The sequence below is a fragment of the Nomascus leucogenys genome, chromosome 16, assembly GCF_006542625.1.
Source record: "Nomascus leucogenys isolate Asia chromosome 16, Asia_NLE_v1, whole genome shotgun sequence".
Classification (NCBI taxonomy): domain Eukaryota; kingdom Metazoa; phylum Chordata; class Mammalia; order Primates; family Hylobatidae; genus Nomascus; species Nomascus leucogenys.
The window spans coordinates 27099256-27171344 of record NC_044396.1 but is presented as its reverse complement, the minus strand read 5'-3'; the positions used below and the strand labels follow the sequence as shown (position 1 = coordinate 27171344).

At 39.0% G+C, this 72089-nt stretch overlaps 1 protein-coding gene across 2 annotated transcripts; it reads left to right on the top strand.

The window, feature by feature from the left end:
• Positions 1 to 22748: 22748 nt before the first annotated feature.
• Positions 22749 to 64755, top strand: ZBTB10 (zinc finger and BTB domain containing 10). 2 transcript variants are annotated; one of them, XM_012496043.2, is made up of 6 exons: positions 22749 to 24316; positions 37873 to 38761; positions 52440 to 52538; positions 56912 to 57088; positions 57286 to 57458; positions 57733 to 64755. In XM_012496043.2, exons 1-6 carry the CDS (start codon positions 24221 to 24223, stop codon positions 58036 to 58038), a joined length of 1740 nt encoding a protein of 579 aa, XP_012351497.1. In that variant the 5' UTR covers positions 22749 to 24220; the 3' UTR covers positions 58039 to 64755. The 2 variants fall into 2 exon arrangements, with proteins under 2 accessions (XP_012351497.1, XP_003269530.2); XM_003269482.4 differs by lacking the exon at positions 22749 to 24316 and adding an exon at positions 24595 to 26213.
• The last annotated feature ends 7334 nt before the right edge of the window (positions 64756 to 72089 follow it).

Sequence of the window (72089 nt, the reverse complement as noted above, 5' to 3'; positions counted from 1 at the left end):
CATCCTAGCTAACATGGTGAAATCCCGTCTCTACTAAAAATACAAAAAAATTAACCAGGCATGGTGGCGGGCGCCTGTAGTCCCAGCTACTCCGGAGGTTGAGGCAGGAGAATGGCGTGAACCCAGGAGGCGGAGCTTGCAGTGAGCCAAGATTGTGCCATTGCACTCCAGCCTGGGCAGCAGAGCAAGACTCTGTCTCAAAAAAAAAAAAAAATCCAAACAAATAAAATATGGAAACAAAATTAAAATATATAGATAAGGGCAGACCAGAGATTAGAAGAGACTAGTTGGCCAGGCGTGGTGGCTCACGCCTGTAATCCCAGCAATTTGAGAGGCCAAGGCAGGCAGATCACGAGGTCAAGAAATCGAGACCATCCTAGCCAACATGGTGAAACCCCGTCTCTACCAAAAATACGAAAATTAGCTGGGCGTGGTGGAGTATGCCTGTAGTCCCAGCTACTTGGGAGGCTGAGGCAGGAGAATCCCTTGAACCCAGGAGGCGGAGGTTGCAGTGAGCCAAGATTGCACCACTGCACTCCAGCCTGGGTGACAGAAAGAGACTCCGTCTTAAAAAAAAAAAAAAAGAGAGAGACTAGTTAATAGGTTTGCTGCAGTATTTGGGATAGGAGAGGATGATAGGCCAAACCAGGGCAGTAACAGCAGAGGCAGAGAGTAAGAAAAGGATTCAAGAGCTAATTAGGAGGTATAATTGGCAGGACTTGGTGGTTGGATGAATGTGGGAAATAAGGAAAATGGAAGAGTGCAAGACTATTGTGAGGCATAGCATCAACACCAAGTACAATAGAGAATACCAGAAAAGGCGTAGGTTTGAAGGGAAGTGGTAACTTCAGTGATTTTAGGCTTGTTGAGTTTAAGAGGTAGGTGGAGGATACATGTAGCAGACAGCAGCTATTGAGAAAGGTTTGGGGTGCAGCTGTAGATTTGGTGTCATTACCGTATTTGTGATAATTAAAATCAATGGGTCAAGTAACTCAGAAAGAATGTAGGCTGAGAGAATTTTCTCTCAACCCACAGTGAAGTTGTACTTTTACAGAGCTTCTCTCTGCCATTCACCGTGGACTTTAGATGCAGTACCCATCATGAAAGGGTCCACCTACTAGATTTATCACTGATTTATGTATCTCTGAAGTTGTTCTCCAAAGCCTAGACATGGAGGCTCATGTTAAGTGAAGAAGCACAGAACAGCAACAGAAAACAAGCAAATACACAAAAGTATCTAAGATTGAATATATTGACAGTTCTTCAGTACTATTTCTTATATTCCATGGGTTCAACAATACCCCCAACATACTAATTCTTCAGTTTGTTCTACTTCTTAGTTCAGCTTTTATGCCAAACTCTACCTGTCTCGCAAAGATGTCATGATATTTTTAGTGTTCTAGTTGTTTCTCTTTTTCTTTTTTTTTTTTTCTTTTGAGACAGAGTCTTACTCTGTGGCCTAGGCAAGAGTGCAGTGGCATGATCTTGGCTCACTGCAACCTCCACTTCCCAGGTTCAAGCGATTCTCCTGTCTTAGCCTCCCGGGTAGCTGGGATAACAGGCACACGCCACCATGTCAGGCTAATTTTTCTATTTTTAGTAGAGACGGAGTTTCACCATGTTGGCCAGGCTGGTCTCGAACTCCTGACCTCAGGTGATCCACCCGCCTCGGCCTCCCAAAGTGCTAGGATTACAGGCGTGAGCCACCGCACCTGGCCTGTTTCTTTATTAATATATCATTTGACAATATGCTGTCAAGATAACAATTTACCAATATTACCAGATCTCTTGTGGAACTTTTAAAGTGGCAGCTGAATTCTTTGATTAATTTCCAAAAGAAATCCCAAACAAACAAACAAAAAACTCTTATGATTTTTGTTTACTTTTAAGTCAAATTGAAACTATTTTCTGAGGAGCTTCAAGAAAGAACCATCAACATAACTCTTACAGTAACATTTCAGAACCATGTGTGACAACCATGCAGATTAGTACTCACCCAAATTCCAAGAGCTACTAAAAATAGACCTTGTGTAATTGGGCAAATGAGTGGGTGGGTGGATATTTTAGTAGGGCCGTGACCTCTAAGATTTTCTGTTGCCTTTGCTATGGTCTATAAACTGAACAAAGTGCTGTTTCCTTTCTCATCAGGGTAGCCTGTAACTAGCCTGGTACCAATGCATCTTTTAGGAATGAAGATATAATTCCTGTTGTTGTTGTTGTTGTTTATGACAAATATGGGCTACTTACACCTTCTCTCTTATAATCCTTGTCCACAGTAAACAATTTGCCACCGCAATTCACAATTCCAATTCCCAACAATGCCAATTTGCCATAGCGTTTTTTGGATGAGCCAGTAATCTGCTTCAGAATCCTTAACATCACGTTACTCAGCAATAACTAAGTTAGTACTATTCAATTGGAGCCAACAAGCAAGATGAAATTCTAGTGCCATTGCTGGTCAAGACCTTCCTTTTCACACTTAAGACAGGCATCCCATGTGACTCTCCTTGAGATAAAAAGTGGACTAGAAATATAAGACAACCAGGATTGTGCTCCTTCTTCAAGAAGCTCAAAGTGGAATAAGAGACAGACATGTGAGCAGCCAATGAGCAATAACATGAGGTACATGAAATAAGGGAGGTTACTTCACATTTACACTTGAATCTGATTTTCAGGTTAAACAAGAACAGGAGAAGAAAAATACTATAGTCTATGTCATCTATGCACATACCTGGAGTCCATGCAAAGCTCTTATGTCCTACCCCAAGTGACATCCATGAGAACAGGATCAGACCAACTTATTTCATTCAACCACATAAGCGTATTGAAAATTATCTCTTTGAAATGTCACAACAGAGATTTAAAGTTAACAATAAATACAAAAACTTACTTTAGCCAGTTAGACATAAATAACCAAAATAAACTGGTTCATGAAAAATCCTAGTAAACATGGAGCAGTCCAAGCATAGCAATGGGATACATTAGGTTATTACATAAGAAATTTAAGAAAATCCTCCCATGAGTCTCATAGTGAATCTTGAAATTTCAGTGTCCAGCAACAGACTCCACAACTTAAAGAGGGATATGGAGAAAGTGGAAGGGATTCAACAGACAGTCACAGAGATGATTAAGGGGTTGGAAAAATAGGAGCTAGAAATTATTTAGCCCAATTTAGATCAGACTACTAGGTTTCTTAATAACAGTATTTAAGCACAGGAAGGGTTGTTATATACAAGATGATGAACAGCTGCTTTCTATCTCAACTGGAGAGTGAACAGAAGAAACAGACTTTGATTAAAGCATGAAAGACCTAAGATGGATATATAAAAAGGAACTTTTGAAAATGAAGATTGTTAGATGTGAGATCTCCTCAGGATCCCCTTCTTGTACCTGTTCCTTAAATGATGCTGTCTCACAGAATTCTTTTTCTTTTTCTTTCTTTCTTTCTTTCTTTTTTTTTTTTTTTTAGACAGAGTCTTGCTCTGTTGCCCAGCTGGAGTGCAGTGACGCAATCTCAACTCCCTGCAACCTCCGCCTCCCAGGTTTAAGCAATTCTCGTACCTCAGCCTCCCAAGTATCTGGGATTACAGGCATGTGCCACCATGCCTGGCTAATTTTTGTATTTTTAGTATAGATGAGGTTTCACCATGTTGGCCAGGCTGGTGTCGAACTCCTGGGCTCAAGTGATCTGCCTGCCTCAGTCTCCCAAAGTGCTAGGACTACAGGCATGAGCCACTGCATCTGGCCGTCACAAAATTCTAAGTTCTCTATCTCTTCTCATGTTGCATGGTCTCCATAGTTCACTTTACTTACTCTGATTTTACTTAACCTCTTATAAACTGATAATTCCCAAATATATATCTAAATATCTCCAATCTAGACTATTCTCTAAATGCCTGCTGGACTTTAAGCTTTCATCTCTTCCTGTTCTATTGCAATAACATTGTAACTGATACCCCTGTCTCTCTAGTCTTCAATTCCATTCTCTGGCTTATATCATGGCGGGAACCTTTCTATCTAAAAAGAAGTCTAATCATGTCATTCCCTTGCTTAAAATCTTTCAATGGGTTCCCACCACTTACTTGTTCTCCATCATTTGGCCCCACTTATCCAATATCATCTGTCACTCCCCAAATGTTAATTCCAAGATGATTTCACTTTGCACTCATGTGTTTATGTCTCTGTGATTTTTATGGTCTCTGTACTCTTCACTTCTCCTAGAAAACACTCCCACTTTTTTCTTGTGGTCATCTTCTACTCTCTAGTTCCAGGAATTTTTTTCTGATCTTACCAAGCTAGACTAATGATCCTCAATAGATGTTCATAAATTTCCACGAAAACTTCTCTTGAATAATGCTGTAGTTAGTATCGATAAAAGCCTTTCCAGGCTGGGAGTGGTGGCTCATGCCTGTAACCCTAGTACTTTGGGAGGCCGAGGTGGGCAGATCACCTGAGGTCAGGAGTTTGAGACCACCCTGGTCAACATGGTGAAACCCCATCTCTACTAAAAATACAAAAATTAGCTGGGCGTGGTAGCACGTGCCTGTAATCCCAACTACTCGGGAAGCTGAGGCAGGAGAATCGCTTGAACCCGTGAGGTGGAGGTTGCAGTGAGCCAAGATTATGCCACTACACTCCAGCCTAGGTGACAGAGCGAGACTTTGTCTCAGGAAAAAAAAAAAAAAAAGCCTTTCCAGTCCTCAGATTCAGTAACTACTCATCTAGAAAACACCTGCATTAAGTGGCTAACAGAATATACAAATCAATCCTCAAAAGCAATATATACCAAACTAGTTTATTTATCACACTTGATTCAGGCTGCTGCTCATCTGACAGCACTGTCTCAAGCATTTCCATATTCCTCTTTCACTACTGGGTTTTTCTTTTCCTTGCTCTTAGCCCAGCACAGTTACTCATATAGACTTAATATGTTATGTACTCATCTCCACTCAATTCTTACATCGCTATGAAACAGGGTCAACATCTCCATCTTATAGTTGAGTAACTCACCAACTATACGCAGATGACATAGATGTATGTGTGAGTATATATTCATATATGTGTGCTTATGATATATACACATCCTATGAGCTCCAGCTTATTTAATGTGCTCTCATATGTCTTAAAATAACCTCAAAATCAGATTTTGAAAAGTGAATTCATAATTTACTTCTCAAACATTCTTCTTCTGATGTCACCTGTCTCAGTGTATTGTGTCAGAAATCTAGACGTTATCCTTAACATTTTGTTCTTTTTAAATCCCCCATCCAACCCATCACCAATTTCTATCAATTCTCCCTCCTAAATATCTCTCAGATATGTTCAGTTCTCTCCACCTTTACCATTATCGATCTAGTCCAAGCTTTCACTGTCTCTTGTAATAGCCTCTATATCCTCTCATCTTCTTCTTATCCATTCTCTGCAGCTAAGATGACGTCACTCCTGCTCCTGCTCTCACCAGGTGCTGTGCTGGCTCCCCTTCACCTTCCGCCATGATTTGGAAGCTTCCTGGGGCCCTCACCAGAAGCAGATATCAGCACTATGCTTCATGTACAGCCTGAAGAACCATGAGCCAATTAAACCTCTTTATAAATTAAAAAATATATATCAAAATTCAAATTTGATCCTGTTACTTGATACTGTCCCTTCCCCCTACTTCATTCAAGCCCTTCAGCTGCTTCCCATTGTTCTTATCAAAATTATAACCTCACCACTGCCACAGGGCCCTGCCCCCTGGATCCCACCCATCACATCTCACACCCACCTCATCTCACGTCCTGTTCTCCTCAACTGTTCCAGCCATTTGGGCTTGTTTTCCACCCTTCAAACCTGTGATGACCCCTTCACCTGTGGGTCTTTGCACAGGATGGAAAGCCATCCTTCTTCTCCACTTCACCTAGTTCACTCCTAATCATCCTTGACCTCAAGAGTCACTTTCCCAGGGAAGTCTCTGATCACTCTAAAGAACTCGGTCCCCAGCACTTTGGGAGGCTGAGGAGGGCGGATCATGGGGTCAGGAGATCGAGACCATCCTGGCTAACACAGTGAAACCCCGTCTCTACTAAAAATACAAAAAATTAGCCGGGCATGGTGGCAGGCACCTGTAGTCCCAGCTACTCGGGAGGTTGAGGCAGGAAAATGGTGTAAACCTAGGAGGCAGAGCTTGCAGTGAGCCAAGATCCAGCCACTACACTCCAGCCTGGGCAACAGAGTGAGACTCCATATCGGAAAAAAAAAAAAAAAAGAACTGGGTCACATCTTTCTATTACAGGTTAAAAATACTTGGGACCAAAAGCATTTTGCATTTCAGATTTTTTCGGATTTGGGAATATTTGCATTATGCTTTATTTAAAATTTTTTTTAATTTTATTTTTTTCAAGACAGGGTCTCACTATGTTGCCTAGGCTGGTCTCCAACTCCTAGGCTCAAGCAATTCCTGCCTCAGCTTCCCAAAGTGCTGGGATTACAGGCATGGGCCATAGCACCAGGCATTTGCATTATACTTACCAGTTAAGCATTCCAAATCAGAAAATCTGACATCCAAAATGCTCCAAAGAGCATTTCTTTTGAACTTCATGTCGATGCTCAAAAAGTTTTAGATTTTAGGGCGGGCACAGTGGCTCACACCTGTAATCCTAGCACTTTGGGAGGCTGAGGCGGGTGGATCACCTGAGGTCAGGAGTTCCTGACCAGCCTGACCAACATGATGAAACCCCGTCTCTACTAAAAATACAAAAATTAGCCAGGCGTGGTGGCGTACACCTGTAGTCCCAGCTACTCAGGAGGCTGAGACAGGAAAATTGCTTCAACGCAGGCGGCGGAGGTTGCAGTGATCTGAGATCTCGCCATTGCACTCCAGCCTGGACGACAGAGTGAGACTCCGTCTCAAAAAAAAAAAAATGTAGATTTTATACCCTTTCGGATTTTGGATTTGGGATGCTCAACCTGTACAAGCTCCAAAGGGCCATGTCCTTTCCATTTCCCCTTCTTCCCTTCTTTCTTTTCCCTACCCACTCCTCTTCACAGGTGTTTTTGTGATTATTAGATAATTGATCTCCCCCATTAGATTGCAAGCTTCATGAAAGGAGGGACTGTACCTATTTTTGCTCACAATATTGACTCCTGTACCTAGTATATCATCTGGCAGGTAGAAAGTATTTAAATATGATGAAGAAATTAACTTGTTGGTTTATATTTATCAGGCACTGAGCTAAGTGCTTTACATAGATTATCTCATTAAATCTTCACAACAAACCTATGAGATTACTACAATTCTGTATTAGCTCCATTATACAAATGAGAAAACCAGGATAATAGAGATATTAAATAATTTTCTAAGGACTCACAACACAAATACTGAAATCCTCTATGGTAAAATTATGTGTGACTGGTGCCCATCATTTGTGGATGTCTATGGAGATGTCAATCTATTAACCAAAGTAACATGGAGCATGTGAGAAGGAAGAGATCTCTGAATCACAAATTGATCATTTACGTCTCTTGAGCAAACCTGAAAATCCTGAATTTAAGAATCAACAACAGAATCCCATGGCTGTTAGGTCAGGTTACTTAAATACAAGAAAAAAATAGGCTGTACCTGAATTGTACTTGTTCAATGAGCCTAACTGTTCTACTGACCAGTGAGGCATGATAACTTTGCAATGTGAAACACTGAATGTGACTGGCCTGGGCAAATATTCCTCAGTCAAAAAACTTACCAAGCCAAAATAATGACCTGATTCTCATTTCACGAACGGGAGAACAACTTGCCTATCTCATTTGTGTGGACCATCTTCCTATGTGCAGATAATATTACTGACCCTCAGAACAAGGATCTCTAAGGAAAAGGGTTTTTTTAAAAAAGGAGAAAATAAAAAGAAAAAAAGAAATAAAAAATATTACTGACCCACTGTAAGTAGTGCAACTACTTTGAGTAGTTTATCCAAAGGAACTTGTACATTTTTCCTTCTCCAGCCACACTATCTGACCCACCCCTTTTGTGAACAGAGAACAGCAGCACAGTCATTCTTATGGCTCTCGCTGCAAGAGTAATATTTCAGAGTTTGAGGGAAATTTTATGTTGGTTGATCACAAATGTTTGGAAGAGCTTCATCTTCATTTCTGGAAGTTTTTGTTAAGGATGTTTAAAGTATCACTGCCATCTTTTATGAAACTGCTATCATGACTATGGAATTCCCAGTGTGCCTGAGGGGTGTCAAGTTGATGAATATGTAATCTAGTGGATACAAGAAAATTGTTAGAAATTCTAGTAATTTCTTGAAACACTAGTAGAAGTTATTGAAGCAGGACCTCAAGAGGTGAAAATAACTGCTACATCTCCCTAAATCTCAACTAAGTATTAGCATACCAAAACTAGGCTTCATTACTATATTTAAAATATATTAGATTCTTAGACATTACCTTAAATCAGCAGAATTCAGACGAGACTGCCTTTTTTTTTGAGACAGGGTCTCACTCTGTCACCCAGGCTGGGTGCAGTGGTGCGATCATAGCTCACTCTAACCTCAAACTCCTAGACTCAAGAGATCCTCCTATCTCAGCCTCCCAAGTAGCTGGTACTACAGATATGCACTACCACTCCAGTCTAATTATAAATAAAAATTTTTTTTGTAGAGACGGGGTCTCACTATGTTGCCAAGGCTGGTCTCAAACTCTTAACCTTAAGTGAGCCTCTGGCCTTGGCCTCCCAAAGCACTGGGAATCCAGGTGTGAGCCACCATACCTGATCCAATTCATTTTTCAATAGAACATGTATCTGGCAAGGTAACCTACCTTGTTTATTAAGGGAATTCCTTCCTAGTGGATAATCTATATGGGAGGCCAAATTAAAGATGAGATTGTTTGATGAGTATATAACTAGAACAAAGGAAATTGCTATTATTAACAAATATCTGATTCAGTCACTTCCTTGCATAAAAATCTTTCGGTCTTCCTGCAGCTTTGGGGATAAAGCCAAGAATCTCGCTTTGTTGCCCAGGATGGAGTGCAGCAGCGTGATCTCAACTCACTGCAACCTCCGCCTCCTGGGTTCTCACCCCTCAGCCTCCCGAGCAGCTGGGAGAGTGCCACCACACCTGGCTAATTTTTTGTATTTTTAGTAAAGATGGGGTTTCGCCATGTTGGCCAGGCTGGTCTAAAACTCCTGACCTTAGGTGATCCACTAGCCTCGGCCTCCCAAAGTGCTGGGATTACAGGCGTGAGCCACCACGCCTGGCCCCCCTCCTTTCTTTACAAACTTCACCTCAAGCATTGGTCCTGTAGCCCCAACAAACTGAGCTAATTACTATTTCCTTACTTTTGAAATAAATTTCCTTTTATTTTGGTGAAATTCACACTTGTATCTCAAAACTGCTCAAGGATCTATCTTCCCTAGCAACTCAATTGGATTTTTCAAACGAGCAACAGTCATTCTATTCTCCATGTTTCCATAGCTATTTGTACATACCTCTATCAACACTTAACCATTATAGTTACCAATGTATAAGTTCTCCCTGAGTGAAAGGTGAGTTTCTTGAAAGTTGGGACAATCCTATTTATTAAATACTAATTTTGGGCAAACAGTAGAAATTCAAAAAATGCCCTCCAATTGCTTGGTATGTCCACAAACTAAGTGGTAACCTGGCTGTCTCCATTCTTCAATAATTGCACAATGTTTTGTTTTTTGTTTGTTTGTTTGTTTGTTTTTGAGACGGAGTCTCGCTCTGTCTCTGTTACCTACGCTGGAGTGCAGTGGCATGATCTCTGTTCACTGCAACCTCTGCCTCCCGGGTTCAAGCGATTCTCCTACCTCAGCCTCCCAAGTAGCTGGGATTACAGGCATGCGCCACTGTGCCTGGCCAATTTTTGTATTTTTAGTAGAAACGGGGTTTCGCCATGTTGGCCAAGCTGGTGTTGAGCTCCTGACCTCGGGTGATCTGCCTGCCTCGGGCTCCCAAAGTGCTGGGATTACAGGTGTGAGCCACAGTGCCTGGCCACAACATTCTGTATTATAAAATATTCCCCTATATATTCCATTAGATCAGTGGTTCTTTCACAGTTTTGAATTTTGTGACTTAGAAGAATTTTAAAACATTTTGGAGAGCAACAAAGAAAGAACATTAAAACTACAATCCATTAACATAATTTCAAAAATATACATGAAGTCTAAATATATCAGAGAGTATGTAACTTCAGAATAAGGGCAGCCTTTTTTTTAATTTTTATTTTCGTTTTTTATATTTTTTTATTATACTTTAAGTTCCAGGGTACATGTGCACAACGTGCAGATTTGTTACATATGTATACATGTGCCATGTTGCTGTGCTGCACCCATTAACTCATCATTTACATTAGGTATATCTCCTAATGCTATCCCTCCCCCCTCCCCCCCACCTCACAACAGGCCCCGGTGTGTGATGTTCCCCTTCCTGTGTCCAAGTGTTCTCATTGTTCAATTCCCACCTATGAGTGAGAATATGCGGTGTTTGGTTGTTTGTCCTTGTGATAGTTTGCTGAGAATGATGCTTTCCAGCTTCATCCATGTCCCTACAAAGGACATGAACTCATCCTTTTTTATGGCTGCATAGTATTCCATGGTGTATATGTGCCACATTTTCTTAATCCAGTCTATCATTGATGGACATTTGGGTTGGTTCCAAGTCTTTGCTATTGTGAATAGTGCTGCAATAAACATACATGTGCATGTGTCTTTATAGCAGCATGATTTATAATCCTTTGGGTATATACCCAGTAATGGGATGGCTGAGTCAAATGGTATTTCTAGTTCTAGATCCTTGAGGAATCACCACACTGTCTTCCAAAATGGTTGAACCAGTTTACAGTCCCACCAACAGTGTAAAAGTGTTCCTATTTCTCCACATCCTCTCCAGCACCCGTTGTTTCCTGACTTTTTAATGATGGCCATTCTAACTGGTGTGATATGGTATCTCATTGTGGTTTTGGTTTGCATTTCTCTGATGGCCAGTGATCATGAGCATTTTTTGTGTCTGTTGGCTGCATAAATGTCTTCTTTTGAGAAGTGTCTGTTCATATCCTTTGCCCACTTTTTGATGGGGTTGTTTTTTTCTTGTAAATTTGTTTGAGTTCTTTGTAGATTCTGGATATTAGCCCTTTGTCAGATGAGTAGATTGCAAAAATTTTCTCCCATTCTGTAGGTTGCCTGTTCACTCTGATGGTAGTTTCTTTTGCTGTGAAGAAGCTCTTTAGTTTAATTAGATCCCATTTGTCAATTCTGGCTTTTGTTGCCATTGCTTTTGGTGTTTTAGACATGAAGTCCTTGCCCATACCTATGTCCTGAATGGTATTGCCTAGGTTTTCTTCTAGGGTTTTTATGGTTTTAGGTCTAACATGTAAGTCTTTAATCCATCTTGAATTAATTTTTGTATAAGGTGTAAGGAAGGGATCCAGTTGCAGCTTTCTACATATGGCTAGCCAGTTTTCCCAGCACCATTTATTAAATATGGAATCCTTTCCCCATTTCTTGTTTTTGTCAGGTTTGTCAAAGATCAGATGGTTGTAGATGTGTGGTATTATTTCTGAGGGCTCTGTTCTGTTCTTTTGGTCTATATCTCTGTTTTGGTACCAGTACCATGCTGTTTTGGTTACTGTAGCCTTGTAGTATAGTTTGAAGTCAGGTAGTGTGATGCCTCCAGCTTTGTCCTTTTGGCTTAGGATTGTCTTGGCAATGCAGGCTCTTTTTTGGTTCCATATGAACTTTAAAGTAGTTTTTTCCAATTCTGTGAAGAAAGTCATTGGTAGCTTGATGGGGATGGCATTGAATCTATAAATTACCTTAGGCAGTATGGCCATTTTCACAATATTGATTCTTCCTATCCATGAGCATGGAATGTTCTTCCATTTGTTTGTGTCCTCTTTTATTTCGTTGAGCAGTGGTTTGTAGTTCTCCTTCAAGAGGTCCTTCACGTCCCTTGTAAGCTGGATTCCTAGGTATTTTATTCTCCTTAAAGCAATTGTCAATGGGAGTTCACTCATGATTTGGCTCTCTGTTATTGGTGTATAAGAATGCTTGTGATTTTCGCACATTGATTTTGTATCCTGAGACTTTGCTGAAGTTGCTTATCAGCTTAAGGAGATTTTGGGCTGAGACTATGGGGTTTTCTAGATATAAAATCATGTCATCTGTAAACAGGGACAATTTGACTTCCTCTTTTTCTAATTGAATACCCTTTATTTCTTTCTCCTGCCTGATTGCCCTGGCCAGAACTTCCAACACTATGTTGAACAGGAGTGGTGAGAGAGGGCATCCCTGTCTTGTGCCAGTTTTCAAAGGGAATGCTTCCAGTTTTTGCCCATTCAGTATGATATTGGCTGTGGGTTTGTCATAAATAGCTCTTATTATTTTGAGATATGTCCCATCAATACCTAATTTATTGAGAGTTTTTAGCATGAAGGGCTGTTGAATTTTGTCAAAGGCCTTTTCTGCATCTATTGCGATAATCATGTGGTTTTTGTCTTTGGTTCTGTTTATATGCTGGATTATGTTTATTGATTTGTGTATGTTGAACCAGCCTTGCATCCCAGGGATGAGGAAGGGCAGCCTTTTAAATTGTACAAATTTACATTTTTAAAAAAATTATCTAGATTGTCTTTATTTTTCATTTCACCACCAATTAGTGAAAGATAGTATTTGGAAAACTCTGAACTAGATTAGCATTTTCCCTGAAATAATTTTGAAAAACTGTATGTTTTGTATACATTCTTAAGTTAGCATCTGCGATATTTCACGGTATGTTCAAATTGTTGTAATGAATGTCATTTCAGGCAGGTTATAAACACTACAAAATAAAACTATGTCATCTTAGAAAATACACTCAACAGAATCTCTATATTATAATCATTTGATAGCAATCACCAATAATTTAAAAATATACTAACAATTGGAAAACTTACATTTTTCTTTGACTTCCATTCTACTTCCCCACAACATTTCATAATATATTTCTACTCAGAAGTCTATTATCAATGTACTTAATTTAAAAAATTTCTGGGCTGGGAAGGGTGGCTCACACCTGTAATCCCAGCACTTTGGGAGGCCGAGGCAGGCAGATCATCTCAGGTCAGGAGTTTGAGACCAGCCTGGCCAGCATGGTGAAACCCTGTCTCTACTAAAAATACAAGAATTAGCCGGGTGTGGTGGTGAGCACCTATAATCCCTATTTGGGAGGCTGAGACAGGAGAATCGCTAGAACCTGGGAGGCGGAGTTTGCAGTGAGCCAAGATCATGCCACTGTACTCCAGCTGGGCAACAAAGAGCACAACTCTGTCTCAAAAAAAAAAAAAAAAAAAAAAAATTTCTGGCCAGGTGTGTGGCTCAAGCCTATAATCCCAACACTTTGGCAGGCTGAGGCAGGAGGATCCCTTGAGCCCAAGAGTTTGAGAACAGCCTGAGCAACATACTGACACCTTGTCTCCTCAAAAACATTTAAAAAAATTAGCCAGCCTTGGTGGCACCCACCTGTAGTCCCAGCCACTTGGCAGGGTGAGGTAGGAGGATTGTTTGAGCCTGGGAATTGAGGCTGCAGTGAGCCATGATTGTGCCACTGCACTCCAGCCTGGGTGACATAGAGATCTTGTCAAAAAAAAAGAAAAAGAAAATTGTGACTATAAATGTTAAAAAAAAACTTGAACTGAGTTATCATTATAATTGTTAGGGCATGTTTGATCAAAACAACATAAATATATGAATAAATATTGATATTAAACATGAGATATACACATTTATCAGAATGCATTTCACAGCTGATTTTTTTTCCAACTAATGATTATGCCAAAGATGTGTTTGCTAGAGTAAAACAGGTCTTGTCATGTATTTTATTCCCTTCTTTTCTTTTGCATATGTGTTAACATTTGTTCACAAAAAATTATGCGCGACAGGAATAGAAGGGGTTTTGCTTGAGCTATGTCACAAAATTGTTTAAACTCCTTTCAAGCTATGTGCAAATAAAACCCTTCGAAATCATTTTTAATGATCCACTGACACTTCAATAAGGTCCTTCTTCAGTTAGTTGAAAGTAAAAGCTGGAAACCATAAGAGTTGCAAAAGTGTTGCTACCAAGTGATTACGGATATTTAGTTTCTCTATTTGTGCCTGGTGTTCCTTTTCCATCCTGGGACAATGTATCACAGTAAGACTAGAGATGGCATGCCTATATGGTGAAAGCATGACTTTTTTGGTGAAATGGGAGAAGAGTGATTGTGAAAGGCGAGGTGGAAAAGAAAAAACAGCTTGACAGGAGCATTTTCCAACAGTTTAGTTTTAGGGGAAAAAGGCCATTTGCAAGTGGAAAGCCTGAGAATCAATTCTCTTAAAAACAGTTCATGTGCTCACACACTCTTTGGAAATTTTTTGTGTACCTCCAGGGCTAAGCGTACCCCAGTTTGAAGAACACTGGACTAGACCTGAAAGTATTAGAGCTTTCTTTGAAGAAGTTACATTCCAATTCTGGGATGTGCTCTCAGTCTTAAACAGATGACTGTCACCCCAATCACATCTTTGGGATGGCAGATTTCTTTTGTAAAGACTGATCTCATTATTTATGCTGATTCTATTATCACTAGCTTTCAAAGTGTGGTATTTTCTCATCTGGACATTATCTCCAAGTTCTGGGGAATTGAAGTCACCCTATTTGAACCTAAAGCCTCCTATGAAGTTTTTGCATAAAGTTGTGTAGCAAGCCCTGTTTACAGTATTTCTTCATAGCACTATACCATTATGGCCTTGGCATCTTTCTCTCTTCCACATTTTCTCACTTGATCCTTCTGAAGGCAACTGGTTTGCACTGTAAACTTGTAAGAAGTGGATTAGTGTGAAATCTGTGGCTACCGAACAGAGTCAAGTTAATTGATTTACCAGAGAAATGAGTCTGTGAAACAAATAGCGTCTGTGAAGTAAACATTTAGGATACGTCTCCTAATGAACAGAAATCAGTAATGTGGTTTTATTAATAATAATTACTTTCAAATAATAAATATCTACCTGTATTCTATTGTTCCCATTATTTGCAGCCCATAACAAAATTAAATTTAAATCAAAATAGATCGTAAAAAGAATCTATTTTGGCCAGGCGCAGTGACTGGTGCCTATAATCCCAGCACTTTGCGAGGCCAAGGTGGGTGGACCTCTTGAGGTCAGGAGTTCAAGACCAGCCAGACCAACATGGTGAAAACCCATCTCTACTAAAAACACAAAAACTACCCGGAGGTCGAGGCACACACCTGTAATCCCAGCTACTTGGAAGGCTGAGGCAGGAGACTTGTTTGAACCCAGGAGGCAGAGGTTGCCGTGAGCCAAGACTGAGCCACTGCACTCCAGCCTGGGTGACAGAGCGAGACTCTATCTCAAAATAAATAAATAAAAATAAAAATACAATGCAAATATTATCAACATTTAAAATTTACTATGTTTCTGTTCTATTGGCTTATTCAGCAAAATTCTGATCTATGTTTTAGTCTTTTATTGGAAGTTCAAGGTTCTTGGTACCTATAGTGCCCACAAATTTGCAGATTTATATATTTATTCATTCAACAAATCTTATACTGATTGTCCACTATGTCACAGTCACTGTTTCCAACTTCTGAAAACACAATATTGAGCAAAACCAGCAGTGGACCCTGCCCTCACAGAATTTTCAGTTTAATACAATAATCAATGCCCTAAGGAAATAATTATAAAAGTTTAAAAATGGCAATTGTGACAAGGGCTGGGAGGGAGAGTTAGAAGAATGCTAGGATAATCTGTATTAGGATATTTGAATATCTCGGGCTGTGGGTGGTCAAAGAAAGCTGCCCTAAGAAAGTGACCTAAGGATGAATGTGTGTCAATTAGGAGTAGGGAGGGAAGAGTTTTACAGCAGGGAACAACGGCTTGTGCAAAGCCAGACAGTTCTCAAAGCAAATGTGAAGGAGGCAAGGAGGAGAGTGTTGGAGAGATGAGGCTGGAGCAGTACATGGCCACCAAACCTTGCTGGGCTTGGTAGCCATTTTAGAAGTGTTTTGATATGTGTAATAGACTAACAGAAAATAACTGAAACTTTGAAGGGTTTTAGGCATGAACGGATCAAGAATCATGAGTGTGGGTAGGGTGATAGGATCAGATTTGCATTTTGAAAAGATTAGTGACTTCTGTAGAGAATGGATAGGAGGGCACGGCCAGAATGTATGAGTTACTGTGACAGATGTTTCTCTGAAAATATGCATGTAAATTTAAGCTCTTGTAAAATAAATAATGTTTTAAAGAGATTGAAATTTTCTAAGAAAAGAAATGCCATGGTTTTTAATCTTTTGTGTTTATTTTGGGGGGCAGGCCAAAATTGGTTCATAAGTGGAGACAAAGAAGAATGAACAGTACTTATCCTTCAAAATGCTAGGGAAAACCATGGCATTGATTTTGTTTGAGACAAGGTCTTGCTCTGTTGCCCAGGCTGGAGGGCAGCCATGTGACCATAGCTCGCTGCAGCCTCAAACTCCTGGGTTCAAGGGATCCTCCCATCTCTACCTCCCAAGTAGCTGGGACTTGTGAGCCACCACACCCAGCTGATTTTTTTATTTTTTGCAACCTCCACCTCCCAGGTTCCAGTGATTCTTGTGCCTCAGCCTCCTGAGTAGCTGGGCTTATAGGCATGTGCCACCACGCCTAATTTTTTTTTTTTTTTTTTAACTGGTCTATTGTGCTTTTATTTATCACGTTACAGAAACTTTTTATATACAGGGAAAATGAGTATGTTATCTAGGATATGAGTTACAAATATTTTTTCCAACTTATTTATCTTTTGGTTATGATGGTTCATGTTCTGCCAAAAGAAATTTTTTGTGTTCTTGTCTTTTTTTTTTATTTTTTTAATTTTTATTATTATACTTTAGGTTTTAGGGTACATGTGCACAATGTGCAGGTTTGTTACATATGTATCCATGTGTCACGTGCCTAATTTTTGTATTTTTAATAGAGACAGGGTTTCGCCATGTTGGTCGGGATGGTCTGGAACTCCTGACCTCAGGTAATCTGTCCACCTCAGCCTCCCAAAGTGCTAGGATTACAGGCGTGAGCCACCACACCCAGACAAGCTTGATCTTTTCAGTCAAAAGACTGATCTTTTGGCTGCGCGTGGTGGCTCACGCCTGTAATCCCAGCACTTTGGGAGACTGAGGCGGGCAGATCACGAGGTCAGGAGATCGAGACCACGATGAAACCCCGTCTCTGCTAAAAATACAAAAAAAAAAAATTAGCCAGGCATGGTGGCAGGTGCCTGTAGTCCCAGCTACTCTGGAGGCTGAGGCAGGAGAATGGCATGAACCCGGGAGGCGGAGCTTTCAGTGAGCCGAGATTACGCCACTGCACTCCAGCCTGGGTGACAGAAAAGATTGATCTTTTGGCTGGGTGCGGTGACTCACATCTGTAATCCCAGCACTTTGGGAGGCTGAGGCGGGCGGATCACCCAAGGTCAGGAGTTCAAGGCCAGCCTCGCCAACATGGTAAAAGCCGATCTCTACCAACATACAAAAATTAGCTGGGCATGGCAGCACGCGCTTGTAATCCCAGCTACTCGGGAGGCTGAGGTAGGAGGATTACTTGAACCTGGGAGGTGGAGGTTGCAGTGAGCCGAGATTGTGCCATTGCACTCTGACCTGGGTGACAAAGCGAGACTCTTTAAGATTAATCTTCTAATGGTTGGTCAATAATTTATTATAGGAATGTACCATAATGCATATAAATAGTATAGAATGGAATAGAATAAATGGAAGGTCAAGGGATCTTCTTCATCCTGTTTTTTAGGCTTGTAAACAGTGCTGCAATAAACATGTTTACATGGACATCTTAATACATCTCTCTAGGATAAATTCTTGGTGCTGAAATTGCTGGGTAAAAAGTTATATACACATTTTATATGTTGATACATACAAGCAACCTAGCAGAAAACTTGTTCCTATCTATATTCCCACTATGCTCATTTTACTATACCTTGGATGAGTTAAAAAAAAAAACTACTTATCAATGGTGACTTTTATGCAGATTTCTGATTACTGGCCAAGACTACACATCTTTTTGAATGTTTTCTAGTCACTTGTCTTAAATCTGTTCAGACTGCTATAACAAAATACCACAAACAGTAGTTTAAAAACAACAGAAATGTATTTCTCAGTTCTGGAAGCTGGGAAGTCCAAGATTAAGGCACAAGCAGATTCAGTGTCTGGAAGAGGCCTGTTCCTCATAGACGGCACCTTGTCACTGCACATAGTGGAAGGACAAACAAGCTCTTCCACAAGCATCTTTTATAAGGGCTCTACTCCCATTCCCGTGGACTCTGTCCTCATGACCTAATCACCTCAAAGGCCCCACATTTTTTTTTTTTTTTTTTTTTTTTTGAGACAGAGTCTCGCTCTGTCTCCCAGGCTGGAGTGCAGTGGTGTGATCTCGACTCACTGCAAGCTCTGCCTCCCAGGTTCAAGTGATTCTTTTGTCTCAGCTTCCTGAGTAGCTGGAATTACAGGTCTGCGCCACCATGCCTGGCTAATTTTTGTATTTTTAGTAGAGATGGGGTTTCACCTCTCGAACTCCTGACCCTCTGATCGGCCCACCTTGGCCTCGCAAAGTGCTGGGATTACAGGAATGAACCACTGCACCCGGCCCGGCCCCACTTCTTAATACCATTACCATGGGGCTTAGGTTTCAGCATATAAATTCTGGGGAGAACACAAATGTTCAGGCCATGGCACTTGTGTTTCAGACGGTAGCACTTTGTATACGATTTTTTAATACATGTCCTCCTCACATTTTTTCTTCCACTATACTTATGTTTTTAAAATTGATTAGGCCTCTGTGTATATCAGTGATATTAAGCCTTTGTCTATCACATATATCACAGATTTCTTTTTCCTAGTTCACTTTAAAAATCCTTTGTTTATAAAATGTTCATTCCCTTTGCCACAGATTCCCCTTTTTAGAATTCACCCTAACGAAATAGTATTTACAAAGTTTTACTTTCAAGGATGTTCACTGAAGAATTGTTTATAATGGTAAAAAAAAGAAAAACCCACAAAGCCCACCTGTAAACAATGAAATGTTTAACAGTGGAACACTGGTTAAATCACTTTTTTTTTTTTTTGAGACGGAGTCTCCCTCTGTTGCCCAGGCTGGAGTGTAGTGGCACAATCTCCGCTCACTGCAAGCTCCGCCTCCCGGGTTCAGGCCATTCTCCTGCCTCAGCCTCCCGAGTAGCTGGGACTACAGGCACCCGCCACCACGCCCGGCTAATTTTTTGTATTTTTAGTAGAGACGGGGTTTCACCGTGTTAGCCAGGATGGTCTCGATCTCCTGACCTTGTGATCCACTCGCCTCTGCCTCCCAAAGTGCTGGGATTACAGGCGTGAGCCACCGTGCCTGGCCTAAATCACTTTTAAATTTTTATTTTTTATTTTTTGAGACAAGAGTCTTGCTCTGTTGCCCAAGCTGGAGTGCAGTGGTGCTGATCTCAGCTCACTGCAACCTCCCCATCCCAGGTTCAAGTGATTCTCCTGCCTCAGCCTCCCAAGTAGCTAGAACTACAGGTGCACACCACCACACCCAGCTAATTTTTGTATTTTTAGTAAAGACAGGGTTTTGCCATGTTGCCCAGGCTGGTCTGAAACTCCTGACCTCAGGTGATATGCCCGCCTCGGCCTCCCAAGGTGGGATTACAGGGATGAGCCACTATGCCCGGCTAGTTAAATCAATTATGATATATCCATAGTCATTGAAATGATACAAAAAATATTTCATTATATTAAAACATATTAACTAAAAGCACAAATATCTAGGATCTATAACTTATAAACACCAAAAAATTTTTTTTTTTTAGCTAGGCACAGAGAAAAAGGAGACTGTATACAACAGTGGTTAGTTCTGGGTACTGGAAATAAGGGATGATCCTTTTTTTCTTTTCCTCAATGAGACAATTGAACAAGAAAAGTTAAAATTTATTGTAGCTCACAGTTATGCAGATATATAGTAGCCAACAGTGCCTTAGACTGCAGGGCATTACTCCTGTCTGCAATCTTACAAACTTAACTTCTGCCTCATTCAATAACCTTAAGCAAGTTGTTTAGCCTTTTCGCACATGGGTCTCCTCATCTGTTAAATGATGGTAATAATACCTATCATGAATTAACTCAGGGAGGTTCTGTAAACCCAATGTTTGTAATTCACTATAAACTACATAGAAAATGGCACTAATAATATTTATATCTAACTATGATTATTCCTATTTTTAATGTAAAGGCAATGGCAACATTAACTCACTACCTTTATTTTTTATTATTTTTCTGAAACAGAGTTTCACTCATCACCCAGGCTGGATTACAATGGTGCAGTCTCAGCTCACTGCAACCTCCATCTCCCGGATTCAAGTGATTCTCCTGCCTCAGCCTCCCAAGTAGCTAGGATTACAGGCACCTGCCACCATGCCTGGTTAATTTTTGTATTTTTAGGAGAGATGAGTTTTCTTTTTTTTTTTTTTTGAGACGGAGTTTCACTCTTGTTGCCCAGGCTGGAGTGCAATGGCTCGATCTTGGCTCACTGCAACCTCTGCTTCCCAGGTTCAAGTGAGTCTCCTGCCTCAGCCTCCCAAGTAGATGAGATTACAGGCATGTGCCACCATGCCCGGCTAATTTTGTATTTTTAGTAGAGATGGGGTTTCACCATGTTGGCCAGGCTGGTCTTGAACTCCCGACCTCAGGTGATGCCACCCACCTCGGCCTCCCGAAGTGCTGGGATTACAGATGTGAGCCACCATGCCTGGTCACTCAGAACCTTTAAGAAGAATATTTTTGTACTAAGCCCCCCCCCTCCCCCCCAAAAAAAGGAAAAGGAAACAGAAGAAAAAGTTGCCTAACAAAATTGACTGCAAGGGAAGATACAATAAATTATTCAACAAACACTTACTACTTGCCTACTATGTACTGGTGGGGGTGGGATGGAGGTATAAGACAGTCCCTGCTCTCATGTGCTTCATTTTGGTGGATAACTCATGTCAATCCCACAGACAGAAAGGCTACTGTCCCTAGAGCCTAAAGAGGCAAAGTACCTCTCTACCAAGGCAGTGAATGACAGTCAAGTTTGACCCTCAAAGATCAGCTGGGCCAGGTATAGAAGCTAAGCCCCATCACAGAGATATGGTGAGCCAGTAACAAGTATAATCTACAGCAGTTTTACGTGGGGTAAGGTGAAATTAGGGGACAAATTGGTTGGGGATGCCCCATTCTTAAGGGGTTCCCCTGGTTAAGCATAACGGGGAATTCCCTTGAATATGGTAGTACCCTAACAATAAGTATAGGGGTTAGAGGGGAGAACACATCCCTGCTTGCTAGCAGGAGACTGGAAGGGCTTGGGGAATTCCTAAAAACTCCATTTACAGTGTAGGAGATCCCCTTCTGTTACTCAAAGTTCCCTTCTTACAGAGTATTCTGAGACATCTGTGATTAGTATCCCCTTGAGCTTTGTTTCTGATTTCCACCTTCCTCCAGGGCTTAGAGGAAGAAAACTGAATACATATACATATATACATATATATATATACACACATATATATAATGATAAATATATAAATACACAGGCATGCATACTCAATCGCACACAAACACACACACGCATCACCCTGATACTGTTAGTTCAGTGGTCCTAGAATTTAAGTCATTTATTTGTACCACTCGAATCTAGTGTCATTCATTCCTAATTAGTCCATGTTTAAACATAACTTCAGATAGAAGACAATGAGGATTTTATAAAACATAAGGTAAGATATTATGTCTGAGAAAAAGGCAGTTCTGACACAACACAATTATGGATTTAAACGTTTTCGGTTGACTCTGGCACTATTAGCAAAAATAATAGTAACATAAACTTATATAGTGCCTACTATGTACTAGGATATGAGATGAGAAGTAGCAAAGATTTGAATTTAACAGTTTTGGAATGAAAACAAGCTTTAGAGTTGAAATAAAAATTCATTTTTTTTTTTTTTTTTTTTTTTTTTTGAGGCAGAATCTCGTTCTGTCGCCCAGGCTGGAGTGCAATGGCATGATCTCAGCTCACTGCAAACTCCACCTCTTGGGTTCAAGCGATTCTTCTACCTCAGCCTCCTGAGTAGCTGGGATTACAGGCGAGCACCACCACGCCTGGCTAATTTTTTGAATTTTTAGTAGAGATGGGGTTGCACCCTGTTGGTCAGGCTGGTCTTGAACTCCAGACCTCATGATCCGCCCGCCTCGGCCCCCAAAGTGCTGGGATTACAGGCATGAGCCACTGTGCCCAGCAAAATAAAAATTTTTAAGTCCATTTTCATTTCCCATCACCTTGATCCTAGATAAATAATTAGCTTCAGTAACTCTTCCCTCTTTTTATGGGGGTGGAGGCTGTGGTGATTAAAATATAATAAATGTATTTATTTTCAAAATGCCTAGAATGAAAAAAAAAACATGCATTAAAAACAGAGCACAAGTATTATTATGGCATTCTTCCATATGTGGCACATATTATATACAGCCTCACTAGGCAGAGTTCTCTTATTTCTTAAGGGTACAAATTAGGTCAAGATCACAGACTCCAGTGTCTTAAACTTCCCGGCAACTAAAACAAAGCAGGACAAAACAAACAAACAAACAAAAACACCCTACAACTATACCCACCTGAGGAACTATATCAGAATTTCAAGCTCTTGATCATTGGTGGCCAGGTGACAATAGGTTTATTACTGGAAAAATAACTCAAAGCCAAAATCCTCTTGTGGCAGGGTAGTACTGTCATTCTTTATATTAAAATTACATGTAATCAGTAAGATAAAACCAATGTTTTTTGTTTGATATACAACACTGCTCATCAACACAGGTACTAAAAATTACAGTAAATCAAGTGAATGTTGCTTTGAATAAATCTATACAATTAATATGAGTCTGGATGTGGATTCATGTTAGTCCATTTAAAAAATATTAAGAAAAACAGTCTTTTATAATATGTTTGAGAAGACTTGTTTATTTAAATATTTATTTATTTTTAAAAGACTAGTCAAGTGGAAGTGGGGAAAGAGTGGCACAACGGGCAACCAACTGTGAATAACCAATTGAGACAATTCACTACCTTGGGATCAGCCAAAGCTTGCTTTTTAAAGTAACCTTGAAATACATACCATATTCCATATTATACAAAGCTTTACATATTGCTCTTAGTTTTGAAATAGAAAAAGAACTTTTGAAGAAAGAATCATAAAACTAGAGGATCTAAAAATCGTAACACCTGCTCTTCATAAAACATATATAACTTTATTTACATTAATATATTATTTACGAGGTTCAAGCCTTTAACATAACCCTTCCCATTAATCTATAACTGTAGAGTTCATGTATATTTCTCATTTTCTGCACATGTTAATGTAAAAAATTTGTCCTGCCACATTCTTTTTTTAGTCAACAATTATCTTGAGCATTTTATCAGTTCGTGATTCAACTTCTAATACATATGTCGCTTAAGAGTAAAAAGCCCCTCCATAACTTGAAAACAGCTTTTTTTTCTTAACCTGAAATAGGCTTAAATTCTCACGTTGTCAGATGAGTCTTAACACTTTAGTGTTTGCTAAATTTAGCATATTAAAATTAAAAAAAAACTCTACTACGATCATAATTGTGGGATTTCATTTCCAGTTCATTCTGTCGGAATCAATCTAAAGTCCATGTAATGTAAACAGTTCGAAAAAAGTGTTAAAAATGAATTGTTGACTTTAAACACACAATCTTCGGAGCCGCTCACAACGTCTGTAGAAGCAGACTCCTCCCCGCTCCTGGGGAAAACCCTGCCTAATATTTATAACGTTATAACATACTGTAATACTCACAAGGTGGTTGTAGAAGTATAAACACGACTGGAGTTATCTGATTGGCTGCTGGTGATGTAACACCCATGTCAATACTTCCCAGTGAACGCACGTGTTCGACCTTTTATTTAAATTTCCATTTCATCACAGCAATAAGACACTCGGGGCGGTGCATTTTCTGTGAAATGATTATTGCCCTGGGCCCGAGGTGCTGCCTCGCACAATGCATCAAAGGAGGTTGTGTCCGTGGTCGTAACCTCTTCGCGTGAAAGGCACCGCCTGGTCCAGTCTTTGTGAAGGAACAAAATAAGTTCACTTCCTTGGGCACCGCCACCCACCCTCAGCAAATGACAAGGCTGGAGCGCAGCTCCCACCGCACAGTTATTTGCAAAGTCCCAGGTGAACTCGTGGCGAGAGAAGGAAAATGCGCGTCCCGGGCGCGGGTAGGTGCGTGTGGGCAGCGGGGAGGCGGCCAGACCCTGACACTCGCCAGCTGTTTGTCCTCCGCGTAGCCCGGCCCCGGCCGCACACGCCCGCCCCCTCCCTGAGACCCCCAGCCCGCCGCCCGGCCTTTTGTCCCCCGCCCCTCGGCCGACTTCCTTCCCTGCGGCCCCACCCCCGCCCCCAGGCCAGAGGCGCGGCCCAGCCCCTTTCCCGGTCCCCTGGCGCCCCCACCCCACCCCAGCCCAGCCCCAAGCCCAGCCCCCCTCCCCCAGCCCGGCCCCCACCCTTTCCCCCTCCAGCGGTTACTGCTACCCCGGTGCATTGTGGGCGCACGGTCCGTTGTTCATTTGCCATTCGACCTCCGCCAGGGCCTGGTCGGACGGAAACGCTCCGCCGGCTTTATTGTCGCTTCGTTATGTGGCGGAGCCGAGCAATTTAGCGTGCCTCTCACCCTCAGCGCCTGCGAAGCCGGCGGCGGCGTCGGGACTCCTCGGCGCGCGGAGGAAGGATATCTGTGTGGAGGGTCGGTGTGTGCGCGCGGCTTTAAAGAGGGGGCAGCGGAGGGTCTCCCCGCACTCCGCTGCTCAACTTCGAAGGCCTCTCTCGTCCCCGGCTCGCTCCTCACCTCTCCGCCGCCCGCCCCCTTCTCCGCGCGGGACGCTGCCCGGAGCGCGGCGGGGCGGGGGTGGAGGACGAGAGAGCGGCCGGAGGCGTCGGCCCGGCAGCGGCAGCGGACGCGTGCAACAGCCCCGGGAGCGAGCGCGAGCCGGGCTGCCGGGCGAGAGGGCGAGGCCGAGCCCCGCGAGACCGGAACGCCGGGGGCGGGGGCGGGGGCGAGACAGAGGGGGAGCGCGCGGGACGCGGCTGGAGGCCGTGCGCGAGCCGGGGCACCGGGCGGCGGCGGCGGCGGCGGCGCGCGCCATGTCGTTCAGTGAAATGAACCGCAGGACGCTGGCGTTCCGAGGAGGCGGGTTGGTCACCGCTAGCGGCGGCGGCTCCACGAACAATAACGCTGGCGGGGAGGCCTCAGCTTGGCCTCCGCAGCCGCAGCCGAGACAGCCCCCGCCGCCAGCGCCGCCCGCGCTTCAGCCGCCTAATGGGCGGGGGGCCGACGAGGAAGTGGAATTGGAGGGCCTGGAGCCCCAAGACCTGGAGGCCTCCGCTGGGGCGGCCGCCGGCGCCACCGAGGAAACCAAGGAGTTGCTGCTCCCCCAAGACGCGGGCGGCCCCACCTCGCTTGGCGGCGGTGGCGCGGGGGGCCCCCTGTTAGCGGAAAGGAACCGTCGGACTCTGGCCTTCCGAGGCGGCGGCGGCGGGGGTCTCGGCAACAATGGCAGTAGCCGCGGCCGCCCCGAGACCTCGGCGTGGCCCTTGAGGCATTTCAATGGGCGAGGGCCGGCTACTGTGGATCTGGAGCTGGACGCGCTGGAGGGGAAGGAGTTGATGCAGGACGGCGCGTCCCTGAGCGACAGCACCGAGGACGAGGAGGAGGGGGCGAGCCTGGGCGACGGCAGCGGGGCGGAAGGCGGCAGCTGCAGCAGCAGCAGGCGGTCGGGCGGCGATGGCGGGGACGAAGTGGAGGGCAGCGGTGTGGGAGCTGGCGAAGGAGAGACTGTCCAGCACTTCCCGCTCGCGCGGCCCAAGTCTCTAATGCAGAAGCTCCAATGCTCCTTCCAGACCTCCTGGCTCAAGGACTTTCCCTGGCTGCGCTATTCCAAGGATACTGGTCTTATGTCTTGCGGCTGGTGCCAAAAGACCCCTGCAGATGGGGGAAGCGTGGACCTTCCCCAAGTGGGGCATGATGAGCTTTCGCGAGGGACCCGCAACTACAAGAAAACCCTCCTCCTGAGACACCACGTCTCTACCGAGCACAAACTCCACGAAGCCAACGCCCAGGTACAGTATATCCTGCTCCTACTTTTTTGAGATCTTTTAGGGAAAGGTTTATCAGCACTCCCTTCACCCCCCCCCCCAAAAAAAAAAAACTCAAAACCATTTTCCTGGGTGAAGACATCGTTCCAGTTGAGAGGTGCGGGAAGCTTATGCGTGGGGGTTTAGAAAGCCTGGGAACAAGTTTTGAAAAGTTACGTATGTGTTGTGGGGGGAAGGGGATGGAATGACAATTGTCTTGTCGTAGCGCTGGATTTTTTTTTTTTATGACTCAGATTTCTTATCAGATTGAATCAAAAAGAAAGTGAGGTTGAAGGTTTTAACTTAAAAGGCTGACTTTGCGGTAAAAAAATTTTATTAGCTGTGATTTTAGAGAAGCTGGTCTATGTTCACAGACGTTTAGTGTGCTGGTCGAAGTCAAATCGGGCAACTCTTTGAATAATGTATTAAACAGTTTACCTTTAAGGCGACCCCTTTCAGGAAAACGTCCAGCCGAAAAAATTCTTTATAAGAAATCAAGATAATGTGAAGTATGAGAGCAGTATGTAAATGTAGAGAATGCTATTTGGAACTCTCCGCTCTTGTGAATAATTTTACTAAATTAATCTGTGTTGAACTTTCTTACCACGGCCTGGTTTTGGTAAATTATTGTAGTTTTTACTTGTTTACTTTTACTTAGATTTTTGTGCTGAGATTTTTTTTGTACTGTTGCTTTGCAGAAGGATTTTTAAACGCAGTTTGCAATTAAGTACTTTAAACTTAGCATTAGAAATGTTTAATGTGTAGCTATTTGTATCAAGTAGTGGATTTGGATTGATAGGGAATTTATTTACCAAACACCGTGAAAGTGCTTACAAAACAAGTAAGCTGTACTTTAGTTCTTAGTCCTTGTTTTAACATTTCCAGTCTAAAGATAGTAAGCTTTACTATTTTGATAATCTGTATTCAAGCGAAACAGATGTTGATCAGTCCTCCCTTTTTGACTTTAAGGCAATCTGTGGTGGTGGATGGAATTCATTCTTTCGTATTGGTCGTTGGTTTTATAAAGTTAGCTCTTGGATAGTAGTCTGTTTATTGGAATGATTTTGCCGTTCAGCACACTTACCTTGGGGTTAATTAGGCGCACCAGTAACCCCACAGACACAGCACCCATGTTTCTCAGAAGTTAGGGCTTTAACTTTAAAGCACAGGGTGATCCCCCGCCCCCGCCCCGGTGGACAGTGTAGTAGGGTTTTTGTTGTTGTTTTGCACACATTTTAGTTGCCTAAGCCCTAGAAGGAAGGTCATTTAAAGATACAAGGCCGAGAAAGGTTAAGTAAATTGTCCTAAGAGTCTGGGGAGACCCAACTGAGACTAGAGCCTGTAAGGAATGTCGTAATGGAAAAAGAATGGATTTGGAGTAAATCTGGGTTCAGATCTCAGCTTTCTGCAATTAACTAGCTTTGTGAGCTTGGGCAATACAGTGAAATGGAACTAACAGTTCCTTGTCTTCCGTGCATATTTATTCTGCAAAGTATTTAATTTTTGTTCCCATTTTACACAAGAGGAATCTAAAGCCTTAAAGGGTTAAGTAACATTCCTGAAGTTATGTAGTAAGATGATGGAGTTGCAGGGGACTTGTGAAAATGAAAGTTTAATTTTCCAAATAGGGCTAGGTTGGTTACTTAGAAAATTTTAAATGGGATGAATTTTCTTAATCTGCTATGGACCAATTCCTCTATCAGCATAGTCTCTTCCTGTAGACAAATCTGAATGGGAATGCAAATTATAATTAGCTCCTTTAGTGAACCTGAAATCAGAAGAAGGGGCATTAATTGGATAACCTTAACGTAGCCTCAGCTTGGGTGTATTCTTCTCCTCTGGGTTTGTATCTGCGTCTTGGAATTCCTAGGAAAAGCCTTTCTAAACTTGAGCTGAAGTACGACTCTCTTCCTCTTCACTCCTTTGAATTCCCCCATCAATGCAATCTGCAGGCCATCTTCTTTCTTTGGGACATTCTATACAATATACATATATTAAGGGCTACAGTTTTAGTAAGTCGTGTGTGTCCTAAGGTTATATATTGGTCTCCTTGATTGGATTTTGGGTGTTTTCAATTTGAATTGATCCTAATCGTTTCTTAGTTTCATTATAACTAATCTTGAGGGGATATCTTGTTATCAACCCCAGGTACCACCTATATAAATATCTGTTTGTCTCAACATGAGTGACAGGTTCCTGATCTGTTTTACTCTTTTGGGCAGACCCAGTCATTTTTTTTTCTTTCTTCTGCAGTCTCCAGTTACCTGTAGGAGGCAGTATAACACAACACGTAATGTAAGCGTCTACTTGGGCTTAAGGTCAGAGGACTTTGCTCCTAAATCTCTACTTTTTGGGCAGGCAAATTAGTTAACTTCTAGTTTCCTTATGTATGCAAAGTATATGTGCCAGCACAAAACCACTTAGTGCCGTTATTTATTATCATTATTACCTTTTTGTTTTGTTTTTTTGAGACAGTGACTCTTGCCTAGGCTGGAGTGCAGTGGTGAGATCAAGGCTCACTGCAGCCTCCTGGGCTCAGGCATCCTCCCGAGTAGCTAGAACTACAGGTGTGTGCCACCATTCCTGGCTAATTTTTAAGTTTTTTGTTGAAACGGGAGTCTTACTATGTTGCCTAGGCTGGTCTCAACCTCCTGGACTCAAGCAATTCTCCCACCTTGACCTCCCCAAAATGCTGGGATTACAGGTGTGAGCCACTGAGCCAGGCCATTATTACTCATTTTGATCACCAATCAGTTCTTCTTTTTATACCTTCAGAGACTTTGTGGCCATCAGGTTCTTTGAACATACTGAGCCTATTTCTCATACATGCAATATTTCTCAGCTTCACAAAGACACTCTTAATGTCTTGTCTTAAAAACATGGAAATGAGAGTTTTAGAATTCTTCAGGCAAGAAATCAGTTTGAGTCTAGGAGTACTAAACTCCTATTTTCCCAATTATTTCTCAGAGTCCCGTTTCTGAGAGAGATTTGGCCACATCTTAACACAGTCATGTACTGCATGATGTTCTCAAGGATGGACTGCATATATGATAATGGTCCCATAAGATGATAGTGGAGCCGAAAAATTACTATCACCTGGTGATACCGTAAAGTTGTAGTGCACTTTGTTTTGTAATCCCAGCACTTCAGGAGGCCGAGGTGGGTGGATCACTTGAGGTCAGGAGTTCGAGACCAGCCTGACCAACATGGTGAAACCCTGTCTGTACTTAGTGTAGCCTAAGTGTATGGTGCTCTTAAAATCTACAGCAGTGTATAGTAATGTCCTAGGCCTTTCATTCAGTCACCACTCACTGACATACCCAGAGCAGCTTCCAGGCATGACCGCTCTGTTCATGGTGAGTGCCCTATAAGGTGTGCCATATTTTTACTGTATCTTTTTCATGTTTAGATAGATTAGATACACAAATACTATCGTGTTACAATTGCCTAAAGTATTCCTTACGGTAACATAGTGTACAGGTTTGTAGTTTGGGAGCAATAGGCCCGGCCGTATAGCCTAGGTGTGTAGTAGGTTACTAGGTTTGTGTACGCTAAGGCACAGTGACAAAATCGATGCATCTCTCAGATCATATCCCTCTCGTTAAGTGATGCATAACCGTATGTCATGAAAGGTTACTTTCCTTTAAGTAAGAAAAGTATCTTTTTGTTAATCCCTTGGTAGTGACCAAAAAGTTAACCCTTCTGTTAATTGGACCTTGGTTATTGTGGACTGTTCATGGGAGAGTCTTTTAAAACATGCTTTCTGAGTCTGTGTTTTAAGACTTCTGTTTCTGAGGTGTCCCCCTGTATTTATAAGGATATGAGGGACAATTAATAGTTTAATTTTGACTAACAATGTAACAATTGACTACATCGTCAGAGTCAGGTTTAATGATTAGCTCGTTCAGTATCTGACCATTTGGCCCAGAAGACTTTAAAATTCCTTAATAACAGTGATTACCACTTATTCTTGGTTTAGACCACTTTCTACCTAATTGTGAAATTTTCATAGCCTAAATCACACATCCTGTCAACTCTTCCTAGGAGAAATATGCACCCAAATATATTATTGTTGTAAATTTAGTTAACCTTTACAGAAACTAAGTAATGAATTCAGACTAGCGATCTGATTGAAATTTCCACTTGGAATATATTGATGTCAGTAGCTGAGCAAACAAAGAATGTAAGGCAGATCTATCAGCCTAATTTGTTTTTGGCAGAAATAAGGGCGGAAGGTTGGTTGGTTGGTTGGTTAGTTGGTTGGTTTTTAACACTTTAGGAAGAAAGTCTGAAAGACCTTTCACTGAGGAAAAATCGATTAGAGTTGAGCCTGTAGCCCATTAAATTCTATTGTTTCTTATTTATATATTTTACATATAATTTATTGTTTGTGTTTTATTCAGTAACAGCTAGTTCATAGCCCTTACGCTTTTCAAACTTGTTAGCAGTGTCTGACTGTATACCTTACTGTATTCCTAGGGTTAGCTTCCTTCTCCATCTTAAATTTAGCTGTATTAGGTTGATGCAAAGCACTGGAGATAAAAATCTATAAATAAAACAATCATTCTCTCTGCCCTCAAGGAACTTGTAGTTTAGTAAGGAGAGAGAGACATGACTGAAAAAAGACGCAGATACCATGGTAGCAGTATATAATCAGAGTACATTGAATTTTTTTTTTTTTTTTTTTTTTTTTTTTGAGACAGGGTCTCACTCTTGTCACCCAGGCTGGAGTGCAGTGGTGTGATCTCGGCTCACTGCAACCTCCGCCTCCTGGGTTCAAGCGTTTCTTCTGCCTCAACCTCCTGATTAGCTGGGACTGCAGTCACACGCCACCATGCTAGGCAGATTTTTGTATTTCTAGTAGAGACGGGGTTTCAGTATGTTGGCCAGGATAGTCTCTATCTCCTGACCTTGTGATCTGCCCACCTCAGCCTCCCAAAGTGCTGGGATTACAGGCGTGAGCCACATGCCTGGCCTGAAGATTCTTAAGGGAGTGATCAGTTCTACCTGCAAAGGTTGGAAGAAGCTTGTACAACTGACTCTTGAATTTTAATTGCATTTAATAGGTGTTGACCAGGGTGGGTAGGGCATTTAGGCAATGCTGTTAGAAACAGCCTGAGGAGGAGCCAGGCGCAGTGGTTCACGCCTGTAATCCCAGCACTTTGGGAGGCCGAGGCGGGTGGATCACTTGAGGTCAGGACTTCGAGACCAGCCTGACCAACATGGTGAAACCCTGTCTCTACTGAAAATACAAAAATAAGCCAGGCGTGGTGGCCAGTGCCGGTAATCCCAGCTACTTGGGAGGCTGAGGCAGGAGAATCACTTGAACCTAGGAGGCACCCCACTGCACTCCAGCTGGGGCGACAAGCGAGACTGTGCCTCAGAAAACACACACACACACACACACACACACACAGCCTGAGGAAAGTGAAGAATGGTATTTTAGAGAAGGGAGAGTTTGGTTGCTGTGCAGGATGAAAAATCAAGTTTGAATAGGTAAACTCGAGGTCATGGAGGATCTCCTGTCATGCTGAAAACATTAACTTTTATTCTCTTAACAAATGGGCAACAATAACAGTTTTAAGCAGGGGAGAATCATTATCAAATGTGTATGTGTTGCAATCTAGAGGCACCTGCGTAGTGTGTAATGTGGGTTTAGAGTTTGAGGAGAGAACTGGTTGGCAGGATGTTATAACCTGAATAGGCTGGGCGCGGTGGCTCAAGCCTGTAATCCCAGCACTTTGGGAGGCCGAGGGGGGTGGATCACCTGAGATCGGGAGTTCAAGACCAACCTGACCAACATGGAGAAACCCCATCTCTGGAAAAAAAAAAAAAAAAAATTAGCCGGGCGTGGTGGTGCATGCCTATAATCCCAGCTACTCAGGAGGCTGAGGCAGGAGAATCACTTGAACGCAGGAGGCAGAGGTTGCGGTGAGCCGAGATCACACCCTTGCACTCCAGCTTGGGCAACAAGAGCGAAACTCCGTCTCAAAAATAAAAAATAAAAAGTAACCTGAATAACCATCGTCTGTCTGCTCCCTAACACTTACAGGATTAGAATTTCTGGGGATAGTACTTAAGCTACCAGAGAGGGATGCCATCACTCAAAGATATAGAGGTGATCAGAAAACTGCAAAAGAGACCTTCTTGTCTTTTTCTCTACCAACTATTATAATTTGTCATTGCCACTAGCATGTATTTGTTTGGCATCACACTTGCTATGGCCTTGTTTGTCTTCCTTCTATAAAATGAATTTGTTCTAAAATTTGGAAATAGAAATTGCTGTTTTTGTTCTTCCAGTATATTCCAGTGGGTTGCTGCAGAGTGATAAAGATTTTTATGTTTTCAATGCTTTTAGTTTACACTTAAATGTTTGTGTTGGAAATGTCTTTTCTGCTAATTCAGTTATTGGAAAAGGGCTAACTGAGTAAGGTAGTAAATACTAATTGCTTGTTTCTTTAACTGAATAACATTTTCCTATCATTAATGGATTGACTGCAGGTGTGCTGTTTGACGTTCTATTACTTGTAACTGAAGTTAGCCTCTCTTCCTCTACCGCCGCGAAAGTGTAGGAGACTGGGTGATGGTCTTGTATTCTCTACAAGTTGGCTGTGTTGTTTAGGCCCCAAGCTAGAATGCTGATGACCCTATTCTCTTCCTCCACCCCTTACATCTGTTTTATCATGCAAGTTCTGATGATTTTTAGGCTATTTTTCTAGGCTCTGCTTCACACCTCATTGACATCTATCTTCCCTAATTAAGGTCTTTTTTTCTTGCATGTATGTTGCCCTATTAACAGTAGCTTTCCAGAGGGTACGTGGCTCACACCTGTAAACTTAGCACTTTGGGAGGCCAAAGCAGGAGGATTGCTTGAGCCCAGGAGTTTGAGACCAGCCTGGGCAACACAGGGAGACTCTTATCTCTACAAAAGTTTTAAAAAATAAAATAACTGGGCATGGTGGCACACACCTTTTAGTCCCAGCTACTTGGGAGGCTGAGACAGGAGGATCCCTTGAACCCAGGAGGTTGAGGGTACAATGAGCCATGATCTAACCACTGCACTCCAGCCTGGGTGACAGAGTGACACTGTCTCAAAAAAAAAAAAAAAGGAAAAATAGCTTTCCAACTGGTCGCAGTATCTGCAGTCTTCATTCCTTGATAATAAATCTCTACCTTGCTGCCATAGTCATCTCTCCTCTTTGCTATTTCAATTATATCACTGCTTCTGAAAACTCTGTAAGGTGCCTATAGCAATGGTTCTAATATTTGGGAGGGGGAAGGGGGTTCAAATCTCTTTTTTTTTTTTAAGAGATAGGGTTTTGCTATGTTGACTGGGCTGGTCTTGAACTCCTGGCTACCAGCCATCCTGTCGCCTTCCAAAGTGCTGAGATTACATGGCCCTCTTTTTTAATCTGGTCAAAATGGATGGACATTTATGTCTGAAATGTGCCCAAGTGCATATTTGCATTCCATAGGGCTTTTTAGAAAATCACACTGAAGTTCTTTTACAAATCTTAACTTTTGAGGATGCTATAGACCATCTTATGTTTTTTTTAAAATGCTGGGTTTTTTTTTTTGTTTTTTTTTAAATGCTGTCTCATTTACTTGAAGTGCTCATCCACCCATCCCACTCTTGGATCCTTTAAAGCTCTGCTCAGGTCTTGTTTCTTCCAAAAAGCATCCCTACACTTTAAAAACAAAAAACAAAACAAAACAAAAAACTGGATTAGATACACCTGCTTTCTGCTGTTATAACACCTTAAGAGTCTTACCCACTAACAGAAACTTCAAATTAGCAACTGAATCATTTTGGTTCTCAGTGTAGACCCTGGCCAATGTAGGTATTCATTTAATGCTTATTAAATAAATATGTAAAGTTAGGACTTTTCAAGCGTTTTCCTTTGAGTAAAATATTTACTGTTTTGTAGCCTATGTTCTGGAAATATTGAACATCTAGATAATAGGTTATAAGGATTTTAACTAACTGGACACTTATCTATGTCTTCTAAATTTTGGAAGACTTGATAATTGACGTCTCATCCGGACTAAAGTTGTACTAAAGGGCATCTTTACAAATAAAAAAATTCAAGGTTTCATATTTAGCTCTGAATGTCTGTTTCTTTAAAATCTCCTTGTTTAGCCAGTTTAGACTAATGTCTGAACTAATCGTGTTTTCCTGTTTGGGAGAGAGGTTAGAAAAGGTTACTACATTTGAAAAGACCAGTTGTGGAAATAGTAATTTTTTTTAACTTATCAGTGATATCTGATGTTATCGGTATACTAAAAGTGGACATAGAACGTTGAAGGAACCAAAGAGGCAAAGATACCTGGAGTTATTAGGGACCTACTTTAAGATATTGTCTCTGGCACTAAGAACTTATTAATTTATTGAGTTTAGCAAATAATATTGGCAGTTTATTTTAGTGCTTTGTGCTTATTTAGCTCTTTTACCCAAATCCTCTAATAATAATCTCCTTAGAGAGTACACATACTGTTGGAAATAATTCATTTTTTTTGAAGGGCATATTTATGTGGTTTCTTTTTTTTTTTTTTTGAAGGGCATATTTAATAGCTGCTGCAGACATGGAATAGTGCCTTAATCAGTGGTGAACAAGAAATTGCTATTGTTGGTTATAAAAGCAAGGGACATTAATGTTCTTGTTCTTGTACCATAGTAATGAGAAAAAATAGTGGTTGAATAGTGTTTAATTTGTACAGTTTGTGTCAAAGTAGAATGGGCAGATATTTTGGTGGATAGGCTTTTGTCTTAGTTATACAAATTAGGACATTTGGTATGATAAAGGCAGAGAATCTTAACAATTGGCACTGGCCCAGAAAATTCAGGATGCAGTGACCATAGCGTGTTATGACTGCTACAGTAGGCATAGCCACCTCCTGAAGTGTTTTCAGCTGCTTGATATACAGACTTTAGGCAGTTCTTGACTTGTACATGCTAATTCACTGCTTCCACAAACACTTCATAGATCTATGCTGCCAGATATTCAGTGTTGAAAACTTTTGCTTCTTCCAAATATTCATACAGTATTCATACTTTTACTATAATATGTGGTAGATAGAACATTGAACCAAATGAGCTTGGGTTCAGGTACAGCTTGTGTAACAAAGTTTAGTGTTGAGCCTGCATCAAAGCAAGATTCTTCCCCCTTATTTGTAATTTCTGTAGAGAGCATAGGCAAATTAATAAAATTTACTCAGTCTCAAAAGGGAAACCAAGTAAACAGAATGATGCTTTTGTAGAAGGTTACACTGTCCAAGTAATTGTTATAGGTGTTTTTAGTATCATTCTTTACATTTTCACACAAGTCCTAAATTGTTCATTTCTCTTTGCTACATGATACGAAATTTCACAACATACTGGTTTTTTTTTTTTCTTTTAACCAAATATTTGCAACAATCCAATACAACATACTGGTTTAGTACAAGAGCTTAGGTTAAATAAGTCTTATTATTACCTTACTTCCTTTCTCCAGTTCCCCAAAAACAAAAATAAGGGTATTACTCATGAATGGACTTGTTTTGATTCCTCTATCCATGACTTAACAGTTTTTGCAGAATTGGATGTTTTGGTAGGAGGAGAAAATAGCTAATTTAGAGCATGGAACATTATTATATGGTGGGGGGGCATGGATGGGAGTTTTTTGGTATAAGGGCATTACACACTTGGCACAAGAAGGGTACGGGAAGGTTGCCAAGGATCAGTCGAAAATGAGGAAATTTCTCTACTTTGTGTGCTTCATTCTGTAGTGATCATATACCCCAGATTCACAGAGTTTTTCATACTATTCCGTTTTCACAGTGAAACAGTTGTGTCCTGGAATCTTTTTTTTTTTTTTTGAGACAGGGTCTCAGTCTGTTGCCCGGACTGGAGTGCAGTGGCGTGATCTTGGCTCACTGCAACCTCTGCCTCAGCCTCCCAAGTAGCTGAGATTACAGGCACGCCCCACTACTGCCCAGCTAATGTTTGTATTTTTAGTAGAGACAGGGTTTCACCATGTTGGCCAGGCTGGTCTTGAACTCCTGACCTCAAATGATCCACCCACCTCAGCCTCTCAAAGTGCTGGGATTACAGGCGTGAGCCACCATGCCTGGCCATGTTCTGGAATATTAATATTTTGGTTCTTTCAGTTGACTTCTCATACCTGGGAGAAGCACTATAATTTTTAGATGGACTGGGTTAGTTTCAGAGAATTGAGATGACAGTGTGTGTGGCCTCCTGTGACATGGACTCAAGTAAAGCTAAAATTTTTATAATTTAGCCATGCACGTGATTGCATTAAGTCATGTTTCGTGATTGTTTAAGAATCCACCATTTAGGATATTGTTTGTGAGACTACTTTTGCAGTCTTGTCATCTCTACACCACTTCCTCTCTTCTAAGCATGTCAGTCCTTTGAGCCTGTTTACACTCTAGTATTTATTTCTCCATGTTTTTCTCCATGCTTGTAAAATCATAGATCCATGTAGTGTGTATATATTTTATTATTTTATAGAAATGGTCTATGTTTAACTTAATATTTTCTGCCAAAGAATTGACACTTGAATAAGGTCAGTATTTTCAGCTATCTTTTCTACTACAAATGGTCTAAGCAGTTTTTCTTTTGGGAAAGAGATGATTACTTCATTCGTTTAGCAAAGTGTGCCAGGCACTAATCAAAGTGCTGGAGGGATATTCAGCTCTGCCTTGAGGGAGCTTACCCACCTAGTCACTGTATGAGGAAAGTCATAAAGTTTTAATTAACATTTGTAATACTGACTTATAGTTTAAGGAAAAGGCTCAGGGATAGTGACTTTCCAAGGACACCCAGTTAATAGCTGATACAGACAGCATTCTGAATTCTACATCATACTCTTATTCTTACAATTATATCACACAATTTTAATTGTGATGCCAAGTAGAACTATAATGAATACCTGTATGATAAGAAGCAAAATTTATAAACATTTAGAATTTTGAATTCAGGAATTTTAATTTACCTTTCAGTTTATAGTATTTATGACCCGAAAGAGATAAAGCATTTTGAAAGTTGATAGGAAATTATATAACCAGATATTCCTATAGTTGAAGCAAATTTTCCCCTTAGGGTCTTGCCTTTATCTCTAGTTAGATTTAATTAACTTCGTTGACCTAAACTGTTTGATTTTAATGTTTGCCAAGACTTAAAATTTACCTTTTTATTAATAGTAGATAGGGTGATATGCCTAGCATAAAATATAACTTGGATATTTTAAGTTCAATCAGGGGAGACTGTTGCTTTCCTATAGAGATAAAGCAAACTCATTTAATTCCTGTAAATGAAAGTTTCTTTCCTTAAGAAAATAATTGCTCTTAATTTTAATTTTAAGAAATTCTCAATTCCTGTTCTTAGCTTATATTTGAAACATATAATATGATGAATGTTATTTTTAAAATGAAATCCTGCTGATCTTCAGTCAGATGTGTTTGATTTTTTTTTTTTAATAATAGCTGTGGATTGCACCACCACTGTTCACTCCATTTCTTGATTACTCATAAATTAATATATTTGATTATCGCTTTTTAAAAACTTGATAATTGTTTTCCTTGGTTTGGGAGTTTTTTAAAAAGTCAATAAAGTTTAATATTAATGTTTTTTATCCAATTACAGGAGTCAGAAATACCATCAGAGGAGGGGTACTGTGACTTTAATAGTAGGCCAAATGAGAACTCTTATTGCTATCAACTTCTGCGACAACTAAATGAACAGAGAAAGAAAGGTATTCTTTGTGATGTCAGCATTGTGGTAAGCGGAAAAATCTTCAAAGCTCATAAGAACATCCTGGTTGCAGGCAGCCGTTTCTTTAAGACTTTATATTGCTTTTCAAACAAAGAAAGCCCTAACCAAAACAATACTACCCACTTAGATATTGCTGCAGTTCAAGGTTTTTCAGTCATCTTGGACTTCTTGTATTCTGGTAACCTGGTGCTCACAAGCCAAAATGCCATTGAAGTTATGACAGTGGCCAGCTATCTTCAAATGAGTGAAGTCGTTCAAACTTGCCGAAATTTCATTAAAGATGCCTTAAATATAAGCATTAAATCAGAAGCTCCAGAGTCTGTAGTTGTGGACTATAATAATAGAAAACCAGTTAATAGAGATGGTCTGTCTTCATCACGGGATCAAAAAATTGCCAGTTTTTGGGCAACACGGAATCTTACCAATTTGGCCAGTAATGTAAAGATTGAAAATGATGGTTGTAATGTCGACGAGGGCCAAATAGAAAACTACCAAATGAATGACAGTAGTTGGGTCCAGGACGGATCTCCTGAAATGGCTGAAAATGAATCTGAAGGTCAAACAAAAGTGTTTATTTGGAATAATATGGGCTCCCAGGGAATTCAAGAGACTGGCAAAACAAGGAGGAAAAACCAAACTACAAAAAGATTTATTTATAATATTCCACCTAATAATGAAACGAATTTAGAAGATTGCTCAGTAATGCAGCCACCTGTTGCCTATCCAGAAGAAAATACACTACTCATCAAGGAAGAACCAGGTAAATATTGTATATACAAGGATACTTCCTTGTTCATCCTAATTCTAGTTGGATATAATCTTGAAGTATATTTTTAATTGAATTATTTTAATTATAAAGTAATACTAAAGTTGTTTACAGAAGAAGAGGGGACATCTTTCAAACACGTAACATTTGGTATATTTTCTTTGTCTTTTTTCAACACATACATATGTGGGTTTATCAAAAGATGTATTAATTGCCAGGTATTGCATATATTGTTAAGGAACGTGGACTCTGCTGCATATACGGGTCTTTGACTTTCCTCATTTTTAGCCTCTGTGCTCACTATTTTATACCCAGTGCTGGGAAAGATAGAATCTTTAGTTGTAATATATAATCACTTTGTCATTTCAGAGACCCCCTTAACCTTTTTTATTTTGTTTTTGGCTGTTAAAACATATTTAAGTGTTTCAGAGAATTTTGCCAATTATGAGATTATGGTATTCTAGTTTGTTTAGGGCTACTGTTCTTCTGTTATTTTTTATTTATTTTTTTGAATTGGAGTCTCGCTCTATAGCCCAGGTTGGAGTCTCACTGCAAACTCCGCCTCCCAGGTTCAAGCGCTTCTTCTGTCTCAGCCTCCTGAGTAGCTGGTACTGCAGGTGCATGCCACCACACCCAGCTAATTTTTGTATTTTTAGTAGAGATGGGGTTTCACCATGTTGTGCAGGCTGGTATCAAACCCCTGACCTCAGTTGATCTGCTTGCCTCGGCCTCCCAGAGTGCTGGGATTACAGACATGAGCCACCACACCTGGCCTAGAGCATCTAGCTACTGTTCTGTTCTCACCATAGAAGCTATTTTGTTTGTCTACTGTCACCTGATTTTCATTCACCTTTGCATTCATTGCAAAGCCTCTGAGGCCTTTCTCTTCCATATGTTTCTCTCCAAAAGTTCTATAGGAATCTTAGAGAATCACATTTATGGTGAGAATTTTTTTAAAAGAAGGAGAAGACCACTGTTTTTAGTTTAATCTGGCTGTGCATATCTTTATTTGAAGAAGCTCAGTGGGTTTGAGGTTTCCTATGCATACCTGAGGCTTGTCCACCACTGTCATACATTATTTAATGCTTGTTTTTTTCACTTCAAAGCACCATAACTGTTCGGTGTCTGATTTATATGATGGTGGTCATCTGAGGATGGAGTATTTTCTGTTAAAGGAATCACTGTTTTTAGTTGCCAGAGGGCAAAATGCCATAGTAATCCTGTGAAATGTTCCTCTGGCTTTTAAGATTCGGGTTAGCTTTCAGTGGTAGGAATTTGTGTGTGTGTGTGTGTGTGTGTGTGTGTGTGTGAAATTTTTACTGTGTGAAAATCAGCAAGTGTGTATATATAATGAATACTATATATCTTTTTCCCTTGTACTTTATATCAAGTTTTAACAATAAAATCCCTGAGACAATTTGGTTAAATGAAGTATTAAGGGTAGATAGACTCCTTAGCTAGCACTTTGTTTTGTCTTAATATAGAAGACCTTGACAAATTTCTCATTAGAGCTACGTTGTCTTTCTGCTGTATGGATTATTTCTATTTAACAGTATGGTGGGAACCCTGTAGTGTTTTTAAATATACACACTTTACCTTAAAGGAATAAATAAGATGTTTTGGGTGTAGCGGTTGTTTGATGGTAACTAATCAGCAGTAACCCCATTTAAAAAATTAATGCCACGTATAGTTGGAGTGTTTAAAGAAAAGCATTGATAATGAACCACAACACATACTTTCAACAATAACATTACTAGCAATTTTTATCAGGTATCTCCTAGCCATGGTTGTATCAATGGACTAGTTCTATCATGAATTAATTGGTGGTCTAATATGCTTTATCTCTTACATCTGTTTTGTTTTTTTGTTTGTTCGTTTGTTTTTAAACGGAGTCTCACTGTTGCCCAGGCTGGAGTGCAGTGGCACAGTCTTGGTTCACTGCAACCACTGCCTCCTGTGTTCAAGCGATTCTCCTACCTCAGCCTCCCAAGTAGCTGGGATTACAGGCACATGCCACCACGCCTGGCTAATTTTTTTATTATTACTAGAGACGGGGGTCTCACCATGTTGGCCAAGCTGGTCTCGAACTCCTGACCTCAAGTCCACCCACCTTGGCCTCCCAACATGTTGGGATTACATGCGTGAGCCACCGTGCCCAGCCATCTCTTAAAAAGGATTATTTTCATTTCATTGATAGCAGTTTGGTATCCGAACCTTGCTTAACTCACAAATTTGGTTCTATCCGTGCCACCAGTGTTATTTGGTGGAAAAAATAAGTGGGTCTCAAAAGAGCATTATGGTTGGGGTATAATATGATATGGAGCCAAGGACTGGCAAATTTTTACTGTAAAGGGCTAAAACAGTAAAAAAAAAAAAAAAAAAAAAAAAAAAAAGACTTTCACCTTTGTTGGTCATAAAAATCAGCTCATCAACTCTGCCACTTGTGACATGAAAGCAGTCATTTGTAATAGGTAAACAAATGAAGGTAGGTGTGTTCCAGTAAAACTTGCCAACCCTTTGTATATAGCAGTGGTTCTTAATCATGTATGCACGTTGGGATCACTTGGGAGCGTTACATATTTTTTTTATTTTTTATTTTTTTATTTTTTTTTTGAGACGGAGTCTCGCTGTCGCCCAGGCTGGAGTGCAGTGGCGCGATCTCTGCTCACTGCAGGCTCCGCCCCCCGGGGTTCACGCCATTCTCCTGCCTCAGGCTCCTGAGTAGCTGGGAGTACAGGCGCCTGCCACCTCCTCCGGCTAATTTTTTGTATTTTTAGTAGAGACGGGGTTTCACCGTGTTAGCCAGGATGGTCTCGATCTCCTGACCTCATGATCCGCCCGCCTCGGCCTCCCAAAGTGCTGGGATTACAGGCGTGAGCCACCGCGCCTGGCTTGGGAGTATTACATACTGTAAAGGGTCTCTATTCTGTGGATTCCAATTTAATTGGTATGGAATGTGGTTTGGATGTGGAATTTTTTTTAAAGTTCTACAGGTAATTTTATGAGTTAAGGTTGAGATCAGCAAGTATTACTATATTAGAAGGAGCCTAAATTGAGTCAAACATAATGAATTTAAAATTTAAAAATAAGCTATGCCACCTACCCCCTGTAGTCCATGATCAAATTAAGCTCTTGTCCTCAGTTTCCTCATTAAAATATTGTGTTGATTTTATTAGAATTATTATGAAAATGAAGTGACAAATATGAAGTAACTCTCTTGGTCATGGCAATCCTCCTTAAACTTGGAAAAGACTATTGAGGTTATTCATATCAGTTTTCCGGTGCTGTGTACTTTCTACCAAATGCCAGATAGATGGTCTTAGCCTCAGCTTGATTTTTTGGCTGCTTGTAAAGACTTCCTTAAGCAGCTTCCAGTGTAGGATGACTGATTATTAGGTAGTCATTTTAAATGTAGCCAAAATTTGCTTCTCTATAACTTCCTAATTCTGTCGTTGGGAATAGTATAATTTATAATTAATTAATTAATTAATTTATGGTTTTTGAGAGACAGAGTCTCCCTGTGTCACCAAGGCTGGAGTGCAATTGCATGATTTTGGCTCACTGAAACCTCCGCCTCCCAGATTCAAGCATTCTCCTGCCTCAGCTTCCCAGGTAGCTGGGACTACAGCGTGCACCACTGCACACAGCTAATTTTTGTATTTTGTATTTTTAGTAGAGGGTTACACTATATGTTGGCCAGGCTGGTCTCAAACTCCTGACCACAAGTGATCTGCCCACTTTGACCTCCCAAAGTGGTGGGAATACAGGCGTGAGCCACTGCGCCCTGCCTGGAATAGTATAATTTAAACCTAACCTCATTACTCTAATCTACCTGATGACCCTTCAAATGTTAGACATTTAAAAAGTCCTGTTTTTGTAGGCTGTGTGCTCTTCTGCCCACCTTGTGATGAATACACAGAATTTACTCTAACTTTCCAGGCAAGTTCTGATCAATATAGAACACAGTCAGCCTGTGTTTACCAACGTTAAGGCCTTCCCAAGGTCATTCAGCTAGTAAGAGTAGAAAGAGGCAGGTTTCATATTTAGGACTATTCTGCATTAAAACCTTGCAATTAACTACTAAAGTAGTAGATTCCTATCTTTTTAAAAAAATTAGTTCCTTTTGGGGGAAGGGGGGGGAGGGATAGCATTAGGAGATATACCTAATGCTAAATGATGAGTTAATGGGTGCAGCACACCAACATGGCACATGTATACATATGTAACAAACCTGCACATTGTGCACATGTGCCCTAAAACTTAAAGTATAATAATAAAATTTTAAAAATTAGTTCCTTTTAACTTTAAAATATTTTTATGATCCCCAGCATTATTAGTTATGCTTTAATTTCCATTTATTGAGAAAACAGTTTTCCATGAAATAAATGCTTTTAAATGAATTTAAAGTTCTATAGCAAACATCTGAAAAGTCTTAGTGAATTGCTCAATCTGCAAACAATGCTTGGCATGTTTGGATTTGGGAGGGTCTCTTCTAGTTACTGTGTCTTCCCCCAGGTCTTCAGCACAGAGTTTGTAAGATACAGCTCTAATAATGCTGTCTTGTATAATGTTGAAGCTTTTGTTTGGGTGCCTTTTAAAGATTGAGATAAGAAGGTGTACCCATATCTGCAGGGTTTTTATTCAGATGGTATTTTTTATCTTGAAATTAACATATTTGTTGTTTGACTCACTACAGAGTCATATTTGTTGTTTGACTTCACTTCAGATCATTTCTTATACACAAGAATACTTGAAGGTAGAACTCAGAAAAGTTAGAAATTTCTGTTCTAAGAGAATATACACATACTGGGATTATGGAATAATTAAAACTGTCAGCAAAAACTAAAATCTGGGTAATCAAATAAGGGTAAAAATGATGTCATGAGTGGATTGCTCTGATAATGTAGCAATTTGAAAATCCTTGTCTTGCTATTTACAACCAGGAAACATTAGATTTTAGCCAAATAAAGCAGATAACCTGAGATTAGAAATTGAATTACAGAAGTACAGATAACTAGTGCCTAAATTTGTTTTACAATGTGTGTTCACACATGTTGTGTCCCATTTAACTAGAACAAGTCAGGTGTTAATCTCATTTTTTAAAATCACTTTATTCTGTGGGCTCATGGAACATGGTTTTCTGAGCCTAGATTTTTAAATTTATACCTGTCGTACTAGCAACTTCTACCTATTATAAATAATTTTACTCTACTCTGTATGTACGTTGCATGTGTACATACCTTATTTTGAAATGACAAAAGAAACAAATTAGTAAAATAAAGTAAAATTGGCAAAGAAGTTAAGAGTGCTCATCATGGATATAAATGTGGTTGCCCTAATTAAGCTTTTAATTGGCTCTAAGATACTAAACAGCCTTACTCAACAGAGAAAAACATACCAGTTCTACCAGGATGACAAACTTCCTGGTACTGACTTCTGAAAGGAATTTCTCCAATGTGGTTTTTTATGTAGTTGACACCAAGTAATATAATGGACAGTTTCCTCAGATATTTTCTAGTAAATGCAGCAGTCGATTATTATATTTTTTAATCTTTGCCACAAGCTGATGTAGTTCTATGTAAATGATTTTTTTTTCCTTATGCCATACGAGTACTCAAATGTAAGGTAATTTTAGTTGATTAAAAGATAAAATTTAGAATTCTTTTAAACAACCTGGAAGTTTCTTTAACCTAGACTTCTGATGGAAAAATAGTTTTGCAGCATTTTTATGTTTGTATTAATCTTTACAAGTAGAGTCGAAATCAAGTTTAAGCTTTGCATTTATTTGTGTAATTGCTTTTTTCATAAAAAAGCAAACAATTTGGTACCTTGAAAACTATTTTGAGAAAAGAATATCCAAACTAGATAGATTTAAGAAATCGTAATAAGGCATATATTTGAGGCAGAGTCTTGCTCTGTCACCCAGGCTGGAGTACAGTGTCATGATCATGGCTTACAGAAACCTCAACCTCCTGGGCTCAAGTGATTCTCCCGCCTCACTCTCCCGCAATCAGCCCCACACAGTACTTGGGACTACAGGTGGGCGTGCACCACTATGCCTGGCTAATTTTTTTTTTTTTTTTTTTTTTTTTTTTTTTTTTAGTAAAGATGAAGTCTTAGTTTGTTGCCAAGGAGGCTGGTCTCAGGCTCAAGGGATCCTCCAGCCTGACTTCCCAAAGTGCTGGGATTACAGGCTTGAGCCACTGTGTCCAGTCTAAAATATGTTTCAAAACCATGGGACATGGCTTTGGTGAAGGAGACTTGGGCTTTACATTCAGTTTTGCCACAATATTAGCCTTGAGTGTATCCTAGACAGCCTCCCTAATTGGAAAGAAGTAAAATTTCTACCTTTAAATTCTGAAATCTTAAAAGCTCTGAGGACTCAAAGCTTTTTCTTAATCATTTTGGCAACAAATCAGCTATTTATATTTTTTTTACTTCCTTAAATGTGAATATTCATGGGTTTTTTTTCTTTTTTTCTTTTTTTTTTTTTTGAGATGGAGTTTCACTCTTGCTGCCTAGGCTGAAGTGCAATGGTGTGATCTCGGCTCACTGCAACCTCCACCTCACGGGTTCAAGCAATTCTCCTGCCTCAGCCTCCCGAGTAGCTGGGATTACAGGCATGTGCCACCATGCCTGGCTAATTTTGTATTTTTAGTAGAGACGAGACAGGGTTTCTCCATGTTGGTCAGGCTGGTCTTGAACTCCTGACCTCAGGTGATCCCTCCCCCTTGGCCTCCCAAAGTGCTGGGATTGCAGGCGTGAGCCAGCACGCCCTGCAAATATTCATGTTTTATTGTATAAATATTAGTGTTTTGTATAAATATTAATGTTTTGATTGTAGGGTACTACTCCAGACCCCACATGGGGTGTTACAGTCATAGCTATAAAATCTGAAAAATTCTGCATTCTAAATCTTACCCCAAGGGTCTCACTTAACAGATTTATGGACCTGGATTAGTTTTTATTCTCTTAGGAGATTCTGAGTGTTTTGCTAAACCTCTTAGGCATCCTATGGAGTATGCTATGAAGGATGAGCTACAAATCAGAATTTAATTTCATTTTTCATTAGTAACTTGGGGGGGGGTTCTAATAATTGGGGGAGGGTGCTGAAGGCCAGATGCTTACTTACGTATTTATTTATTTTATTTTATTAAGAGACAAGATCTCCCTCTGAGGCCAGGCGCGGTGGCTCACGCCTGTAATCCCAGCACTTTGGGAGGCCGAGGCGGGCAGATCATGAGGGCAAGAGATCGAGACCATCCTGGCTAACACGGTGAAACCCCGTGTCTACTAAAAATACAAAAAAAATTAGTCAGGCGTGGTGGCGGGTGCCTGTAGTCCCAGCTACTCGGGAGGCTGAGGCAGGAGATTGGCTTGAACCCGGGAGCGGAGGTTGCAGTGAGCCGAGATTGCGCCACTGCACTCTGGCCTGGGGGACAGAGCGAGACTCCGTCTCAAAAAAAAAAAAAAAAAGGTCTCCCTCTGTTACCCAGGCTGGAGTGCAGTGATCATAGCTCACTGCAGCCTCAAACCCCTGGGCTCAGGTGATCCTCCTGCCTCAGCCTCCTGAGTGGCATGGGCCACCACTCTTGGCTAATTTTTTTTAGATATTTAAGATAGAGACAGGGTCTCCTTATGTTGCCCACACTGGTCTCCAGCTCTTGGGCTCAACTCTCCTCCTGCCTCAGCCTCCCAGAGTCCTGGGGTTGCAGGCATGAGCCACCGTACCCAGCCCTGATGCTTATTTTTAAAAATAAATAATAGCTAATGAGTTATATCATATACTAATGCATAAGAATCTTCAGTATTTAATTTTAAAAGATGGTAGTACACAGCCATATGGTAATGGAAATAGTAGTCTGTCACTTTTTCCCCTTTTGCTCTGCTTACTATTGCTTTCCTTCCCTGTATCATACTTGACCCAAGAAGTGGCTGCACTGGTGATTATTACCTGTAAGTTAGAAACTCTTCAAGTGGTCAGAATAAAGCTGAAGAGCTGTAGAAGTCTTATGTGGGTCAGTTAAGGCATTTTTGTGACTTCTTCCTGCTAAAGGTGTTAAGTTGTCTAAACCATATAAATGTCAGTCCCTGAAAGTTTTTTATAGAACTGAATTTTTGGTTTCTGATACAGACTTAATATATAGTAGGGTGACCAGATAGTGTAAATTTTCATTCAAAGCTTTACTCTTCAGAAATGTTACAACTTTCTGGGAACTCCAAAACAGCTTTCCACATATAATAGGAAATTTGGAAACGTTTTCATTTAAAATCCAAAGACACTGAGCAATAGGCCACATAATGTCAAGATTGAGGAGTCCCTTATGCGAAACTTATTCACAATAGGGTGACTGTGGGGTAGAAACATACTCAGTGCCATGTGATAAATGTTAAAATTAGATTATTTAAGATGCATGACGGGGTGCAGTGGAACAGTCCTAACTGCCCAGAAGAGTTGGGGAAAGCTTCATAGAGAAGGCAGTGTGAGTGGATCTTTTGTTATGTAGGAGTTTGCTAGGAGGGGAAGAAGAGCATTCGTTGACTTGCAAGATGGGAAGAAATTGGAATAAGTGGGTAGAAGAATAGAAAAGGGGTAGTGTTGTGGGGACATCTCAAATTTCCTGCCACCTTGTCTATAGGTATAACTAGTTATTTTTGCATTGTAATAAATTGTGACTTGTTTTATAGACTGAAGTAGTGAGTGGTTTTTAACTAGAGATTTACTCTGTTTATATTGCATTTAAGACTAAAAAGTTGAAGAGCATTTTTCATGGATTGGAGGTGGGGCATGTACTGAGGGGACCTGTTAGGGAGAAATAACAGCACTTTGGAATAATGCAAGGAAGAAACAATTGAATGTAGTCTAAGTAAGATGGGGCAGTCACTTGTCAATGAGTTTGCGAGTGAAAGGGAAGCTGTTTTGAGTTTAAAAGGCCGCTACAGGAACTGTAAAGGGTGGTTTATATAATACATTTGCGACTGAATTTACTCTCCACTGAAAGGAGAAAACTGAAGAGAAAAAATCTATACCTGTTTAGGGGGTGGGAAAACACCGAACACATTTACTTTTAGTTCTGAAACTGTCACCATAAGGGAAACTTGCGCTAATATGTGTTTATATGAAAATGGAAGTTGAGTAGATCTGAGTCTGAGTTTTCATACAACTTGTTTACCTGTTTCTTAAAACTTCTTTCCCAGGGTCTTGTCTCATATCTTTTCAAGAGTGTTTGTGTTCTAAGAAAATCTGGATTAGTCTGCACTTCCCTAATGGCTGGAATATTGAGAACCACAAGCAAATGGTCAGGGAAACCTTCTTTCTAACTCAGTCTTGTTTAATTTAGCATTCACAGGCAGGTGCTGTACTACTTACTTCGCACATGATTTGGAAGGGTTGCTAGCCCACCGTGATCTAAGATTCCTGTCATGACCAAGGCACCAAGATTAGTCTTGTCTTTAATGATACCTTGTTTTGTCTTGTACTTTGCTCAACATTTTCATTTACTAATATCATTGGTCATGGGCACATTTTTGGGAGGTAGAGACTGAGATTTAGACCAGTCGACCAGTCTTTTAATCCCATCTCATTCTTTTTCCACTGTTACCAGATTTTCAAAAATCTATGGTAATATTTTCATTTTTTTAGGAGACAGGGTCTTGGTCTTTCACCCATGGAGGGAGTGCAGTGGCGTGATCATAGCTCGCTGCAGCCTTGAACTCCTCGTGGGCTCAAGCAATCCTCCTACCTTGGCCTCCTCCCAAAGTGCTGGGATTACAGACATGAGCCATTGTACCCGTCCTTCCATGAATAGTACCTCTCATGAAGATATTTTTAAAAATGTAATACATGGTTAATTAGAGAAGTATATAAATGTGAATTCTAAGGAGGAGGTTGCTTTAAAGTAGACAAAAAGTATTACTGTAAAGAGCAATGATAGCTAGTACCTTGGTATCTTTAAGATTTTGGAGAATGTATTGTTAAATAAAGGGAAGGTAATAAAGTGGATGCTGGCTTAACACAGAGTGGAATTAATGTTTATTTTTGTTCATTTCACAAAAAGAGCATATCAAGTATCAGTAGCAAAGTACGTGTGAATATACTTCTGCACTCATGTTCCCAGCATTGCAAATTGTAGTTTTTTGATTGCCTGCTTATGTGCCAGGCCCTGAGGCTTGGTGCTTGTAATAAACTGTCAGGAAGCAATGTAATACAGTTACTAAATAGTGCAGACCTCTGCCACTAGCTTGTTATTTAACCTCCCTCAGCCGTAGTTTACTCATTGATAAAAAGTTGAAAGATTTTACTGCTGGATGCATACAATCCATTTTTGTTATAGGGATTGCTATTATCTGTTCACTGAGAAAAGACATTTTTTAAAATAGAAGAAATCCTACATGGCTTGTCATTTAGCTCTGGTCATTTGAATATTACCTACCACCCATGTACCTGCCACCAGTCAGAAAAATAGCTGTCATCTTGTGAAACCAGTGTGGTGTGTGTCTGTGTGTTTTAGACAAGTGCAGTAGTGAGAAGAAGGGAAAGGAAACTAATGTTTGAATCAGTCTTCAGAAAGGATTTGTGCTGTTTGCAAAGAAATCTTAGCCCTTTTTTTGCTACCTTTAAATGAAGCATAAGATTCCCATAGGAAGATACTGGATATCACAAAAGCAGATGTATTAGAGTTTATTTTGTAATCTTGTAATTTTAGAGAAAAAGATGATGACCAAGAGTTGCTATCGTGCTTCCTAATGAAGCAAAATTCATTCGTGTCAAGTAAATGGTTGGTTGTTTGGCTTCTATTCCATTCATATCAACATCTCTAATAATGAGTTGCTAGGTGGTTTGGCTGGTTTTGAATAAGGTAAGCAGTGACATAATATATTGCTTCCTGAAAGTTAAGCACACTATTGTCAAAAGATTGTCAACTTGGAAGAACTCACCTGTTTTTGAGATTTGTTTTTGATATCAAGAACCAAGTAGTTGATGCCTTTCAAAAGAGACACAAGACAAATATACTTGCTATTTATTTCGTAAGGTTTTGGCCGAGGAGATCTATACTTGTTGTCCATGTAGAATTAGAAATCACAAATTCTAATATAATACTTTAGGGGTAGGGTAGGAGATAGGAAATGCCTCTTAAGAATTGAGGAAAGCCTTCAACAATTCACTATAGAATTTTGCATAAATAGAAACCTGTATTTGGAAACCCACTTGGCAGAATTGTAAGAAATGTCCTTGAACAGACTACATTTCAGAATAATGATTTTTTAAAAAAAGATTGCGAAATCTAGTGAAATTGAATAATTGTACTTTTTATTTTTATTTCAATTTTGTTGAGACAGGGTCTCACTCTTGCCCAGGCTGGAGTATAGTGGTGTGATTGTAGCTCACTGCAGCCTTGGACTGGGCTCAAGCCATCCTCCCGCCTCAGCCTCCTCAGTAGCTAGGACTAGTACATGCCTGGCCAATTTTATTTTTTGATTATTGAAATACAAAATAAAACCACTAAATTTCAATTAAATATTTTCAGTTCATGATAGGTTTTAGTTTAATTGTAGACCAAAAAACCAAATTATTCTTCAGATACCATGAATTAAAACTAAACTTTGTTTAGTGATACAAGTTGCAAAGGGCAAGACTATTCAAGCCAGCATTTAACTATAATATATATCCCAAAGTGCTGGGATTACAGGCTTGAGCCACCATGCATGGCAAACAAAATTTTTAAAAGCCTTTTATTTATCATGCATTATGATAAATACTGGGAAAATACCTATATAGTATCCTATCTAGCTGTTATCCTAGATACCTAAACAGTATCCCTGTTCTTAAGGAGTGGGCAAAGGAGTTCTGTATCTATTTACTGTTCTTTCCACATTAAATACTTGTTCATTGTTCTGACTTCCAACCCATTTACTTTAAGCAATAATGCTACATTCTACTAATTTCACCCTACAGAGAAAAAAGAAGCCAACAGCCTGGTGGAATATCCTTAAGTTCTGGCTTTAACTCTCTATGTACACTGCTTGTCTCTGCTGTCTCTCTTAAGTACCCAGACCTGTGCTCCTGTATCGCAAGACTCCTTAGGAATCTTACACAATGGATAATTCCTTCTCTTTGCAGCATCTTTAGTATCTTTAACTTCTCCCTTTGGTGATTCCTTCCTGTCAGTATTTACATATGTAATTTTCAGCTGGGTGCTGTGGTTCATGCCTGTAATCCCAGCATTTTGGGAGGCCAAGGCAGGAGGATTGCTTGAGCCCAGGCATTCAAGACCAGCCTGGGCAAGACAGTGAGACCCTGTCTGTACAAAAAATTACAAAAATTAGCCAGGTGTGGTGGTGTGCACCTGTAGTCCCAACTATTTGAGAGGCTGAAGTAGGAGAATCGGTTGAACCTGGGAGGCAGAGGTTGCAGTGAGCTGAGATCGTGCCACTGCACTCCAGCCTGGGGGACAGAGGGAGACCCTGTCTCCAAAAAAATTAACTTTCAATTTCTTAAGAAAAAAATCAATCGTTACCCTATTTCTCATGCTTCCCTTTTATAGCTAAATTTCTCAAAAAGATTGTCAGTATTTTTTCTTAATCGATCATCTTCTTTTCTCTTCAGAACACAGACCACTTTTATTTTTTCTGCTTGCCCCACCTACTCACCAGTATCGCTCAGCAAGATTACCAGTGACATCCTAGGTGCTTATTGAATGAAAGTGATGTCCATTTTTAGCCCTCATCTTGAATTCTAGGGAGCATTGGCAAAGTGGACTACTTTTCCCTTAAAAGTCTTTTATATATTTTTTGTAACTCAGTAAATGTTAGGATTCTTCAGTATACTTAATCTTTTCTCACTGTCTCATCTGTTTCACTCCCATGGTTTTATTTGCCATCTATATTCTGTATTCTGACAAAAACTTTTTTTTTTTTTTTGAGTTGGGGTTTCACTCTGTCGCCCCAGGCTGGAGTGCAGGGGTGTGATTTCAGCTCACTGTAGCCTCTGCCTCCCGGGCTCAGGCGGATCCTCCCACCTCAGCCTCCCAAGTAGCTGGGACTACAGGTGTGTGCCACCACACTTGGTTGATTTTTGTATTTTTTTGTGGAGGTGTGATTTTTCCATGTTGACCAGGCTGATCTCAAACTCCTGGCCTCAAGCGATCCGCCCACCTCAGCTTCCGAAAGTGCCGGATTATACTGAGCCACCACTTCCAGCCAAGCAGTCTAGCTTTAATTGGTCTTCTTCACTTCTGAACCAATATGGATGCACCAACAATGTTTTATACATCTAGTACTTACTAGTTAGTACTAGCAGTATTGTTTGAGTGCCAAGTACCATAATTGTAACACTTGGCTTCTTATATTATCCAATTAGATTCCTAGATCACATCTACGATATACGTGGATGTAAATTAGGGAGAACCTAAGGCACATGGTCACATAGCCTGTAACAGAAATAGGAGTGGCACCTAATTCACCCTGGTTCTACAGCCCATTCCTAACCAGTACACTGTACTCACTGTACATGTCTTAGGCTTCTGTGAGCCTTGTAGTATTGAACACAGTAGATAATTCATTACTTACAGATGGTACTTTTTATTTAAGAAACAGTTCCAAGAAAGAGTGATGTTTTGGGTGGTGGCTATGGTGTGGTTTGTAGATAAATTTTTCTATGTTTCCTTTTCAGATTTAGATGGTGCTCTACTCTCGGGGCCAGATGGTGATAGGAATGTGAATGCAAATTTATTGGCTGAAGCTGGCACTAGTCAAGATGGAGGTGATGCTGGTAGGTACAGTAAGATTTTAGCAACAGTACATTTAAGATTGGGAAGTGTTACATCTTACCTGCAGCCTACTGTAATTTCTCTCCCATAAGGGGGTTCTATTGTATATAACTACTTTCAATCTATGGTAGCTATGTTTATGATGACTGGAAAATTGGTAAATGCAAATTGATGTTTCTGGTTTTGTATGTTTGAGGGAGTCATTAGTTTTAAAAACTCCTACATATAAAAAGTAATTGAGTTAATATGCCTTATGGCTTCCTGCTGGTATATAGATATGGAACGGAAATGGTAATTACAATAATGGTTGATTTTATTTTAATTAGTTTTTATGCAAAATGATGGTGTAGTTAATGGTTATAGAAAATGTTGATTAGTTCTGTGTGATATCAGCAGTGCATTGGAGGAAGCTTGATGAATATAAAAACAAAGAATCCATGAGTATGTTATGAATAAAATAGAGTAAAAGAAAGTTATTCTTTACAGAAGAATGCCAAGCTGATAGAATAATGATAGAATTGGAAAAATAGCTATTTTGCAACCCCCACAGGAAATAATTCAAAATCATCAGTGGATGTTAGGCCACTGTTAACGGGCTTGTCCCACTATGATTGGGTGAAAGGTTGTTGGGGAATATCATATTCACATGGTCTCAAATTATTCCCATAGATTCCCATAGATGATTTCCATTTGCAAAGGGGAAAAGGTAAATTTACAATAAAGAGATCTGAGGAAGATTGTCATAACTAAGTGATTAAACTTAGTGTCATTAATAAGAGAACAAACTAAAATTAAGGGCTGGCTGATTTGATGTACCACCTGGCATACAACATTTCCTATGCAGTATTCTTGAGAAACTGTTTAGCTTGTATCTAATGACAAAGGAAAACCCAGACATCGGTGTATACGACAGGTAGTCCAAACTCTAAAATGTTAATGTTATGACAGACAAGTGGGGAAACCACTAGATTGAAGGAGACCAAGGAAGTAAACTGAAGTGCAGCATGGATCTTGATTAGATCATGGGAACAAAAAATGACTAAAGAGGACATTTGGGGGCCAACTGGAAATTAGAATATGTAGTATGTGTTAAGTGATATTCAATCAATTTTAAATTTCTTATACAGTGGTTATCTAGGAGCATGTTCTAGAAGATGCATTTAGGCTTGAAGTTATGAGCATGCATGTTTCCAAATAGTGCATAGAAAGCATGTATGTGTGTACATAAAAACTTGACAAAACTAGTATTTGTTGAAGATAGATATGAATGTTTATTGCTTGTTTCAATTTTATTAGCTTTGGAATTCTTTTCAAAGTTGGTGAGAACAGAGACAGTGAGGTACTTGTTACAAAGAGTAGTCATGGGCTCTGAATTCAGTATGTACTGACCAAAATAAAGCCACGTTTCTGAAGAAACCGCCTTAAGGTGGTTTCCCCTGACTGTTTAAAAGAATTTACAAAACAAGTTTTGAAATTAGCAGTTTGTACGTCAGATATGTTGAATTTTAAAGATTTTTTGCTTGTACAGAAAATCGCCAACAGCGCAAGAAGATGTTACTGCACTTGCTTTCTCAGTTTTGAAATCTAGTCCAAGAATGAGTTTAATTAGGGGTGTGTGAATTCATATGTAAAATTTTAAATTTGTAAACCTTTGATACAGGGTTATTCCTCTTAAAGGGGACATTTTGATTCATTAGTATTTTTGCATCTGAGATCAGCCTTTGCTTGATGATTTTGATGTCAAAAACTTACATTGCTTTTTCCTTAGTTTTCTATTGTGGAATAATGTACCCAGAAGGATATTATTGATCAGTAAGCACCATTTTGAAGAGATCTATAATGACCTTAATGATCCTTAAGTGTATTGAATTACAATGACAGTACCTTTATTTAGGCCACTCTTGTAATTCCTACAAGTATTCTCTGTTATAAGAATTAGGAGAGATAAAAGAAATTTGGGGCAAGGTTTGCGTAATTTGAATTACCACTTTGTATTCCAGATAGAGTATTCATTCCTTGTTATCATGGATGTTGAATCTTGGATTTTCAGTTTACAAATGGTTTTAGGGATATTCTTCTGTCTCCTTTTTCTTTTGAGATGGGGTCTCGCTCTGTCACCCAGGCTGGCCTGAATCTCATGGGCTCAAGCGATCCTCCCACAGCCTCTCAAATTACTGGGATGACAGGCACGAGCCACTGTGCCTGGCCTATTTCCTTATTATATGTTGTGAATAATATTTAATTGTAGATATTAGAACATCTAACGTGTCTTTTGATGCTAGTTTTCCAAGTATTTTGAGCAAGTCAGAAATACGTATTGGCATTTGCTAGATAACGTTTATTCTATAAGTAATTGTAGGGCATATGTCTTAGACAATAGAAAAACCAAGGCAAGTAAGATAGGCACAGGAGTTTGACTTTGTACTGATTTAGACAAGAAATATGGATCATAAAGCTCAAACTTTGTTTAGAAATGTGAAACTAACAGTAGGTTGACCTCCAGGCTACCACCTCTCTCCCATTCTTTATCCCTCACACAGAAATGCTTCACTTTAGGATTCTTACAACTTACTCCCAAATACTAATTAGGTGCAGCTATAATGACTTATAGTTGAATTATATGTAGCTGTGGGTTCAGGGGGCTTTCTTTACATCAAAAACTGGTGAAGGTATTCCAAATACAGCACAGTTTACAGTAATAGTAATGATGTGCAGTTTTAAAATACTTTAGAGACATTTTTACTTTGTTGGGTATTAAGACTTTCACCAAAAAGGAATCTTAAGTTATCTTAATTTTTAAGAGGGACAGCATGTCTGGGAACATATATGGGAAATGATTCTTAGGAGATCCATTTGGGTAAACATTTCTTTACTTTTAAAACCATGATGCCCATGGGAGGAAAATGTATTATTGCTGCTTGAGTGAACTGTATCTTGGCAAGGAGTGTTTTAGGCAGATGAAAGCTTAAGCGCTTTGAATCGGGAGCATGCTTATCATGGACAAGGAACAGAACAGAGGTCAGTATAGTTGGAATAGAGTGACTGAAAGGAAAGGGCAGTTGGAAGCTAGGGCTCCACCAGGTAAAGCTTTGGAGGATATTGAAAGTCTCTAGCTTTTACTGTGAGGGTGGGTAGTCTTTGCAGCCTTGTAAGCTGAGTGGTGACCTGACTTAAGGTAGTGTTTTAAAGAATCTGTGATTTCTCTGCTGAGAACAGACTCTAGGAAGGCAACAGTGGAAGTAGAGAGACAAGTTTTTGGTGGCTACTGAAGACCGTCTAGGGGCTAGAGCTCATGATTGATTGAATCAGGGTGGCAATAGTTGTGGAAGATTCTGGATATATTCCTATTGCCAAAAGGTTCCTGTTCCAAGGAATTACATTAAAGGTGGAATTAAATCCAGTGGATATAATTCCTGTCCTTGCTAATCTGAAGATCCTTAGGCACATGCATTATTCTATTTTGATTCTGTCTTCTGCACGTTATTTTATTTAAGGATGGAAAATTTCAGTGAACCCTGAGAGCATTCAGTTACCTTGCCCTAATATGTCTGAAACAACAAGGATCTAGTAATAGAACTTTACATTTTTAATTATCCTGTATATATTCTTTATTCTTAGTCTATTTTTCTATACCAATTAATCTTAAAATTATGTGCCTGTCCTGGATTTGTAATAAGGAGAATATCCCATTTGATAGCTGGGCTTTAGAGTGATACAATCTCAAGTGATAGAATAGTTAGAAAAAGCAACTATTACGAGTTCTGGTTTGAGTCTGCCCATCCTTTAAAAGGGTAATTTCTTGTGACGTCTGCACAATTAAATGATATTGACGTTTTTTTCTGCCCCCGCCACCTTTTTTTTTTTTTTTTTTGAGACATGATCCCACTGTGTGGCCCTGGCTGGAGTGCAGTGGTGCAATCTTCAATCACTGCGACTCCCGGGCTCAAATGATCTTCCCAAGTAGCTGGGACTGCAGGCACACCACCATGCCCAGCTAATTTTTAAAATTTTTTTGTAGAGATGGAGATGGAGTTTCTCCGTGTTGCCCAGGCTGGTTGCAAACTCCTGGGCTCAAGTGATCCTTCTGCCTCAGCCTCCCAAAATGCTGGGATTATATGCATGAGCCACTGTGCCTGGCGCATGATTAATTTTTTTTAACTGAATTTCTTCTACTATAGTTGAATAGTATTTTGTTTAATTGTGATAATAAAGTAGGAAGACATCTCAATTTTAGACTAAAATACAGTTTTATTTAACTCATATTATGAAATTCTATCATAATGCCCGCAGGATATAAATATATTTTCTGTTTCTGACTCTGATGAGAGACAGATCTTTATTACCATTATTAATTCAGAATTTTTACTTGTGCTAGGTACTTCACATGATTTCAAGTATGGTTTGATGCCTGGTCCTTCAAATGATTTCAAGTATGGTTTGATACCAGGTACTTCAAATGATTTCAAGTATGGATTGATACCAGGTGCTTCAAATGATTTCAAGTATGGATTATTGCCAGAATCTTGGCCCAAACAAGAAACCTGGGAAAATGGCAAGTATTAGTCAACTAAACAAATACAGAATTAATTAAATAATTGTTAACAATTAAAAGCTTTCATATTCTGCATTTTTAAAAAACCAAGTAGTAGGAGCTCCACGTAATTGCTGTTCTCAGAGATAAAGAAGTTTTGATAGCAAGTTTTCTGTTTAATGTGTAATAAGCACTTTCTCTTTTTTTAATTCTCATAGGTGAATCATCTCTAATCATGAACAAGTTAAAATGCCCTCATTGTAGCTATGTAGCCAAATACAGACGAACACTAAAAAGGCACTTGCTCATTCACACAGGAGTGAGATCATTTAGCTGTGATATTTGTGGAAAACTGTTTACTCGGAGAGAACATGTAAAAAGACATTCCCTGGTAAGTAACTTTAAATACAGCAGATCTTTGAGAGAAACTATATTTATGTCAGTGAAGTTTAAAGGGATTTAAACAGTTAATTGTGAATTTAAGGAAGATTGTCTCCTAAATTGCTTTAAACAAAGAGTTTGACTTTATGAACTGATAGTGAGCTTTTTACAGAGAAACAGTGGTATATTCATTCACTATTAAATGTGTGGTTTAATTTGAGTGGTTCAAATGCATTCTATTATATATAATATCCTTATATTGGATTTTTCCCCCCTTCAATTAGGTGCATAAAAAGGATAAAAAATACAAATGTATGGTGTGTAAGAAGATCTTCATGTTAGCAGCCAGTGTTGGAATAAGACATGGATCTCGACGTTATGGTGTTTGTGTAGACTGTGCAGATAAATCACAACCAGGAGGGCAAGAAGGTGTAGATCAGGGACAGGATACAGAATTCCCTCGGGATGAAGAATACGAGGAGAATGAAGTAGGAGAAGCTGATGAAGAGCTAGTTGATGATGGAGAAGATCAGAATGATCCCTCTCGATGGGATGAATCAGGAGAAGTTTGTATGTCTCTAGATGATTAATTGACCTACTATACTCCTCAAGGATGCTGCATTTGGACCTAATATGAATCGACAATTTGGATTGTTGAACTTGAAGGCTTGCAAAATATGGTACATGCTGGATAGTAGTTATGTTGCTGTGAAAACTGTAGGGTCAAAGCCTTATAGCAAAAAAAATTTTTTTTTTATATTTGCACAGGACTATACAGCAAACAACCATGTGGTTGGATTATATGGAGTCCCCACATATTCAGTCAGTTATCAAAGTAAAATATTTTTTATTTATAGGATATACAGTAACTATTTGGGTCCTATGAAAATAGTCCTTAAAGAGCTTACATTCATGTACTACTTTAACATGAATGGAGAAAATCCATTTATGGAAGTACAGTGACAATTGACCCAATCACTCTGTCCATCAAACCACTCAGGCTAGTTTGTACTAGTAGAGTTTTGTTTCTATTTTTATTTTTATTAATTTTATTTTTTTTAATACAGATTTTCAGTGAGGGGCTTTTTCAACCCCGTTGGTTCTATTTTCTTGTATTTTTCCATTTAATTTGCTTCATAACTTAAACCAAGTCTCTTCTAGTCTTAGGTATTATTTCTCGATTTTGTGCTGATGGGCATGTTTATAAGAACTGGAGAGGTAATTTATTGGAATGAACTAACTGACTTCCTCCATTCCCCCCTTCCTTTTTGACATGAATTTTACTACACAAATGAAGAATGATGTTATGAAGTTACCGTGGCGAAGTTGACAAATACCACTAAAATGATTATGATTTAGAAGTAACTTTCTTCTGCTGCTCTAATCTGATAAATGGTTACTATATGATATTTTCTGACATGGTATTCGGTTTTGGGTATCTGTTACTTTGGCACTATTCTTGTTTGCCTCATTATTTTTGCCAGTGTACTATACCTCAGTCCTATTTGAAAGACCTAATTGAAAGAAAAATCATAGAAATAAGTAAAATGATTTGTTTTATAATTTATCCACCATGTCCAGTTTGGTTAGCTTGTTATGCAATATAAGTGAAATATCAGGTTTTTACCCGTGTCCCTTTTATCATTAAAATTAACACAAAATGTGCATTCTCTTTTGTTTCATACTTAGTGGGATATTGATTGTTTTGAAATTATGATCAATACTTAATTTATTTTTTTCTGTTCCTTGAAGTCACTACACCTTGATACAGTCTTTCTAATAGTCACCATGATTCAAGTCTCAAAAATCTTACAAATAAAATTCTGAGAAGCTTTATTATTCTATAAACTAAATTCAGGTACAAAGGGTGACATATTGAGGTGAAATTGTCAGATTTACTTAGCCTGGTGACATGAATTAGCTGATTGTGGAACTCTCAGCAGCATTTCACGTATTGTTAACATGTATGGCATTTATTAGCATATTGTGTATTATATAAGATTGAGGGATGTCATATTTTCAGCTTTCTTTTAAATAAAAATTGAGTATATTTTCCTATTTTATATCAGGTAACTAAATTATGCTAGTTATGTGGAAAAAATTGCAAAGATGCTTTGACAGATATAATCCCTTTGGTGCTCCATCTGATCAAAGTTGAAAAGTTGATGTTTTTTAAGAGACAAGCTTTATCATTGTCTCTGATTTCAGTAGAATAATGGTTTATTGTTAGACAATGATGTTTCTGCTTGGATAAATCAAAGATAAATTACAGTTACATGGTTAGATGCATCTTTTGTCATCTATATTGTAGTTTCTACATAACTGTAAACCTGACAGATAAGAATAGTTTCGGTTTGATTTTTGTTTAAAACAGATGAGTACATCTTAATGTTCTAGACAAATGAGTAAAATGTATTTCTGGTAGAAATTAGTTGGGCAAAGATACTATGAATGAAAAAGTATTTTAAACGTAAAATGTTCTTTGTGAATATGTAAGTATAGTATAAAGATTTCTTTCATCCCATTTATCCCCTTCCTTTAAATAAACTAGTTTACAATTGGTAGATCTGTCTATATATAAATATATATTAAAGAACAAAGATATATATCTAAAAATCACCTAAATCTGCTTTATTAGACTACAGTTCACTTATTGCATAGAAACTGGACTTGGCTTTACATTCTTAATGTACTTTTACTTTTCCTCAAGATATGAACTTACTCTCTTGAAGCTGAATTTTCTTTTACTACTTAAATCATTTATGTATATCTGGTAAATTATGACCAAATTTTTGTTAGATTGCATACAGTAAATTGAAATACACACTTGGTACACTACGGGATTGTTGTGCTTTTGTTTGGTTTTAGTTGGAAATAAGGTTTGATGTAGATGGCTTGTTACTGTTAATTTAAAATATTCTATAATTGTCCATTACTTTTATGTTGTGTTGTGACAGATTTGGCTATATTTTTAGTCAATTGAAATATGATACTTTAAAAGTTTGTTTTTAGGTAATCCAAAGGAAAAGTGTTTATACTCTTGAATATATTAGCCTCAGCCTATATAAAAATTTCTTTGAAGTAAACATTTTACCAGAAACAGAATTGACAGATTTTTCTACTTGCTGACTGCCTAACTTATTTTGTTTCATGATCTCGAGGGACTGCCTTTTCCCATGTAGATCTTTTTAAAAAATAGTTTTAGTACTAAGGTATACTACTGGACATTTCTATTTTTTTAAGTGTATTCTTTTTCTGACTTACAGTAAAATTTCAGGAAGTTGATAGATACTAAGAACTTATGATTGGTCTCAGAGGTAACAATGAAATACTCATAATTTTGTCTGTGGAACTCTGGCAGAATTATGTTACACATTTGGCGAAGTTGTCTCTTGTAATTTATATTTTAAATGAAAAAGTATTTTAGAGCTTTTAATTTTAATGAAGGGGAAGAGTATAAACTTTCTTTCATATTCACTCTGTAGTTACAGACCGTCTCATAAATCAAGATTGTGCATTATTTCTTAGAGTTCTCAGAGGCAGATACTTCCATATGGACCCCTATTCATTTTTCTTATTTACTAGATATTTTGCTAAATTTAGCACACTAGCAATTAAGAGTTTAAAAAAGAAGAAACGTTATAGGAAAGGGAAACTGAACAGTAATGAGTAGCTTTGAAATTGGGGAAAACACACTAGCTGTGTTAGGTACAGCCATCCTAATGGAAAAGAGTGAGCTAAATGCGTTAATTCATGTAAAGTGCTTAGAACACTGGTACATAATAGGTGCATAACACATCTTAAAGTTGTTTAATAATAGATAAGAACCAAGAGGAAAAAGAAATAAGAAAAGATGGGGGAAAGGAAGGAGAAAATAGGAAATGAAAGGATTAGGACTTGGGCATTTATATTAATACAAAATGGTGTAAATGGCCTGAATAATCACTGGAGTAGTATCATACGGGGGAAAGTGTGATGGAAAATAGCTTTTTAAAAATCTTAAATTTTAAAACTTTAGTAAGCTTTATTTATATTTTTTAGGATTTTCTGAACATAGCATGAAGGGTTTAGATTCATTTTTCTGAAAAACGATTCAGTAAACTACCAATTTTTTTTTTGAGTGCCCTCACTTGCCGTTGTGCTGTATACATGATTTTACCTTAATCCTCTACAAGGTAGGTGCTAATTGTCTCCATTTTATAGATGAGGAAAGGCTCAGAGAAATTCAGAAACTTGGCTAATTTAACACAGCTGTGATAGAGCTCGTATTTGACCACGTCTGATTCTGAAGCCCATACTCTTTCAGGGAGGCTCTGTTGCTGCTTCATTAAACAACTCTTGTAGAATTTCAGCTCTTAATGGAGTCTCTGGATTTATATTTTTCCTATAAGACAGCTGTGTTTAGAATTTTGAGTGTCTTTCCTCCCCCCAGCAAATTTCCTTACTACTCTTTCCTCATAAAGCAGTTGTTTTGTCACTTTGACTATATTAAGACACATCAGTGTAGCACATGCTCTTAACCGGCTGTGGCATTTTAATTTTATATAAGAATGGTTTTTATCTGAAGAACTAGATAGAAACCCCAGTTTTTGTGCCGTTCAGTCACCCAGATCCTTAAACTTAACTATGGTACATAATATCCACACTTAGAACTAACAGGTGTTTAGTCACTTTAGGACTTAAAATGGAAAGTTTTTTTTTTCCTGCTGTATCCCTGCTTTCAACTGAAGTTAAAGAATTCTAGATAGTTTAAAATGTGTTAGGGATAAGCACACTTCAAAAGATGTTTTCTAGCCCTAAATTTTATGACATTGGGTACTTAAATTTGGAGTACACTAGCTATTGAGAACAATATTTTGGGTTGAGGAGAGATGGTTGAGGCCATTATTTAGTGGGAGCATTGGCATTTTGAACACTGTAAACATAAAAGAACACTTCCGCCTGCTGTTTGTAAAAGCTCTTTGGGAAGATCTTTTACGAAGACCAACTTTTTAAAATGTAAATTACCTACCTAATATAAGTGTCCTAAGACATGTATGTAAACTTCCGAAACTGTTTTGTCTGTGTATTTAGAAAATACACAAGAATCTTTATTCAAACCTAAAAATATAAACTTGTGAGCACTAAACTGCTTCTGGCTTTGTGAATTTTATTGACTGACATTTAATTCAGATTTCTTTGCAAGTGTACTAATTTAGACTAATTGGGGTAAGGGGAACACCTTAATGAACTTTGACTTATGTATAATTCAGATATCTTTGTACTTAAGGCTTACAAGTTTGAATTATAGAATACTATAAGGGTTTTTTGTTTATGTGTATGTTTTTATATGAAAGTACATAAATGACAGACTACCTCCAAGTAATCCTGCTTTAATAGCAGTGATTTGTAATCAGTGTATCTTTTAAGATTCTCTACAGGTTTTAGAAAATATTAAAAATTCCCCTGTAATTTACATTTGTGCATAATCTTGGAAATGGGTTGAAAAGCAAAGGTAAACTGCTTCATCCCATGTTGTTGTATATTTGTGGACTGATTGACTACAAGTGATGTGATGTTATAAATTTCAAGTCTTTGAAACTTAATGTAGAGAAAACATAACTAGCTTTTTAGGTTATTTCAAAGTTAGTAATAGAGCAAAGGAAATCAGAACTGGCCAGATATTCAGACTTGACTTAGAAAAATAGGAGTTCGTTGATTTTGTTTGGAGAAGGGCACAATAAAGGGGAGCCCACATAGCATTATAATGCCTAGTACCTTTAAACATGTAAAGAGCTGTCATGAGGCAGAAGAATTAAGAAACTTTATATGTTTCTAAGGGGTCATGATTGGGACCATTGGCTCAAGATTGAAAATCGGTTTTTAATTATCCACAGATGAAATGGGGCTGCTTCAGAAAAAGGTCTACCACTGGAGATAACGCTACGTAAAGTGAAAGAGATTACTTAATCATTTTGGCTAAGGCAGTATTGACCAAACATTTCTATTTCAGAGTTGGATTTGTACTTAGTTTTTTTTTTTAGGTGTTGGGACCCTTGTAGTTACTTTTTATTTTGCTTAGTCAACAAATACTAAAATGATAAAGTTTGGTATGTATAAGTACTGGACGAAGGATGTTTTGACACTAAAAAGGACATAATTTAGGAAATTAAGAATTTAGACACCAGGTTTAGCTTAATAGAAAAAGTCACTATCTGAACTTTCTTTTCACCGCAAATCACCACAGACCAGTGTTTGGGAGCAGGTGTAGGAAATTGAATTATTGGATCTATGTTTAGGTAAGAAAAAGGTACTTCAGAATTTAGGCTGTGACATAACTGTCTTTCTGAAGTTTAAAGAAAGAAAGTGAACTATAGAAATCTATTCAGCTAATTAAAGTGAATGAAAAATATTACAGATTCCATAACTGCATGGCGCCTTACTGTCAGCCAGATTATTTTTTCCCACCACGGCCAGTCTTTAAATTTGGCAATAAGAAAAAGCTAATCTTCCAAGTGTAAGTAGGTATGTGTTAGAATCTTGGTGAAAGCTAAACACAAGACAGTCTTCTTGGCACAGGTCCTAACAGTTGGTGAGATAATACGTAAGATGGTTTCAAGATTATTGTAGAATTACTTAGGTTGAAAGAGACCGTAAGAGACTAATGAAGCATACCCAGAGAGGTTGCCACAGTGACTCCAGTCAGTTTTAGGACCCAGGACTCCTGAACTTCCATTTCAGTATTATTTTTCTGTACCAAACTCATTCAATAAATATTTGAGACTAGGGATAAGTTTGAAGTTAGAAGATTCCAAAGTACACTCAAATAGTATTTGGCACATAGCTTGTTGATCAAAAGTATTTGCTAAGTGAGTGACTAAAGGCACTAGCAACTTTAAGGATTTTGCCTGTTAGTATCATATGGCATGTAGCTATCAAGCCAGTTTCGTTTAGTTACTTTCTGTTGCCAAGCATAGGATACATGGTGTCACATTGAGCCTTTGGGATCCTTTCCCTGGATACATAACCCTAGTAGATAATGTTACTGCAAGATGTAATGACCAAATCCAACCTACTGCAAATGTTACTATGGAAATCTCAATGCAAAAGTAGCCTTTGTGATTTTTTTAAAACCGTCTCCATAACAACATTTAGTGAGAATTATTAGCCATTTGCTGCAAAATATTTGTTTTAAAATGTCTGGCATATACACCACTAACATTTAAACGCCCAACATTCGGTCTATATGTGAAAAAACTAGAAGAAAAGCCCTGTTGGAGTTTTGATGTAGAGTGCAATAATACATCAATAAAGATATTTTAAAATGACCTGATGTTTTAGTTGCCAACATGATTTTTGTATTTGTAAAGAGGTGTGTTGGGTTTTGGCATTTATATTTTACCATATGAAAGACGTATTCATGTAAAAGGTAATGTGAAGCTTAGCATCTCTGTCAACCTGTCCCCTGTTTTCAAGTAGTCTCCGTGGATATTTGTAGCATCTGGATTCCTAAACTGAAATGGTGGCATTTATGTACAGACATGGGTAATTCTCCAAAGCAGATCTTCCCGCACTAATTTTTCAAGTACTTGTCACCTAAATCATTAATAAAATGTGCCAATTCCAAATAATAGCAAATGTAGCATCCCAGAGTACTAGTCCTGGGTCATATTCTCATTAGGCAAAGGAAATTCGAAGAAGTTGTTTTAGGACTTCACCTAAGGTGAGGTCTAGAATTTTACATATGTAGGTATGTTTTTGTTAGTCTTATATTTGCCTAAAAATTATGTTTTATTATTTCATGGGCGTAAATATGTTTTTATTAAAATCTTACATTAGAAGGCAGTGTTTTGGAGCCAGGAATCATTCTAAACTTTTATCCTGTATTTGCCTTTTAAAGGTAGCTGACTCTTTGACACCCCAGTCTGTGGTGGTCTTTCATTGCTCCGGGTGACTTGTACCACACTCAAATGTGAGCTCCCGTTTCATTCTGTGGACTCTTCCTCTTTGGTCATACATGCATTCCACAGATACACATTGAGCGCCCACTTGTGAGAAAATGGCTAGGCCCTTTGACGAATAAGGAGACCATAGGGTATATAGTGTTCTCAATTATTACTGTACTGCAAGTCAAGTCAGTTGGGATGGGGAAAGATGAAAAAATTAGACAAATGGGAAATTTTACCAAAAAGACCCTTTATCAGCCTTTTTTTTTTGGACGGAGTTTTGCTCTTGTTGCCCAGGCTGGAGTGCAATAGTGCAATCTTGGCTCACCACAACCTCCACCTCTCGGGTTCAAGTGATTCTCCTACCTCAGCCACCCAAGTAGCTGGGATTACAGGCATACGCCACCACACCCGGCCAATTTTGTATTTTTAGTAGCTACGAGTTTCTCCATGTTGGTCAGGCTAGTCTCGAACTCCCGACCTCAGGTGATCCAACTGCCTCAGCCTCCCAAAGTGCTGGGGTTACAGGCATGAGCCACAATGCCCAGACTTGTATCAGCAGTTTTTAAAAGCGGGAGTGTTTGGGAGGGGTAACAGGTTACAGGATGAAGACAGATATAAAATAGTGCAGATTAAGAATGCATACAGACAGCACTTTACATTGTCCCCCTTGAACATAATAAGGGGAAATAATACTTTCACCTTAAAAATGCATTACAGCCTTTTGGGAAAAAGATGTTAACTATTAATTTTGGCATGTTCTTGACATTTTTGTATTAACTGGCATAGACGTTAAAGTTGGTCAGTTACATCTTTTTCTAGAATAGGAATATGTTTTTTTAAGTGCTGCTTGTTTCTATCAGCTATATTGGATAAGTCTGTAGAACTAGAAATGCTCTTTTCTCAGAAGACTTGGTATATACTCAGGGAAACTGACACAATAGAGTCTACCTACCATTTTAGTGGCGTAGATGATGGAGAGGGTTAAAGACGTAGAGGACTTTTCCTATCCAATAAAGCACTAAAATTACAGGTATTTAGGTTAATGTTCATTTCACTTTTTGCGGGGTGGTAGAGAAAAAAATCACCTTACAGGATGAAATCATAAGCTTCTGTAAGTATTCTAAAGGAAAGTGATAGCCTAAGTATCTGTATTTAATTTTAATGTGTTCTTTAAAAAAGCATAGCATATTTACATCCTCCAAAATTTATCAAATATTTAATAAGTTTAAAATTCCAATTTTCTCATTGGTTGGAATATATCATTCTGGATATATTTCTTATTGCCTATTGTATATGCGGATGTATTTTGCTTTTTAGTCAGGATTATTTGATGTATGTAGGAATCACCAAACTTTCTGTACGGGGCCAGACACTTTGGTTTGGTGAGCCATAAGGTCTTCATCACAACTATTCAACTGCTGTTGTGACATAAAAGCATCCACGAACAATATGTAAGTGAATTGTAAGCCTGTGTTGTTGTGTTTATCTGCAAAATTAGGCAGCAAGCCACAGTTTGCTGATCCCTGATCAATAGGTTCCGCTTCCACACCTTGTCCCTGTAATACGTACATTGAAGAATGATGTGCCTTCCTAACATCACGAATTATTCCTTTCCAGAGTTACAAATCTTGAGTAGCAAAGAAACTTAACTTTAATGGCATCGTTTTAGCTGCAAAGGATAAAAACCTTACCATCTCAGCTTTAATTAAACAGCAAGACCTTAATAGGAATACAGTTACAACGTATCTCGGTACCCAAGGTGTCCCCTCGACCCCACCCCCAAACACCCTGATTCCTAGATGAAAGAAATAATATATCTGATTCAGAAATAACATTCAGAACTTAATGAGAGGAGACTTTCACTTGCTAATAAAAATAATTTGCTAATTTAGACCCTTTTGTTGCCACATTTATGTTAAAAGAGCCTTTTATTTTCAATCATGCACTGTAACAGACTTTCTGTAGCCTTTAAAATGTTGGGTATCTGATTAATATCTACATTCATAACAAGGTGTCACTAAATTAGACTTGTCAGTCATCTTGGGTATAGCTTGAAAATGCTAAGTCTGTGAATCAAAATAGCTGACCTGAAAAATACTTTTCATCAAGCCCTCAATAAGTTCCCAAGACTAAAGACTATCAAACTGAATAATAAACCTGTATGTCATTGTTTCAGACACACTGATTCCCCACTGGAAGCCCTAATTGAGGACTTTCTTGTAGTCTTTGTGTTGCCCAGTCTGGTGGAATAGTAGGCTCTCAGTAAGTACATGCCAAATATAACAAATTCGGTGCTGAGCACAACTCTTTGGAGTCAGAAAATTTATGTTTAAAACACAAGTTGATATAACTTGTTCCAAGAGTTTTCTCATAATATTAAGGCTAATATTAATCAGAAGTTAGTTTGATTCTAAGGGATGTAGAAAAATTTCTATTGTTCTTCCTGTTTAATGACATCCTAACCCATCAGGAGAGTCAGATATCATCAGGGAAGATATATAAGGGAACTCTAAGGAAAACATAACCACTTAAGATTATGTAGGCATTCCATGCACTGTCCAACCCTAGCAATCTAGATTCTGTCTTCGGTATTTTAGTGGAACTACCCTTCAACAGGCCACTAGTGACTGTCAAATACACACCCCACTCTGCAGCATTTAGCCTTATTAATGACTAGCTTCCTTCAGATAACACTCCTCTTATTTGATCCTGAAAGCATCGATACTCCCCTATTTCTTTGCTAGGCACCTTTTTTTTTTTTTTTTTTTTTTTTTTTTTTTTTTTTTTTTTTTTTTTGAGATAGGGTCTCACTCTGTCACCCAAGCTGGAATGCAGTGATCTCAGCTCACTGCAGCCTTCACCTCTTAGGCTCAAGTGATCCTCCTGGCTGGGTGCTCTTTCCCATTGTTCTTTCCATTGGTGTTACTCCGTTCCATTGATCGCAGTGGCTTAAACTCTGGTAACTTTTATCCCTGATCTCTTCGGAGTTTGCAAACATGGAATGATACCATGCACTATTGCTTGGTGCATGAAGGATATTCAGTCACAATCCTAATTTGGGTCACAGTTCTTTAGTTTCTGTTGGATGTCCTCAAGGTCTTTAGATTTACATTTTACTGTACGGAGTCTTACCATGAGGTGATGTTGCATAGTAAAGTCACTTCTAGAAAAATTACAACCTCAGCTTTTCTGAAGATATTTAATGCATGCCAGCCATGTTAACACTGTTTGATGAGGTGGTGTCTAGCTGATTTCATCATGTCTCAACATGTATGTGTCTGTGTTAACTAAGATCAATAGAATCTTAGAGCTGAAGGAATGTTAGAAACAAATACTCTGTACTTTATCCAGCCTCTGCTTGAACTCATGCCGTAAATGTGTACCTCCCACTTACTACCTCATATAACAGGTCATATTATCTTGAGGTCCTATCAGTTCTTCCCTACATTGAGGCAGGTGGAAATCTGCCTCTCTACAACTTCTGCCGGATAATCATTTCATCCCCTGCAGCCACTCAGATTAAGTTTTGAGGCTATCACATAATGGTTTATGTAACAGTGGAGATTGGAAGGGAGAGAGGAGTGCTTGGAATCTTAAAATTTTTCTATGCCTAAAAAACAATACTCTAGGTTTTCTTTCTTTCTTTTGAGAGAGGATCTTGCTTTGTTGCCCAGGCTGAAGTGCAGTGGCACAATTGTATTTCACTGTAGCCTTGAACTCTTAAGCTCAAGTGATCCTTCTGCCTCAGCCTCCTGAGTAGCTGGGACTACAGGCATGCTCCACCACTCCCAGCTAATTTTTTTTTTATTTTTTGTAGCAACAAGGTCACACTATGTTGTCCAGGCTGGTCTCCAACTCCTGACCTCATGGAATCCTCCTGCCTCAGCCTCCCCAAGTGCTAGGATTATGGGTGTGAGCCACCATACCCAGCCTCTGTTTTCATTTCTGTAAGAATAATGTGAGAAACCCATGCTGTTTACCTTTTTTCAGTTGAATGTTTTACTTTTCAAGACTAAGAATTGAATATTTGCTATGAAAAATTGATGCCCAAAAATACATATTAAAGAGAGGCATCAAGAATTATTTTTTATAAACTAGGATGTTAATTTGCTGGCACTGGTATAACACTTATCTTGGAGAAGCAAGTTTAATCTTAAGTTTGCAGTTTGATATCAAAATTTAATTGTTGCTTAATCCCAGGCTTTCAAGAATTTCGTAATTAATTGACTTAAGGCAGTGTAATTTTAACATTCATAAATTTATGCAATTCCTTTCGAAAATATATTACAGGGATGATGAGAGGTTTTTTCTTTAATTGCACTTTAGATTATAGTCTAAAAGAAATGAGGAATATTTCTATTTATTTATTATTAGATTCTTGTAAAACTTCAAGTCCCTCAAGCCCAAGTCATTCTCCTCTTTAGCAGCAGGATAGATACAAAATTATAGCTATTTTGTGATTTTTATACTGTCCTTATTTTGAAAAACATTAAGAGTATATGTCTAGTGCATTTATGTCACTAAGATGGAAGAATTTGAATATTCTCACTAGCTAATTTACATCCTAAAAGTTATTAATGCTCATTAGCAATTTTTGAACTTAAAAATATGAGTTAGGAAATTCCCTAATAATAAACAGCCAAATGCATTTTCTAAGGCTTATTGTGTGCAGTTTGAAAGCTACCACCATAGATGTCATTGTTGTCTTGGCATAAAATCTACGAATATGAGAGAGCTGAGAATCCTAAGACCATCCTTCCTGTCTAGGTGATTCATTTTATTGCCATTTGCAGCAATTGATTGATATGCGTGACAAAGGGAAGTTTTTACTCTTTAAGCATTTATCACTCAGTAGCATCATGCCAATTTGCTGTAAGTTTTATGTTTAATGTAAGCCATTTCCTTATAGTATCAGTGTGACTCTAGACTTCTAAATGGGAAACTAAGTGCAAATGATACAGACATGCAGTATTTTTTTGCAAGCAGAAAATTGATAAATATGCATTAGCTGTAGTGGTAAATATGCATTTACCACTGTAGAAGTTTGTTTGCTGCATTTATGATGTAAATAACTTGAAAAATCAGATTTGAGAATGTTTCCAGTATATTATACTGTAATTAATGTCCTTTCTAGTGGCATATTTTTAAAAATAGTACCTCCTTTATCACTATAATTCATTGTGGGAGATGACTAATGAGGTAATTGCAAAGGCAGAATGTAGCATTTATATATGCTAAAGAAAGAGACTGAGTTTATTTTTTAACCACATGCACTCACAGAAAGAAAACCTAATCGTACCATTAAAGAAAATTCACAAGCAATTGAAGCTAAAGATTGATGTACTATGTAATTGAGTCCCATCATAATAATTTAAGTATGTTTAAAGCATTTTTATTGTGGAATTAATAATCAGAACATGACATATATTTAAGGCCTTTAATTTCAATTTCAGAGATGAAAGCTTTTAAAGACTTCTGAGAAGCGTAGTTATAGCTCATGAACAGGACTGTATCATGGACATTGGAGAGGGAATGTAGGAGATTCTTATGAGGCACAATAGATGGAAAATATTCCTCAAGCAAAAATTGTCATGATTTGTAGATGTGATTTAGAAAGGTTTCAGAATAAACTACAGCTTCATATGAACTGGCTTTACTTCTTTGAGCAGGAAAAGTTGGTGAATAATTGGATAATTTTTTTCTTTAATATGTCCAGAACATTTGGTATATTCCATCACTATTGGTATCACTTAGATCATGTATATTTATTTAGCTCTAATAGAAACCTTTTGTTTTTTCTTTAGTAGAGAGTGATCTAAATAATCTCGTTTAATTATTTATAACATGAATTTTAAAAGTGATTGAGCTTTTTATTTTCCCTTTTTGCGTTTGTGCTTGATGAGTGTTCCATACATTCTTTGCCTTCATCTCTGAGTTCCTACTTAGTCCTTTGCTTACTTTCTTCTGATCTTGGCTAACTCTTGGGAGTTATTTTTCTAGCTAAATTCTTTTAACTAAATCTAGCCATGTTTTAGATATAAAGACAAAGCTAAAGACTCACTGTATCTTCAAGATAACCTAAAATAAATTGGAATCCTATTTTATTTGCTAAAAATAATCTCGATGTTTAAATTTTATTCTAATGTTAACCATGTAAATTTACTGCTGGATTTTGAATACTTCCATGAATAGTTTCTTCATAGTGTATTTTCCTCTGCCTTAAATTTGGCCATTTTGCCCTGACTATGACCTTTCTTGTTTAACCCTAACTGGCTAACAAATGCAGAGCGAACCTCAAAAGAGCATTGTTTTCACTTTTAAATAACCTTCTTCAGGGATTTTCAAACTGTGCTCTGGGGTCCTAGGGGCTCTTTGAAGATGCCTCTCTGGCCTGTCCGGGAAGGACACAGCAGAGTAGGTGGGGCCCTGGGCCTTCAGCTAAACCTCAACTACAGCAGCTTCACTTTTATCTTACTTGTTAGGCTTTCAGCATTTCATGCTTTAAAAAAATTTAACCATTAACTTAATTTAAAAACACTCATGGATGATAATAATAATAGTAGCTTTTGTTTATAGAGCGCATATCTTGTCCCAGACCACGCTTTAAATATTTTCAAACACTTTTTAAACCCTCTAAAATGTGCTTTCATCATCCCTGTTTTACAAATTAAGAAACTGAGACTTAAGGAAATAAGCAATTTACCCACAGCGTC

What these genes read in the sequence shown, in the direction of transcription:
- ZBTB10 (XM_003269482.4), top strand. Translation starts at nt 25,239, where the DNA reads ATGTCGTTCAGTGAAATGAACCGCAGGACGCTGGCGTTCCGAGGAGGC. An exon ending in ACTCATCAAGGAAGAACCAG is followed by an intron (nt 38,762 to 52,439) that starts GTAAATATTGTA and finishes TTTCCTTTTCAG; the next exon opens with ATTTAGATGGTGCTCTACTC. An exon ending in TCAAGATGGAGGTGATGCTG is followed by an intron (nt 52,539 to 56,911) that starts GTAGGTACAGTA and finishes TACTTGTGCTAG; the next exon opens with GTACTTCACATGATTTCAAG.